This window comes from Lathyrus oleraceus, chromosome 5 (assembly GCF_024323335.1).
Source record: "Lathyrus oleraceus cultivar Zhongwan6 chromosome 5, CAAS_Psat_ZW6_1.0, whole genome shotgun sequence".
Taxonomy (NCBI): Eukaryota; Viridiplantae; Streptophyta; class Magnoliopsida; order Fabales; family Fabaceae; genus Lathyrus; species Lathyrus oleraceus.
Window position 1 is genome coordinate 126,060,475 of NC_066583.1, and position 72,089 is coordinate 126,132,563.

Consider the following 72,089-nt stretch of genomic DNA (forward strand, 5'->3'; position numbering starts at 1 on the left):
TAGAAAGACCGTCTTGAACCTTTCCCAAGTCATCTCAGCACCTGGTACTTCAATCCTCTGGTGAGTGTTATCCCACCAGTTTTCAGCCTCTTCAGATAACATATGCGTACCAAACTGCACCTTCTGTGCTTCAGTACACGTCATCACCCGAAAAATCTTCTCAATTTCCTTCAGCCAAATCTGAGCACCATCTGGATCATAGCGCCCCTTGAATGTAGGAGGGTTATTCTTCAGAAACCTTCCCAAATTCTTAAACTCGTCGACCGGCGGATTCTGCTGCGCCTGCATAGCCTGCGCCATAACAGCCAAAGCCTCAGCAATCACACGGTCATTTTCTCCAGCCATACTCTGCACAACACCACCACAACCGTTAAATATCGACAGTGTCATTTACACTAATCGACCATCAGGGAAAACATCACATTATGACTCGACTGGACTGACTATGCTCTGATACCACTAATGTAACACCCTTCTACCCAAACGACATATTTAAATTAATTATCAGAGTACAACATGTAGAAGAGTTTACATTTCTTACAACATAACACTTATCGCATCACATTATAAAACATGTATTTATTTTATTAAAACTTCGCAGCGGACAACAACACAAATATTATCATTCATCATATAACAATTCATGATAATGTTTCAACAGTATCTCAACAAAGCATCTCAACATATTAGTCATCATAAACAACGTAAATAATAACCAATTATCTATCGAATCCCATAACCCCGGTGTCACATGACCAGAGCATTTGACTCGACTCTGTAGAATAACTCTACACTTATTCTTCAAACCTCAACAATAGCTACTCCTCTTTATCTGCACATTGCTCATCATAGATGAACATAAACACATGCAGAAGGGGTGAGAATTACATTATTAAATAATAATATAACGACAAAAATATAAACATAATTATGCCAACTTAGCTCATCATAATCATCATAATCAACATACTCATGAACATCAACAAAACAACATATCAAATGCAATGTACACACCCATGCATGACTCAACACGACTCGGTATACCCATTTTGTGACCAACTACAGGATCACCACTCCCAGATTCATCACCATAGAATCCGAGTTCCCCGCAAGGAACCAAGCCTCTCAACAAGCCCGGAGTCAACAACATCATTGGAACTCAGTCCGTTCATCACTAGGCATCGGCCTTTCATGAATGCATGCACACCAACATGCATCATAATCAACATAGCAACAACAGCATCATATAGTCATGTTATCATCATCATTAATACATTTTATCGCAAGAGCATGTCACATCATGCCACATAATCAAACACATTATTAGCCCACTCTACTAATATCTATACTACTCAAAACAACGGAAATGAACCCTCGTATATCTTGCATCAGCTAAGTTACCTCGCTCAGCCTAAACAATCAACAACTGCACGACAACAGTCCAGGAAAACCGCAAGTCTGCCCATACGCGTATTGCCTATGCCCATACGCGTATTGCCCGCGCATGCCCAAATCCATACGCGTATTGCCCATGCCCATACGCGTATGCTACGCGTATCACATTCCCATACGCGTACCAACAGAGACCAAAACACGTTCAAAACATCATCTTCCTCATCCATACGCGTATTGCCTAGTGCCATACGCGTACCAGCAATCTCATACGCGTATTGCCTAGTGCCATACGCGTATGACCAGAAACCAGATTTCCAGATCTGCAATGGCTTTCTCTGCTACGAGATCTATCCAAATTCCTCCTTCCACAGTCCAAATTTCACACAAAATCACTCATATCATCTAATACAATTAGTCCCCTATTCAATTTCACAAATCCTAACATCATTGCATATAATTTCTACGAATTCCTTCGATTAAAATCCCAATTCCGTTCATCCAATATTTCACCATTTTCAGCATATTATTGTTTAATAAGGTTCAGACCCCTTACCTCTTTGGATTGAAGGAAGTTCTGAGCAATCTTTGGCCTTTTCCTCTTCCTTCTCTTTCTCTTCAGCGCTTCTCCCTTTCCCTGACTCTGAGGCAAAATACGTGAGAAAAACACCCTGAGTTCTCCCTTTGGCCTCTTTTATCAAATTCCCCTTTTACCCTTCCACTCTTCATATTCCATTTATTTTATTTATTTAATTATTATTAAAATAAATAACATCTATAATAATAATAATAATAATTCCCAATATTATTTAATAATTCATTTCACCTTCAAATAATCATATTAAAATAATATTTAAATTAATCTAACAATATTCGGGGTGTTACAGCCGGCGCAGCAGAAGGTTATCGCTGGCTAAGATTTGAATTAGGCACTCATAATTGTTGGAGTCAATGTGTTTGAATCCTCTCCGCGCGCATTTTGGTCGGGCCCTTAGGTCCCTGAGGCCCACATTCTTCACACCCTCCTTTTCCATCCTGTACCCCCCTGTACGAAGGATTAAATTTCGGGCCTTATCCCTTTGGCCTAATGGATTGTTTGTTTCTCATACCAAAAATCCTGCAGGGCTTCTCTCATGAAGCCCATACTTGCTTCTTCATGCACATCCAATCCAGAATTGCACCCCAACAGTTTTAGCTTAATTACACTTAGTTTTAAATTTTAGATTAATTAGGTTTATTCTTAGTGATTAATTAGATTTAGGTTTTAATAAGAATAAAATTAGGTTTAATTAAAACAATATTTGTCTTTTTAGAATTTAGTTAAATTTCTAAATAATTAGGTTTTAATTGATTAGAGTAGTTTTAAAACTTGATTAATCTTTTAGGTTTTAGTTAGAATATTAATGATGATTCAATTTGGTTCCTAATTGAATATTTCGTGTAAAATGACCATTTTGACCTTAGGGGTTTATTTTGTTATTTTAGTGATAGAAATGCATGCTCCTCTAGGAATAACATTTTGACTTAGAATATTACCTAGTTAAATCAAGCTTTTCATTATATGTTCCCTTAGATTTCTTTTAACATAGATTTTAACCTAACCTTGATTAACCATAATATGATCCCTTAGGATAGTTTGATTCAATTCTCACCTTTAGATTAGGTTTAATCTTAGTTTCCAATTAATTCAAACCTCCCGATTCAAATTGATCAAAAGCAATTTTGATCAATTAAGTCCTTTGAACTTGTATAATTCCACAGTCTAAATTGAGTGACCAAAAGACCCTCGGTCACTTAATAAGACTTTTTCTGTAATCCGTGGAACTCGAAGCCTCGGGTCAAGATTCTCAATCAAGGTATCCTCAATCATACCAAGCAGCGGATAATACAATCACATCAAAGGTGTTATCTTCAAGAGCTTGTTAAATCAAAATTAGGACTGTGTGGCATGAGCCTTAAGCAATAGATAAGGAATGAGACTGGATAATTCCTACCCCCATTCTCAATATCTTTGGGTATGGGACGAATAACCCAGTGCTCATCGTATTCACCTTTATCCATAGACTTTAGCATAATTATAAGCATACAATTAACAAGTATCTGTCTCTTTTCAAAGCAATGCAACAAGCAAGGACTACATCAACAACTTATCAATCATAATTCAAGTTGTACGACACGAGCCTTAAGCAATGGAGAAGGAATGGGACTGGAGAATTCCTACCCCCATTCTGAATATCTTTGGGTACGGGACGAATGACCCAGTTGCTCATTGTATTCACCTTCATTCATAGACTTTAGTACAATTCGAATCAAACGATTGATAAGGTCTTCACAATCACCACAAAAACCAAACAACAAAGACTCTCCTCCAACGACTTGGAAGCTAAGATGAGAACTACATGCCACGAGCATTAAGTAGTAAAGAAGGAATGAGACTAGAGCTTTCCGACACTCATTCTGGATATCTTTGGGTGAGGAACGTTTGGCCCGTTGCTTATCGTATCCACCTTTACTCGTAGACTTTAGTGTGATTCTCATCCAATAACTGTCATGTCTATTCCATTCAATCATTTCAATCTTTTCTTGCCTCCTTAATCATCTTGTTTTCAGCCCTAGTGGGTTGAACTACGAAATCTTTGAATTCCTTATTATAAGGATACGTAGGCAGAAGAACCCAATTTCTTCGCGAGCTACCATATTTATTAATCAGTCATTCTTCATTCATCAATCAATACCATCTTTTTAAGATAAACTATATTACTCCTTGGACTCCTTGTACATCCTTTTAGGATGATTTAGCGACAATCCACCTCATCAATCGAGAGTTATTTGGATCAGATCCAAACATTCAATTCATTCTTTTTTGACTCAGACGCTTATTTACTCTTCGATTTAGAATCTATCTCTTTTATGGATCCAAGATACTATTCTTATTTGATCTCGAACTGTTTGTTCCCCATCCAGTGATATAATGTTCCTTGTACACAACAATACTTTCTCTTAGGCCCCGCTTATACCCTTTTAGGACGATTTAGCAGTAGTTCATTTTGTGAATCAAGAGTTGTTTGGATCGTACCCAGACATTTAATTCATCGTGTTTTTGGCTAAGACGCTTGTTCACTCTTTGATTCCAAGTTACATCCAGTTATGGGTTCCCTTGATACCACTCTATTAGTGCAAGTTATAATTTTCATCACTTTTCTCTCTCTGTTCTCGTGATTCCACGAACTACGATTGCCCTGAATTTCTCATTGCACTATGAGAATACGTAGGCACGAGGATACGAATCCTTGGCGAGCATACTTCTAATTATTCCTTCTTCCCCCTTAGGGCACCATTCATATCTTTCAAGATCCATTACCTACCTTTGATCATAAATCGTTCACCCAGTGACACACTATTTCTTTGATATCGAAACAAATTTTTCTTTCGAATTCCATATACATCCTTTTAAGATGCCTAGCAAATAGTTCGCATTTTACATAGAGTTGTTTGGCTCGTACCCAGACATTTAGTTCCTTCTTTTTTGGTTAAGACGTTGTGTTCCTCTATGGTACAAATCTTATTTCTTTTATGGATTCCAATACATCTTTACCTTTCGGTTTCAAACAATACTTCTTCAGTTGCTTATTACCAACCATTCAATTTTGTGACTTTGGTCACCTCATTCCGTTCATCTCCATGATACACTCATATTCTACCTTCATTCACTCCATGTGATATACCATATATTTTCGAGCCAAATGCACTACCTCTTTGTGCTCCTTCTTGCGCCACTATGTGAATCAAGAGTTGTTTGGATCTCCCCAAACACTTATTTCTTCACCTTACTCTTGGGTTCATGTTTTCACCCTTGTTGGAGTTTAAAACATTATCCTTTGGTTTAGACCATATCTTTGATCACACTTCTTTTCATCTCCCACCACTAGTTCTTCGAACTACGAAGCTCTGAATTCCTAATTTCACTATGAGGATACGTAGGCCTGAGGGCCCTAATCCTCACCGAGCACTCTATCTATTTCTTTTTCCGTTTCCCATTCTTTTGCGATTAATCTTTAGATATAACACATATTCTAGCAAGAATAATCAAAATGGTTCCCATGGAGTACCATGGATGTTTGGGGTGTTAATACCTTCCCCTTGCATAACCGACTTTCTTACCCAGCATATCTCTTTCCCCCGGGTTTTACATATGTTTTCCATTTCCTTCGGGAATAAAAAAAGTTCAATGGTGACTCTGTTGTATGTTCGAGCGTGAGATATGTCCGGGTATATTTCCACTAGCTTCAAATACTAGTAGAAAATAACTGTTGGGGGGTTGCAACCCTTTCCCAAGACGACACGTGTCGGCGCACCTCTCCCATGTTTGCAGGTAACTTCCCACATTCTAGACAACCACAATCACTTTCCATCATGGAGTGTTGGCCTTCAACTCCGACAGGCTTCCCTTAATGTCGACTCCATACTCTGGTTTTCTGCCACGTCGATTCGAGGTTCCCACCGTTCCTATGGTCGACTAAAACATGCATGCCCTGAGATGAAATTTTCCAACTAACACACATACCACAATATTTCTTCTTCACTAGTAACATTGGAGCCCCCCATGTTGAAACACTAGGCCGAATTAAATTCTTGCTCAACAAGTCTTCCAATTGGTTCTTTAATTCTCTCAGCTAGAGTGGTGCCATATGATACAGAGAGATGCATATTGGGGTCGTCCCTGGTATCATATCAATAGAGAATTCCACTTCCCTTTCAGGAGGGAGGGAAGTGATATCCTCGGGGAAAACTTCTAGAAATTCATAAACTATAGGAATTTTTCTGATCTTCCATATTTGAAAATAAGGATAGTGTTGTGAAGAGTTATTGAGTTACACTCACAAGTTCTACTGTGTAGTTTGGACTAGAGAGAATTGAGGGAATAATTGTTTTGACTTGTGGAAAGTTCAAGTTAAAGACGTGTTTATACAATTAGGATTACAAAAGGTGATGGTTAATGGTTTATACATGAGCATTGTTGGGGGTTAGTTGAAAATATACATGCTAAAGAAGTCTCACATCACTTAGTTTTATAAAGAAAGAAGGAGTTCGGGGAAATATAAAGAATTCAAATTCTTCATTTCAAAATGCACCAGTTAAAAGCACTTTGAGTCTGTATTTGACGTTTTTTGTTTTTTTTTATACTATGGTATTAGAGTCTTGTGAAATGTAGTTAAATATTTATTTTAGAATGTGGATATACTAGGAGCTTTGGGGTAGTTTAGGGTAAATTATGTGTTGTAACAATTTTCACGTAGTTTTATTCTCTTGTTGTCATTTAACAATGACAATGGTTTTTTATAAGGTTTTTTCTATAGTTTTGGAGTTTCCATGTTATATTCTTATGTTGTGATTATGTCTTTTATTTTCTCTATGCTAATTTTTTCCACCAACACTGTGGTACACTGAAGTAATTGTTATACGTGGGAAATAAAAAGGAAAAATAATGGTGTAGAAGTCCATAAGTAAGTGGATTTTGGATCTCCAAGTTTGTACATTCTTTCCTCAAAATCACTTAATAATTTCAATCAATTATAAAAAAGCTCATTTTTAAATTTCAATTTTGTTTTGTTTTAAAAATATACTGGAAAAAAAACATTCTTCTATCTTATTCCCTCTCAATTTTAAGTTTCTCTATTGTTTATTTAATATATATTTGGTTTTGGAATTTTTCCACAATTAAAATTGGATAGTGCAAGCACGGATAAAATTCCATTAACTTTCCACATTTAGTATTTATTTTTTATTTTTTATTTCTACCTATTGGTCTAATTTACTCCACATTCTTATCTTAACTTATATATTATCTTGGCCTTTTCGTTATGTCTCGGTCTTTTGTTAATCCAAAATAAAAATAATATTTTTGTTTCATATTTTTCATGAATTTTTTAATTAAAATATTTTTATTATTGCACATATATTTATCTTTTAAATCAGACCAAATTTATTTAAAAAAGGATATGACAATGAAAATGATGACCAAGATTCAATGACTCAAAACGGAATATAGCATGGAAAGAAGAATGAGGTTATCTCTACTCAAACAATATTAGTTGTATTTACTTTGTGAAATTTTTTTAACATTATAATACATTGATGCTACATCAGTATTGTATTAATTTAAATTGAATAACATGATATGATATATTAAACTTAAAATCTTTTGATTTTCTATGTGTTGTATAATATAGATTTTATATTTTTGAATCATTGAAAGTGTATTATTATATTACAAAATAAAATAAAAGATCACATTTATTTGATCCCACAAGAAATGGATACAGATTTATCAATTAAATTTGAAAAACACTTGTTCCACGAGATAATTGACCCTCCAATAAAATGTTCATGTTCTATAATCCAAATTATCTCTAAAAATTTGATTATAGAGTTTATCTTTTAGTTTCTTTCATGTACAAATAAATATAATCTTAAAAAATCGAAAAAATAATGGATTGAGAAATTTTTAAGTTTAGCAGCATCACTTTTTTCTCTTTTTCTTATTTTGACAAAATCATATTTTCCCACTCCATTTAATATAAGTATCTTCAAGAATTAAATTGGATCTTCAATATATGATTGATGGAGAAAAGTTGATGAGTTGCATGATGATGAAGAAAATAGATTCTTCATATTCTATATAAGTGGATATTTGATAGGTATTATAAAATTTGGGATATTGTTTTTCATGTGTCACAAATGATATAATATATGCAAAGATCTTTATTCATAGGAAAAATTGTCATTCTTATTTAAAGTTATATTTAAGTTTATGACAATCTTTTAGAATTGAGGTGGTAACAATGTTTTTTTTCATATTTAAAACAGTTTTATGTAGGTGTAGGTTAATAGAACTACTTTTTTCAAAAAAAAAATGTATAAACTTACTCTTGGAGATTGAATTCAAATGATAGATTTTTATTGATGAATTCAAAATGGAGAGTGTAATATTAAGTTTAGAAGAAAAAAAACCTCTCTTCAAAATGGAGAGTGTGTTACTTTATTTTATATTTTATTTTGATGTCTATATTTTTTATTTATTATATCGTTACTATATTTACACTAACATGTATATGTTTTTTTTTATTTGAAAATTTGCCATTGTTTTATGAAATCAATTTTATTGTTACTAATATCTATTACTTTCATCAATTTGACATCAGTATATATTAAGCATAGTTGATGCATTATTGATTAGATTATCTGATATGCAAAATTTTATATAATAGATATCCATAATTATGATAATATTAAGGTGGGTGGAAATATATTATGTTAGGTTAGATTTTAGAAGGTTTGAATCTGGTCTAGATAAATTTATAAGACCTTAGTTTAGTCTATGATATATTATATTTTTTTTATTTGATCTGATCTTTTTAAAAGTTTGATATGATCTGAAAATTTATTTAAAAATTAATATTATTTAAAAAATCTTATACGTCGATCTATATATGTCGACCTATTAACATTAGGTCAATCTATTTCACATTTTTCTAATATATATATATAGAGAGAGAGAGAGGAGAGAGAGAGAGAGAGAGAGAGAGAGAGAGAGAGAGAGAGAGAGAGAGAGAGAGGAGAGAGAGAGAGAGATAGAGAGAGAGAGAGAGCGAGAGAGAGAGAGAGGAGAGAGAGAGAGAGAGAGAGAGAGAGAGAGAGAGAGAGAGAGAGAGAAGAGAGAGAGAGAGAATATAAGACTTCATATGCTATTTTAATAGCATAAATCTGACCGGTTTAATTAAATAAATCTGACTTTTTTATTAAATAGATCTGATTTGGTTTGATCTTAAATAAGTTAGATTATTGGTGGAGAGTAGACCAATTTGATCTACATCCCTAATTAAAACTTGCTTACTGTCGCAACCTGCAAAAAAATAGAAGTGCGAAAAAACAACCCGCGAGAAAAGAAAATGACAGAAGAGTCGCCACCGTGCGTTATTTATCCCAAAGGAGGGAAAGGAAACGCTCGAAGTAAACCTGGAGAAAGGAAAGGAAAAGACAAGGTCTCGCAACCAAATCTTGGATTCGGGAGTCGATTATGCGAAGGAAAGGTATTAGCACCCATACGCATCTGTAGTACTCTACGGGATCCACTCTTGTTGTTCTTGTCTAAAGGGTGTGTGTTTATATAATGTACTATTTACTAAAGGAAAGGGTCAAAGGAAAATGACTCGCACGGATGTCGCATCCACTGCATACGTATCTCATTTGAACATGAGAATCAGAGTCTTCGTAGCTCGACTACCTATGGGTTAAAGAGAAATGTGCTCGCTAAGACACCGCGTCTTATGTCTACGTATCTCATCTGGAATGAGAATCAGAGCAAAATGTAGTTCAACTAACTACGGGAACAAAGGTCTCGATTGCAACTAGGGCAAGAGAAAGGGAAGGTCTCGATCGCAATGAGGGCGAGAGAAAAGAATCGTAACGAGGGCGAAAGTAAACAAGGATTAGTTGTTAGTTGTCAGTCAAAAAGGGAACTCGGCAAGACATCGCATCTTGTGCCTACGTATCTCATCTGAACATGAGAATCAGAGTTGCCGTAGTTCGGCTACATAAGGATTGCCATCTGAACATGGACTTACAAAGGAGGACACCAGTTGTGTCAAAGGAGAGTGGGCAATGTGTTCACGTCCTAGCAGTAGGTGTCGCAGCTCGCTGAATCGAGTCTTAGGCAGTTACCTCTTTGCAATAGGACGGAGTGACATGTCACAGGATCGGAGACGCACGGAAGGTCTAAAAGAATGGGGAAGCTCTGCCCTAGAGTTGTCATGCAATGTGAACCTATGAGTTAGGATTTACAAATGGGAACATCTACCTAATGTTAGCATGCAAAGAATGAGGGAATTCTACCTATGTTATCATACAAAAGAATAAGGGAATTCTACCTATGTTATCATACAAAAGAATCAGGGAGTTCTACCTATGTTATCATACAAAGGGTTCTACTTAATGGGTGCTACCTAAACGGATCAAGAATCGACGAATGGAGCAAGGAGAGGAACCAGGGATAAGGGTAGATGGTGATACGTGAAGCAATCGACTTACAGGTGGTAGATGGCGATGCATGAAGCAATCGACTTACAAGAGGATGGATGAACACGTGTTGGTTATGTTAAGTTTTGAAAAGGATTACTCGACGTTGGATCGAGGTTTTGATCTTGTTTTGAAAAGGTTATCGGATGTTCATTTTATTTCTTATATTAACAGATGAATAAAGAATGAAATAATAAACATTATACACTTCATGGGAGAGGGATACATTTGTTATGAATGGGGGTTGTCATGGCAATCAAGCAATAATAATATATGCCTCATACACCATACAAGTAGGCCATAGTTATCCAACAATCAGATAAGCAAACATGTATATGATCAAATCAAATAATCAAAGAATGAAATGAATGAGCATTATACAATGCATGAGAAGTATAAACATGTTAAGCAATCAAACAATAGAAGCATGGATGAAAGAAACAAGTATAAAAAATATCAGATGAATCAGACAGGTGAAAATATGCACACAAAGGACCAATGAATAATTTAATCGGGAAATGATGCAAGGATCAAATAAAATCAAGATGAGAGGCCTCTAATACATGGCACATGAGATGAACAAGGGAGGATCAAAATATCTCTTCAATTGCCTTAAGCAATCCTTAAGTCAAACATCAATCATAGAAAAGTCAACCGAAAAGTCAAGTCAACTTAAAAAATGTCAAATAAATAGTAAATTAATCACAAAAATTATGAAAACTTAAACTAAGTTAGGTTGGGTCAGGACATCATCATCCCCCAAAAATATTTTAAAAATAATGAAAATTGGTTATTGAATTAATTGAATCAAAACAAAGGTCAAACCAAAAGTCAAACAACAAGACTAGGTTCGAAATAAATCAAGAATAAATAGTAAATTAATCACAAAAATTATGAAAAATTAAACTAAGTTAGAAGGGGTCAAGACATCATCATCCTTCAAAAAGATTTTAAAAATAATGAAAATTAGTGTATAAATTAATTGAAATAAAATAGAAGTCAAATGAAAAGTCAACCAAACAAACTAGGTCAAAAATAAATCCAAAAAAAATTGAAAATGGGAAATAAAATTCCAATAAAAGGTCCAGTTGACCATGAGACATTGGTGAACCCTCATCCCAAAAATCAGAAGTTAAAAATAATTCTAAGTCATGAAAATAAAATAAATAAAAAAATGTGTATTAAATTGAACTATTTGAAATAAAATATTAACATTAAATAAATATGAAAATTAAAATTAAAATAAATTAAATAAAATATTAAGGAATATAAAAAATATTTTTTGCTATTTTTATGAATAAATAAAATATTTTTTATTAATTAAAACAAAACAGGAAATGAAAATGAGAATTAAAGAAAGAAAATAAAATGAAGTGAAATAATGGAAATGGGCCAAGCTGGGAGGGGTGCGAACATCATGGTGGAAAGCGCTGAAGCCCAGCCCACAATCCAATGGAAATATAGCCAGGCGTGACAAGGAAAATAATGTACATTTAAAATAAATATGTGGACATCATGTTAACCGGTCGTGGGGAGTTTTAGTCACATAAGACAAAAAAAGCAGCGGACGGTTGTGATGAAGACGGACGCATGGAATCAGGCGGTATATGGAGCGCCACGTGGCCTTGTTCATGCAGCATGAAAAAAACGTGAAAGCCATGCATAGTGGGAACGTAAAAACGCAGGGTATTTGTTCCAACTTCCAGCCAACATATCTCATGATATGGTGCTCCAAACGAGATGATGTAAAAACCAAAGTTCAAGTATGGAACATGTAGAACACAATGGTGCTTTGTTTCATTAAAAATAGTGGCATTAGCATGGCGAAAAGTGAACAACAAGGTGGCTTCATGAACTCGGATACGGCAAAAATTTCACAACACAAACTCAAGCTCAATCACAATGCCTCTTGGTGAGGGCTTCATAGACAAACACGACACATTATTTACATGGAAAAACAACATGATACAAGCATGGCCATAGCATGAAAACGATAGTAAGCATAAGCATGGTAAGCATGAAAAACAATAATGAGCAAGCAAGATATTCATGGCCATGGAAGGTTGGGATAAGGAGGTTACCTAGTGGAAAACAGTCCACTGCTTCTTGGTAGTGGAGAAGATAGAAAAGGAAAATGCTCTTGGTGCTTGTGCTTGAGAAATGGAAAATGAGGAATGGATCTTGAACTTGCCAAGTTGCTTTGCTCTTTGAAAATATCAGCCTCCAACCTTAACTCGAAAATGGTATTAGCCTCTCTTCAGATTAGGGTTTATGCCCTTTAAATATGGTGGGTTAAAGTGCTCTTAATGGGCTTAAGTGTATGGTTTTGGTTCATGAGCAAAATGCTACAAAAGGTGAGGTGTGAAATGAAACTCTAAATGTGGCAAAGCTTAAGTGAGTGAACATAAAAGGTACATGGCCAAATAAGGAAAAACATGTGTTGGTTGGTTTGTGCAGCACAAAAATAGTCCAACAGGGTGACTTTAAGGCTTTGTATCTTGATGAATACATGTCCAAATGGCAAGGCAATGCAAACAGTAGAAAGAGGGCATGGAGCTTAACATCTTTCATGTTGAACACAAATTGAAATGATGAGTGGAAAGAGGTGAAAAATGACCATAAAGTTCAGGTTCCATAGCTGCAAAATGGTTGGGCCAGTTTGGCCTAAATGCTGTTAAAAAATTCAGTCCATGATACCAACTTTAGATGAGTGTATCTTTCAAACCAATGATCCAAATGGGATGATTCCAAAAGGATGTGAAAGAGGACATAGCAAGGTACAACTGTCATGAAGAAAGTATTTTCAAAAGATGCCTTGAAGTGCAAGAAATCTGGCCCATAAGTCTTAACAAATCTTGAAGATTTTGGACTTAGAAAATTTTCTAAGTGTCCTAAAATAATGTCTTACTTTGACCAAGCATAACTTTTTCAATTTTAATCCAAATGAAATAAACTTTATATCTCTAGAAATCTTGTAACAAGAGGAACAACTTTCATGTTGAAGAAATTTTCAAATGGAGCTTTCATCTTGATGGAATATAGGCTTAAAGTGGGTGCAAAAACCATAAAAACTTGCCCTAAATGGAAAGTCAACTATTTCCAAATTTAGTAACTTTTCCAACTCCTGATTAAATGATGAATCCATGATCCAACCTTGATTAAATTTCACATGTAGGCTCCCTTAGGCATGAATTTTAAGATTCCACTTTCAAAATGTCAGGAGTTGACTTTTCTGGCCCCACAGTTGACTTTTCCCAAACTGTCTGATTCCTGATTCCATTGATCAATTGAAGCACCTCTGGCTTGAATAAAGAGCTGATTTTTTGCATGTAGACCCTTGTGGACATATGAAGGGCCATGGAAATGAAATTCAACCAAGGAATCAGAAATAAACCGATTTTATATCGAACCCTAGTTTTAGGGCAAAATGATCAAGAATTGATTGCACTGATTGCCAATAGATCTTTCTGAGATAATTGTGGATCTTCTTAGGCCAAGATGCCTCTATAATCATGACATGAATGAGCCACTTCACTTCCAACCAAACCTTGCCTGTTGTAGATAGCCATGAAACCCTGATTTCTGATTAAATCCAGATGCACACTCTGAGAGCTTTGAATCTTCCACTGATGAACTGGGGACCATAATAAGACATATGGGCCCCCTTGAGACTTGTATATTTGGAGAATGAAGTTCATTTCTCAGTCTTTCTTTGTGTGAGTTCCTTCTGGTAAGGAGTGACCAATCAAACACTGATTTCCCAAGTCACTAATGCAGTATGCAACGAGTATGACCTAGTATGATGCTAATGCAATGTGAAACACAATCCCATGCTTCCAAGAAAAATGAAGGGTAAATTTTGGGGTATTACACTTACTTTAACGCAATCTTGATTATATAAATTAATGACATATAAATTAAGTTGATGATTAGTTGGATGAGGCCATAAAAGTTAACTTAACACAATGTTCAAGTTCATTGATGTTTCAAGTTAGTTAAAGTGTAGAAATTTGATTTCTTAACACCACACAATCATCAAATATCTCCATTGATATCATATGTATAAAGTTTGTATCTTCAGTCAAGAGGATAATGACATTACATAATTACCTTTGCAGTTCTTTTAATATTGACTTCATGATATTGTCTTTGTGATTCAAATATTACGGTTCTACTTATATTACAAACAATATCCCCTTGTTCACAATTAGGATAATTAATGAAGTCAATATTTAAACCTGATTGCAAATAGGTTGATTATAAGACAGTTTCAAAAACACATACCCTTGAATTCTATTTTATTAATCTTAAATTTAATCAAATATTTCATTTTTTTTAAATAATAATATTTTAAAGTATAATTTTTTAATTCAAGGATATGTACCATTCGAATTAATAAATGATTGTGAAATTCAAGTTTTGTCAACGTCATTGTGATTCGAATCACAAATTTCTCTGATTTGAATCTGAAGCAAACTTGATTCAAATTTTAGAATATGGTTCCTTGACTGTATAAAATACACTTTATAAAACTATCAAAGTAGTGGAAGACTACGGATTTTAAATGGTCCGACATTGTAGACTGGATTAGGTGCAAAGCAATGACTAACGTGTTGAACATGTATGAATCTTGGTGTATTTCTTTTAATTTTCTATATAGGTTGCATGTTTTAGGTTTGACCACTTTCTTAGAAATCACATGTTGTTAGGTTTATTTTTTCATAATGATTTGTTGTGTAAAGTTTAAATTTAGTTGTGATTAAAGTTATTTATACTGTACTGTTAGATTGATTCTATTGATCAATAAAATTCCATTTAGACACCTCATTTAAAATGGTTTTTTGTTGATTATTTCATTGATTAACTAAGTTGTTCATAATTCCATATTTCATTCTACTGTCAAAACATCGAGTAACTCATGATATCAATCGAACGCATCGCTATCCAATTTTGTGGCAACTCTGATTTTCTAAGAAAACCGTTTTGAAATCTTTTTAAGGGTAAGGTATATTACCCCCATCCCTTTCTAGACCTTTATCACCCATATTCTCCTCAATAATTGACATCAAAAGTTGTTATTTTGATTGTGTGTCACAACTTCAAAAGTTGAGAATATGGAAAAGGACGATCTAAATGGTGCATACAATAAAGCTTTGGTGTTCAAGGGTAAAATTATGAGTATCGGAAGCATAACATGTATGTTTACTTAATGTAGGTCGATAAAATGTTTTGGAATGCCATCAAAGACAGCCATTTTGTCCCAAAAATAACCATTGAAGATGTTAAAACTATAAAAAGAAACTAAAGGATTGAAATGATAAAGAAACTAAGGAAGTTTTGTATGATTTGAAATCAAGATATATATTTATTTCTTCCTTAAGTGCAAATATCTATTACTCGATTTTGAATTATACATTTGCTCAATAAATGTGGAATGAATTTCAGATACTCCAAGAGGGTACTGAGAATGTGAAACAATATAAGATTAACATGTTGACACAAGAATATGAGCTATTCCATATGGAATTCGGTGAAAACGTGGAATCCATTCAAATGCAGTATATTAATTTAATAAATATATTAGAGAATCTAGGTAAGACTTTATCTAACCAGGATTACTCTAACAAAGTTATAAGATCTATGTGCAAAGATTGGCAGCCAAAAGTAACAATCATAAAAAAAAGTCACACGATTTGGAGGCTTTGGATATAACAACATTGTTTGGAAAGCTTATCAGGAACGAGGATGAATTAAAGAGACTAAAAGTTAGAGAAGCTAATGGAAAGAAAACATATAAAGCAAGAGAAGAAAAGAGAAAGAATTCCTTGGAGGCCTTCGCTTCTAAGGCCAAAGTAGAGGAATATAATGAAAGTACCGGTGATAATGATTCTCCTAAGTAAAAAGATATCAATTTATTCATAAAACGCTACAATAAGTACATTATAAGAAATCGTTTCAAGCATTTATACAAGAATTTAATAAACTTCAAAAGGTCTCATCCGTCAATAAATATGTAAGACAAAAAGAAGGAACATGTGACTTATTATGAATGTGGTAAGTCCAATCATTACAAAACGAATTGTTCAAATTTGATTAAGTATAAAAACAAAAAGAGCTCTACAAGGTGAAGGAAAAAAATGCCAAAGATCGTAGAAGATGAAGAAGAAGAAGAAGGGGAGGAAGAAGAGGATGAATACACTTCCTCATCAAGCTCAAGTTTAAATGACAAAGAGATTGCTCATTTATACTTAATGGTTTGACACAAAGGAAAAAGACCGGGAGGTAAACGATTCAGATTTTAAGCCTTTGTGTAATCAATTATCTAAAGCATTTAGAGAAATCCATGATAACTCTTTAAACACTTTTAAGAAGATATCTCTTAAAAAATTATTTCAAAATTTTAGAGAGAAATCTAAGTCTTAATAGCACTTTAGAGTCATTGAAAGAGGAACACACATCTCTAGTAAATGAGAAATTGTGTATTTCTAGTATTGTATAAGAAAAAGTTGATATAGTGAAATGTAGTACTTGTCCAATTTTAAATTTTGAAAGTGAAAAATTAAAAGAGAAATGAACACATAACACTAAATCTACGAGTACCAACTCTATCATTTCAAATGAAAAAAAGGTGAAACTTTGGAAACCATTTTAAAAATACCTTCACTCTAGAAACAATAGAAGAAGTATTTCTACTAAAGTGGTGTGCCACTATTATGGCGACATAGGTCTCATTAGGCCTCTATGTCCCATTAGGAATGTAAAAGTTTTTAATGATGTAATGGCATGGGCTCATAAGTGTCCTGGTAATACCCTCTAGGACCGAACATGAGTTAGAGACCTGAAATGCTTTGTTGATCTCTTTGTAGGAATGTCTTACTATCACAAAAAGAATATGGTTTCTGCATAATGGATGCTCAAGACATATGACAGGGGATGCCTTGATGTTCATCGATTTAATTCATAAACAATGCACTAATGTCACATGTGGAGACAATAATAAAGGTATAATATCATGTGAAGATATTGTGATAAAATTTTCCACAATCACCGTAGATGGAGTTTGGTTAGCCAAAGAGCTTAAACATAACCTTTTAAGCATTAGTCAATCATGTGATAAAAAGTATTTGATTATATTAAATACCTTGAGTTTCTTAATTGAACATAAGAATAAAGATTTAGTTTTTAAGGGTTTAGAGTTGATAACATTTATATGCTTAGTCTATATGATGTTTCAAAGAGTTGCACACAATATCTTGTCACCTAAAATGAAGATTCCTAGTTGTGACATAGGAGTTTGAGCCATGTGCACTTTGATTTGATAAATAAGATAGTTTCCAAGGAATTAGTATTCGGGCTATCAAAAATCAAATCCTCAAAAATAATTTATGTGATGCTTTTCAAATTGGAAAGAAAATAAGGGTGTCTTTTAAAGTAAAGAATTTTGTTTCTACAAATAAACCCCTTGAACTTTTTCAACTATACTTTTTTTGTCCCTCAAGAACTAAGAGTTTAGGCAATAACTATTACGACTTTGTTATTGTAGACAATTTTACTCAATTATATTGGACATTATTTTTAACTCATAAGAAAAATACTTTTACAAATTTTATTCGATTTTCTAAGTTTGTCCAAAATCAATTTTTCTTGGAAATTATTTCTTTAAGTGACTATGGTCGTAAATTTGTTAACCATTATTTTCAAAACTTTTGAAATGAAAATGAGATAGCCCACAACTTTTCATGCCCACGCTCTCCATAACATAATGGTCTTGTAAGGCGTAAAAATTATGCTTTAAAAGAATTAGCACAAACCATGATAAGTGAGATGGGTCTACCAAAGTACTTTTGGGAGAATGCGGTCAACACAATATGTCACATTTTAAACATGGTTGTCATTCGACTTATCCTAAAGAAGACCCCATATGAGCTACTTAAAGGTAAAAAGCTTACTATTTCCTTTTTTGCTTTTTCATCTGCAAATAGTTTATTTTAAATAATGGCAAATACAAGCCAAGCAAGTTTAATACTAAAGATGAAGAGAGAATCTTTCTACAATATTTCTCGTCCAGTAAAGTCTATAGGGTGTTCAACCTTACAACATCCATTGTAGAAGAGTTTATTCATGTTGTATTTGATAAAACTAGATCTCAAAAGACGAAGAAAGATAGTTCTAGTTTTGATTTTTCAGATGTGTTAACTGAAGATTTAGTAAATGATAATGATCCAAAAGAGGATCCTTCTTAAAGTGAGGATATTAAGTTTGATAAATAGGAAATCAAATAAAAGAGGATAACAAACAAGATATCTTAACCAAGCTACCTCAAGAGTGAATTATTGTGAGAGACCATATGATAAACAACATTATAGGAAATATAAAAAGGTCTGTAAGTACGTGTTCCAAGGTTTATAATTTATATAATTACTCCTAGTCCATCTCTCAAATTGAACCAAAATAAATTTATGTTTCATTGAATAATAAAGGTTGTCTCATTGTTATGCAAAAAGAGTTTAATTAGTTTTAAATAAATGACGTACCCAATATTGTCTTGCGTCCTCAAAACAAAATTGTCATAAACATCAGATGGATCTTTAGGAACAAGTTTGATGTAAATGGAATAATTACCATATATAAAGTTAGGCTTGTTGCAAAGGGATACAGTCGGGATGAAAGGATTGTCAATGATGAGGCATATGTTCCCTTAATCCATCTCAAAGTGATTCAAATCCTTTTGGCATTCGTATGCTGCTTGAATTTTAAATTGGATCAAATAGACGTTAAGTTTGGATTCCTTAACAAATTTATAAATGAAGAAGTGTATGTCTCTCATCCACACAGTTTTGAGGACGATGAGAACTCTGAATATATTTTAAAACTGAAACGAGCACTCTTTGATCTCAAACAAGTTCCTAGAGTTTGGTGTGAACACCTTAGTAGGTTCTTACTTAAGAAAGAATTAACACTTGGTACTGCTGACACTAGTTTATAAAACATAGGGAAATTCATATTATATTAGATCAAATATACCTTGATAATATTATTTTGGGATCCACTAACGAAGATATAGAGAGAGAATTGTCGAATGTCATGCAGGGAGAGTGTGATATGTCTCTCATGGGGAAATTCAACTACTTCTTAGATTTGCAGATCAAGTAAGTGAAGAATGAAACTTTTATAAGACAGACAAAATATTGCTTGGAGTTGCTCAAGAAATATGACACAAAGAATTCAAAGACACTATCAACCACTATAGAGTCAAATGTATTGATTGATAAAGATGAAAATGGATTTGAGATCACATAATGTCGAGGTACAATAATATTTATTCTTTATTTAACAGCAAGTAAACCTGATATTATGTTTAACATGTGTATGTGTGTAGTATGTTGCAAGGAATCCTACTTTAATCATGTATGTTGCTTAATGTGAAATCACAATATTTGATATTTTATATGTGATGATATACGTGTGTATAATATGTTGCTTATTAATAATGTATTTTGCAATTTTTGACTCAATATTTTTGTGCATTTAAGATTTTGTTAAATGCAATATTTGATTATATACATGTTGACATCTTTTTTGTTATGTTCATACATTATTTATCCCTCTTCCATATAACTTTATGTACTATAATCAATGTGTTTTTGCTTCTAAAGATAGTCATGTCATTATTATGCTATTTGTTTCCTTTGACATGTATAACAACATATTTTATTTGTGATATAATCTCATGATTATCTGTAAGTAGCTAGTGTTTAATGTCATTTGTTCTTGATTTATTTTAGGATTAAATAAGTCTTTGGTACCTATAAATATTCTAAATTTTGTTTTTAGCCCCTCTAAATATTTCCTTCAAACAATGGTCCCTATAAACTTTTATGTCCATAAATATGGTCCCTCCCATTAGTTTTCACTAACGGTGGCTTATGTGGAACTGATTTCATTTACGACCATGGATTAATTTATTCATCATTTGCCAACGTGGATGCGGATACTTTGTTCAATTAAAACACTTGAAAGTCAAAATCCCTATATCACTTTACAAAATACAAACCAAAACTCTAGAACTCATTTTCTCCTCTTCTTTGTGTGCGTGCTCGTGGTCCCTATCTTGTTCGTTTTTGTGGTTTGGTGTTCCCTTTGAAATTTCAAGCTTGTGGTCCCATTATTTTGAATCTTTAAACGCGTGGATCCTTTCAGGTTTGTCACTTTGTTTATTCAAGGGCGGTGGTCGCATTTTGTTACTTGTGGTGTTATTTGAATGTCGTATGTTATGGGTTGTACTTTGTATGTATGGTTGTTCTTCTTTTAGTGCATATTGTACTTGATCTAATTTCTAGTTTTTTTATCGTAATTTAAATTATTGTGCAGTCTATGGGTAAATTTAAGGTTGTGTTCTACACCAAGGACTGTTTTGTAAAAGACCTCAATTTAAGATATGAGGGTGGAGAAGTTTATGCATTTAATGATTAAAATCTAGATTATTGGTCATATTTTGAAGCATGTGACTTAATCAAAGGGATTGATATTGAGTTTGATGTTGGGGCTATGAAAATACGGCAGAAACATGATGGTGGTAGCTTAGAAGAAAATTTAAAACCTTTTAAGGATGATGAGATGCTTGTGAGTTATCTATGTTTGCATTTATAAATAATTGTGAAGTTGAGATATTCACTGAGCCAAACCAGTTACATGAGAGACCACCTTTATGGAAAAGGTTAGAGAAAAATTCAAGGGGAAGAAATCTGAAGAAGAGGTTGATAAGTCCAATGAATCTGAAGGTGAATCTACCGATAAATCTTTGAAGGGTGTGTATTTTGATGATAGTGAGGACGAGAGCATGAAAGGGTTTTATGAAGGTATGGATGAAGGTGGAGATGAAAGAGTAGATGAAGGTTTGAATAAAGGAGCTAATGGTGAACCTAGAGATGGTGATAACCCAAGTGAACCAATCAATAACACATTTATCACACAAGAGATGGGTAAGGAACATTTTATTGAAGAAGAATACATGACTGATGAACTTGACAGTGGGGCAGATGATGATAGATGTGATGATATGTCTAGTGTAATTAGGTTCAAAGAAGATGATGCCCTTAATAAGCATTTTACTTTCAAAGTTGGAATGGAGTTTGTTCACTTAAACAATTTAAGAAAGCTATACTAGAGCATAACATTTTGATTGGAAGGGAAGTATGGTTTAAAAAAAATGATGCCTAAGGGGTTAGCGAATCGCAGAACCAGTAAGATAGTCATTTAAAAATATCTTTACTTAGATCAGGGGAGGCCTAAGGGGTCAGTGAATGGAAGCACCAGTAAGACAATAACAAAGACTAAAATAGCTCAGACAAAGAATAAGAAAAATAGATGTTGAAGTTCCTCCTAACAATGTTGAATAAGCAGCCAACAATGTTAAACAACCAGCCAACAATGTTGAACAATCAGCTAACAATGTTGAAGTTCCTTCTAACAATGTCGAGCAACTAGCCAACAATGTTAAACAACCAGCTAACAATATTGACGTTCCTCCTAAAAATGTTGAACAAGCAACACAACAGACAAATTTGAACAAGCATTGTGACTTGGATGCTGAGACATTGGAAGCATTACTGAGTAATGAAGAGGTTTTGGACATTCAACCTATAAGTATTTATATATCACATATCAAACCAAGTGCATCAAAACCAAGTGCATCAAAGACAAGTGCATCAAACTCAGTTGATGTTGAGACTTTCTTTGGTAAAAAACCAAAAACATGTACCAACATTGCCTTCAAACCACCAGGTGTTATGCAAATGTCTACGCAAACGGCAAGCAACAATGATCCTGTGAGTAAATCAAACTCGGCCTATTCATTATGTGATTTAGTTATCAACATTTAACAATTATGCATATACCTTATTTTACTAGGTTGAGAGAATGATCCCAAATAAGAAGGTGAAGAATAATGTTGATTTAGCAGTTGAAAAAAGGAAGAGTGATAGACTAAGGACCCTGAAAGCAAGAGACACAGTTGGACCTGGTAAATAACTTGATGATCCTTTAGTGATAACCGAGGATGAAACCACAAAAAATGTCTTTGGCGGTGCTAAGATATCAAAAAGTTGGGCATAAATTTGCAATGGCCTCACGCAATGAAAACTATGTTAATAATATGAAGATATTTATGTGTATTATCATATGCTAATATTTTGAAGATATTTTACTTGAGTTTTATACTCACCATGTCATATGTACTGTGAAATTATGGCCAAACTAAGACAAATTATGGCAAAAAATTGTCTACTAAATTATGATTTGTTACATTATGACCAAACTAAGACAAATTATGCCAAACTAAGGAAAATTATGGTCAATCTATGTTAATACATTAAGGCATGTTACATTATGGCCAAACTAAAGCAAATCGTGGCCAAACTATGTTATCATATTATCATAGCAGGTTCCAATGTAGTCCAAACTAAGATAAATTATGGTCAAACTAATTTATCATATTGCAAACTATGTTGTTAAATCATGTTCATTTTAACAACATTTGAACATTACATAAACAATTGTAATAACATTTTAACAACATGATATTTCAACCTTCCAACAACATTCCAACAACATTACATTCATTACAGCAAAAGTGGTACAATATTTAAACAACTTGGCATTTCAATAGAGTCGTCAACATTTATAATTCAATAACAAGTACATGTTCAACACAAATAAGAATGCAAGACAAATTAACTTCATTATTCCAGAAAAAGTCTCAGACTTCATCTTCAACTACATTTTCTTGCTCTTCTTCATTGAAGAATCATACAACTTCTTCAACATTTCATAAACTTGTGTGTCCTTCATGTTGCTCTCATCTTTGCTCCAATCTTCATCAACGGTTTCATATAACTCATTTCCTTGTGCTAGATCTTCATCCCATATGAATAAATTGCAAATTTTCTCACTTTGTCAAAATGGATATCTCCAGAAAAGCTTTCCTTTGTTAGATCCATTCTTGCAATGGTATGATATTAGACGAGCATTACAAGCACACCTACTACATACCTACTACATGTACAATTGCTCATGGTTGTATAATGTGAAGAACCTGGTTTATTGCACCTTTAATACGAGAATACAATTCCAAATAAATTTGCTTTCCTTTGTTAGATCCATTCTTGCAATGGTATGATATTAGACGAGCATTACAAGCACATCTACGACATACCTACTACATGTACGATTGCTCATGGTTGTATAATGTGAAGAACCTGATTTATTGCACCTTTAATACGAGAATACAACTCCAAATAAATTTTTGACAAAATAAAAGTGACTTATCAATTTGTGTCGATGGATGTGGAAAAAAAATTGCATCCGGAATCATTTGTGACTTTTTACGGTTGTGAAGAAGATATCATTGAGATTTAAATAGGTTTAAATAGCAAACCTCTAAATTTATTTTCAAAAGAAAATTACATGCCCATTACTTTGAATATGTTCATTGTTACCATTTTCACTTGAAATAATAAACATAAGAAAGCAAAAATTCAAAATACAATTTACAATTTTAAGAAACAAATCTAGCATTTTAACAAATTATGAAACTGTCTTGATAGCAATATAAATTGAATATAACTTAGAGAATGAAAAGTTCAGAAAGAAAACGGAGCATAATATTTCCATGGGAATTATGCTGTAAATAGGGCTGGTCGATGATATAATAAACCATGTAAACAGAAGAACGGTAAATGTTAGTTACTTCAGTTCAAGCAATATTATAGCATGCTGGAAAGTTTGGTTAACTGTGTTATCAGCTAAGCTGTTTAATATACTAATAAGGCGAAGTCTCCTATTCAAATCCGAATATGAATATAGGACTCTCATAAAGTAGGTTCGTAAGATTTTAGTAGAATTAACAGTACATGGATTATTCCAACGAAATGGTTATGTACAGGAAGGTGAATTTTTCTTAAAAAATGGTACACAAAGATGCATTTTCCACATGGTTGGAAAGGAAATTCAGGACTATATATTTATGTAGGGCTCACAAAGAGAGGACTTTCTGGTGCTTCATCTGATGCTTTAAAAATACACAAGATATTGGAAAGTTTGGAAACAAGAAACAAAACAAAAGAAGCTGCTTGTCACAGACGTTGCATTTCACAGTTCTGAAGGACTTAACACACACTGTTGCTTCTTTTTAGTATCAGGAATTTTTTGATGTATAAAAAAATCTTTTAAAATACACAAGTTCTTCAAACAAACAAAAAGTACAAGTCTCAGCGCCCTCGGCGTCTTTCTCCTCCTTCTTAAGAAACAATATCAAAACCATAGTGCCAACAAAACATATGAACAATGAGTTTCTATACTTTACTTGAACTAATAACAAAACACTCAGTTGAATGGTAAGGAAATCCAATGGAATTGATGCATGGTTTTGTGAGATGACGATAGAGTTGAGATGGAAGCACCGCGACTTGCAGATTCTGGCACTGTGTAATAACAGTTATAAGGACAAAGGGGCAGCAAGAGAGGTTGGTGGCAAAGGGAGTATCCATACAGTAGTGCATAGAAACCACCATTGCGCATTCCTAACATTAAATGTCTGTCACCCCCTAAAAAAAACACCTTATGCATTTGGCTCTAAAATCAATCAATAAATGCATGTAAAGGGGGTGAGTGAATGTATTCGACTTTGTTTTTTATTTAGCATTATTCTGACAACTGTTTGGAAGTTGTCAGTTTGCCTTTGAAAACAGGTAAATATGATAAAACTTTCATTACTGGTCTTTAATTCTCGAAAATTTGACATCAATTGAGCAAGTAGAAAGCAATGGTTTCCGTCATGATAGACAAAATGACCCCCTAAGCTATCATTTTTTGCACTTGCACCAAAATTGAAGCTATAACCTAATAAATGGGGGTAAAATCTACTACGCCAGATGAAAAAATATTGTCCCATATCTTGTCACACTGTTAATACAAAATGCCACTCGGTGACATGGAACACATACAATTTGGGTTTGTATGACATGATTTTTCAATATACAACAAAATCCAGATTTCTCACCACTAAGGATTCTTCAATCACCTTTATTTGTGCAATCTAATTTTCTCTTTTTAGCAGCAAGTCGCGGTCTCAGCTGTACAGCAAGTAGGGAAACACAAGTAGGAAAGGGGATCAAATTAAAAGATATATCATGATTATTGTAAAATATGTTTCAAGCTTTCACAGCATACAATCAGAAGTACAGACTAAGAAATACTCACCACAGATTATTTTGACTAGTAACTAGTAAGAATTATGCAGTTTAAACATACCATTTCTATATACTTCAGTTGCTTTTGAATTTCATCTGTCTCCACCTCCTGCAGGACAAAGTAACATATTGTTCAAAGCTATATCAAATTACACCGGAACGGAAAAGGACAAACGCGCTTGAATTGTAGAAACCCAGCTGGTAGATGGAATTGAAAGATAATAGAGAATAGATTACTGTCTAAAATTAAATAGTATCAAAAATGAATTTTTGTTGCACATACAGTTAGGGGGAAGCTATTTATATACTAATTCTGACTAACAAGTGCCAGTTACAAATGATGTAACTGACTGGAGGCATTATACTCTAAAATCCCCCTGCAAGGCTGCAAGTTTAACTGGGTGGCTGCATGAGTTGTACATGGTGAGCTTGTCTCTAAAGCCTTCAAATTTGATTGGGCACAAGCATAACTACAAGCTGCTTTCGAATGACCTTTTTCACAATTGTTGTCCTACTTTAACGCATCATCAATTCTTATACAATTTCCTTCAACTCTTAACTCTAAATCTATCAGAAAGCCTAGAGTTAAATATATTTCACCTGAGGTACAGAACAATCAGCGTGATATGGATCCCAATGAATAGCACAGAAGCACTCCCAGCCATTGGTTTGAACTTCAAATAGTGGAGCCCTGGCAAACAAAACAAAAATTAGATTACGGTGTTAAGAGCACAATCAACTAGAGATTCATTAGCACCCCTCACTCATCTTTCTCTTTTATATATGAATCGTCTTCATTGAGAAAGCAGAAAAATAAAAATAAAAAAAATTTAAAAGAAAAGGATAATAAAAAGTTATCTGATTATAAGGAAAGGTGCAATAAAAACACGGGTAATGCTAACTTGTGCCCCAAGGGCACAAGTTAAGAGATAAATATGGTAAACTTTTATTGGAAATTGTGTGTTGAATTTAATACATGTTTATAATTAATGATTTTATTGTTTTTTTAAATACAAATTTTCTATTTTTAGATCTTTTAACATGTGCCTCAAGGATACAAGTTAACATTATCCTAAAAACATTTCAATAAGGATTATGGGGGAAAAATGTGCTACACAAGGGGGGATGGAGTTTAAATGGAGACAGTAGTAAAAAAATGTCACATTAGTTAATATATTGTTGTAAATAGTGCATATTTGTAATTATTAATAATAATTGTATTCAGCATATTAACCAGACTCATTAGTGCATGTACTTTATTCATAACTCTGAAATATATCCGATACATTTTCTACATGTATGAGACTTGCTTTTGCATACTTGTAGCTCTTTGCCTTAAATGTTTCAACTATACAAGCTCGCATGTAGCATGAGCCATACATAACTCAGATAATCAACTTTTGTACTTGACCGGACAACAACAGTCTGGTTTTTGCTCATCCAAGAAATCAAATTTCCACCCACAAAAAATACAATAACTAGAAGTAGACCACCTATCACAAGCATCTCGTGCCCAATCAGCATATGAATACCCATCAATATTTGAGTGGCCTTTATTTGTGAAAACAAGTCCTTTTTTTGGTGCACTTTTGATGTTCTTAAGAATTCGAACAACTGCATTTCAATGACTAACGAATGGAGAGTTAAGGAATTGACTTACGACACTAACTAGAAAGATATGTTTGATCTTGTCAGAGTGAGATAAATCAAATTTTCCACTAGTCTCCAGTATCTACCTGGATCAGAATAAGGCTCCCCCGATCAGGAAGGAGCTTCACATTAGAATTCATAGGAGTATTGACTGATTTACAATCTATAAGACACGTCTCCTCCAAAATATCAATGGCATACTTCCTCTAAAAAATAGCAATACCGAACTCTCAGAATGTGTGGGTTGGCCTAACTCATCCCTACAAAACCGGCTTGTAAGGTGAGGATTGCACCCACTTATAAACACAACACAAGTCATATCTCTATGCAATGTGGGACTAAATCCACCCCTTCAAAGCTATCACAATGAAGGTGTTATGGGCTACAATGAGGCAAGCCAAAGTGCCGCAATTAAAACGACTAGGGACGGACCGCAATTAAGGCGGAAAGTCCAACACACCCCCTAACGATTGGGCCTCAATGAGCCCGAAAGTGTAGACGATGCGGGAAGCCCAACAATGGATCTAGGATAGACTCTGATACCATCTCAGAATGTGTGGGTTGGCCTAACTCATTCGTACAAAACCGATTTGTAAGGTGAGGATTGCGCCACTTATAAACACAACACATGCCATATCTCTAAGCAATGTGGGACCAAATCCACCCCTTTAAAGCTAACACAATGAAGATGTTGGGTTGCAATGAGACAAGCCAAAGTGCTACAATTAAGTCGACTAGGAACAGACCGCAATTAAGGCGGAAAGTCCAACACTCCCTCACGCATGGGCCTCATTGAGCCCGAAGCGTGGACGATGCGGGAAGCCCAACAATGGATCTAGTATAGGCTCTGATACCATCTCAGAATGTGTGGGTTGGCCTAACTCATCCCTACAAAAATGGCTTGTAAGGTGAGGATTGCCCCCACTTATAAACACAACACATGTCATATCTCTAAGCAATGTGGGACTAAATCAACATCTTGAAAGCTAACACAATGAAGGTGTTAGGGACTGCAATGAGGCAAGTCAAAGTGCCGCAATTAAGGCGACTAGGGACGGACCACAATTAAGGCGTTAAGTCCAACACGGACTTTGATTGAGTAACCTCAATCCAAGAAAGTAACGTAGAGGACTCAAGTCATTCGTCTGAAAGTTTTGAAATAGGTGTTGTTTTAAGGTAGAAGACTCGTTTCAAATCATTTTTTTTAATTCATCTTTACCAATATCACAAAATTTTGAGACTTGCACTTCAGCACCAACAACAAATGGCCATGATTTACCTACTGAAACTACTCATGCTATGAGTGAGGAACTTTTTTAATATGAGCCTACATTTTCTCATGAAAACACGAATGAGAATAGTAAAGTTGATGATAATGATGAACTAATAGAAATGCCACATAATGATGAAACATTGTAGAAAAAAAGATTTGAAGCGAAAAATAAGATTTGTCAAGGAAAGGTCTTTGTGAGAAAAAATCACTAGAAGAGTGATAGTCCACATCCCAACACTACCATGAATCTGAACCAGGAAATGATCAGCCTCCTAAAAAAAAAGGTAAATCTATCTTAATGTCTAATAGTTGTATCGTTTATCCAAATATTGATGAACCAATGGCTATTAGAAAATTTGCCAGGTCCTGCAATAAACATCCATTGTCCTATTTTATTTCTTACTCAAATTTTGTCTACATCATTCTCTACTTTTACCTCATAATTTTCTAGTGTTGAAATTCTAAAAAGTATACAGGATGCTCTAGAAGTTACGAAGTGGAGGGAAGTTGTATTCGAGAAGATAAGAGCACTTGAAAAGAACAAGACTTGGAGTGTTATGATACAACCAAATGATAAGAAGACTGCGAGATGCAAATGGGTATTTACCGTGAAATACAATTCAAATGGGTCAATTGAAATAAATAAAATCAGGTTAGTTGCTAAAGGTTTCACTCAAACCTATGATATAGATTACTCTGACACATTTGCTGCAATTGCAAAGTTAAACACTATAAGAATTATTTTATCCCTTGCTGCCAACTTAGACGGGCCTCTACATCAGTTGGATGTTAAAACTTAAAACTATGTTTTTCAATGGTGATTTGGATGAAGAAGTATATATATGGATAGACCTCTTGATTTTGAAAATAGTTTTAGATATGCAAATTGGAAAAGTTCTTATATGGGCTGAAACAGTCCCCTGGAGTTTGGTTTGAAAAATTCACCTAGTCATTGAAAAATAGGGTTACATTCAAGGTCAAACTGATCACACATTGTTCACAAAGTTTTTCCACAATAGAAAATTTGTTGCACTAATAGTATATGTCGATGATATTGTTCTTATCGAAGATGATATAAATGAGATGCCTAGAAAAAGAGAAACGAGTCGCCAACTTTGAAATCAAGGACTTAGTATCTGAAATACTTTCTTGGTATGGAGGTTGCATGACTAAAAGTGAATCTTCGTGAGACAGCTTGCAAAATCCTGAGGTATCTGAAAGTTAATCCAATAAAGGGTTTATTTTTTAAGAAGACTAGTGAAAAGAATGTCTCTATATTCACGGATGTTGATTGGACAAAATCAATAACAGATCGAAGATCTACCTATTGATATTGTACCTATGTTTGGGTAATTTTGTAATTTAGAGAAGCAAGAAACAAAGAGTGGTAGCAAGAAGAAGTGCAAAGACCAAATTTAGAGCTATGGTTCAAGGTATACTCTGACAATAAAGATTGAACTTCCGTTGAAATTATACTCTGACAATAAGGTAGCCATCTACAAAACTCATAATCCAGTTCATGATAGGACCAAACACATTGAGATAGACCGACACTTCATAAAAGAAAAATTTAGATGTCGGTCTCATGTGTCTACCATTTGTAACTTCAAGTCAACAAACTGCAGACATCCTCACCAAAAGTTTGGCAAGACCTGCATTTGAGTATTTTGTAGGAAACTTTAGCATGATAAATATATATACACCAACCAGAAGGATGTTGGAGTAACCGTATAATTTCCCTATCTATTTATGTTCTATACTTTTGTATTATAATAATACTCTCTTAGAATTTTCTTCTTTTAGAATATTCTCCTAGAATATTCCTTTTTTATATGAATTTGTAATCTTCCTTATTCCTTTTTATATGAAGAATAAAATTTAACATTATTCCTTTTTTTCTAATAGAATACAAAATGATCTGGTTCAAACACTCAAATTCTCACTCAAGACTTCACAATTTTTAGAGTTGATAGGTCAACCTTAGTCAGTTAGTTGGTTAGTAGATTAATTAGGAAGTTAGTTAGGGAAAATAATGCATGTAGCATATAAATACGAAAGGGGATTGAGAATGAGGAGTACTTATTCATTTGAGATAGACTTGGGGCTTTTGGCCATTAAGAGGTGCAGCCAGACCAGGGAACCAGGGACTTTTGGCCATCAAGAGGTGCAGCCAGACCAGGGAACTCTCATATTCTTTACAATAAAAGTACCAAAAGTGGTACCAAAGCACTTTCCATATATAGACGGAAAAAGTTTTTATATGTGTGAAACATACGTCACCTTACAAATCAATTTTTGTAGTAGAATTGAGTTAGAACTAACCCATTTTCTAAGATTTTCTAACAAAGATACCAATTTCGGTCATAATGTTGACATGTTCTGTACAAAAAATTTATAGTTTTCAGTAACCATCAATTTTGTTGTTAGAATAACAGGAGATAACCCAAATCCTGCTCTTAACCCGAAGTCTTAACAGCCCTAATCATCAGCATTCAGCCATTACCCAACAGAGTAGGCCTCCGATCCAACCCTTCAACTAAAGGGTAGGAATTATTGATCATCAAGAAATACTGTTATTTGGGTTTTGTGTAACTGCTACATGATATCTCAAGAATGTGTTGTTAAGCTTAACTCAGCCCTACAAAACCGGCTTGTAAGGTGAGGATTGTCCCCACTTATAAACACAACACAGACCATATCTCTAAGAAATGTGGGACTAAGCTCACCCCTTTAAAGTCAACACAATGAATGTGTTAGGGGCTGCAATGAAGGCAAACCAAATGCCGCAATTAAGGCGACTAGGGATGGACCGCAATTAAGACGACTAGGGGTGGGCCGCAATTAAGGCGGAAATTCCAACACACCCTCTCACGCTTGGGCCTCAATGAGCCCAAAGCGTGGACGATGCGGGAAGCCCGACAATGGATTTAGGATAGGCTCTGATACCATCTCAAGAATGTGTGGTTAGGCCTAATTCAACCCTACAAAACCGGTTTGTAAGTGAGGATTGCCCCCACTTATAAATACAACACATGTCATATCTCTAAGCAATGTGTGACTAAATTCACCCCTTTAAAGTCAACGCAATGAAGGTGTTAGGGGGTGCAATGAAGGCAAACCAAATGCCGCAATTAAGGCGACTAGGAGTGAACCGCAATTAAGGCGGAAATTCCAACATGAGACATCATTGCCTACTGAACCCTTGAGAAATAAACCTGAGTGAAGTTTGAATTCAACCATTTTGCAAATTTTCACTGTTCTTGTTTAATAAACAAAGAAGTTTTGAATAGGAAGATCATTCTAGAGAAGAAGTTACAAGATCAATCAAGAGCAAGAACAAAGTTATGTGACTTACCTGCGCCATTTTCCACATATTGTTTCGCTAGTTTTATCTATAACTTCCTGGCATTGAAGCCAATTGCCAATGGTGACTCTAATTGGATTTCTCATTTTTTCTTCCTGCAGAATAGAAAACTTTGTTTGCTTCACTCTGAGGATCAAATGAAAAAGCAGTCTAAATCATAAAAAAAAAAGAAAATAACCACAGCCTTTACCTGCGTTCTATAAAACTCTGAAGGATTAATTTCCAATGGTTCTGGAAAGTCGTCTTCATCACTGACAGAAAAACAAAATGATAATCACTGGGTTTTAGAATCTATTTATTTCCTTTCCTGTCAAGGCTGACCTATTTGTGTCTTAGAATTATTAGCAAACTACATTATCATATTCTTAAATTTTAAGAAGCTTGCGATAATACATTCATGAATTCATTGCCCAAGGTCACCCAAAGTAAATACATTGTATATCAACATTAGCATTAAATCATCCACATATGTTAACTTTTGTTGCCCCATGTAGCCTTCTAGAGGGAAAATTAGAGCAGTGTGTAGATTAAGTGAATAACAATTATTAAAAAAAGAAAATGATGACATGCTAATATGGTATTAAAAAAGATAATAATAATGCATTCTTGAAGCCAAGTGAATTGTTTTCAAAAAGGAAAACAAAATAGAAATTGAGCATTGATAAAAAAAACAGTTTTTTGTATGTTAATCTCTGCAACTAACATCTGGCAGTATTTGACTCCCCAATGAATAATTTGTTAACATAAAATAAACTTAGTAAAAGCTTATATTTAAAGCCATTTAAGAAAATCCAGTACAATTGATGGGCGTCATACAAATTTTGCTTCGAAACAGTTGTGATTCTTTAAAACGGAAGTTACCTTTTTACAGGGCTTGACCAGTCAGGTACTGCAGCTTGAAAACCTTTACCGACTCGCACACCACTTGTATATCGCTCAGTGTCTCTCAACATCAACAGTATGGGATTCATTTCACCCTTAATGGAGACAGTTCTACATTTCCTCATTTCACTATTGATGCCTGGTGATTTGATAATTGTCTCCTTAAGAATTTTCTGCCTTTTATTAAGACACGGATGACAAAACCACTCATCAATTGGTATTTTTTTCAAACGTGAATTGTAGCAATATGGATGATATGAATCTTCACAATGATCACATAAAAGCATTTTCACTGAACTGTCCAAATGACCACATATTTTGCATGACCTGGAACAGTAGTTATTACCAATGGTAACAGCATCTTCAACGGAAACCACATTATCTCTAAGAGTATCTCCTCTAAGAAGTCCGTGGCTTCTTAAAATATTAACGCAGAACTCTTTTTCTGTTAAATCTTCACTTGCAGCATCCATTCCTATTACACCGGAGGAAGAGCATTCGCCAGAGTTATCCATCTCAGTATCTAAGGAACCTGACACAAGTGCCATATTTGACTTTGAAGAGGAACAACTATCATTTACACTGCCAATACCTAATTTTTTCTGTGTGATATCTTTGGCTGCTTCTGCAAGTAAGACAGAAGGCAGAGTAGGTTCTTTGACCAATTCAATTTGATGCCTAACTACAAAATCAGTTGTTTGATCCTCGCCTGATGATAAATGCAAAGAGGAACTTATGACTGAAGGGATATTGGCAATTGTCACATCAGTTGGCCCAAGCTTGAAAAGAGGGGCAGTTGATCCCTTGCGTAGCTTTTTTCTCCTGTATACAATATTTGGTGCAGTCTTTTCAGTCATTATACTTGCAGTTGATGGTTGACCAGAGCTTCTTACACAGTTTGAGTTGTAAGGATCATCAGCATTCCTTCTATCCTCTTCCATTGGATTAGCTTTTTTACTCCAGTCAATAGAGTACTTGTTGCATTTCAGACAAACCTGCCATGTTTCACCACCAGGTATCCCGTCACATTGAAAATTTTCCCCATCATTATATTCATTACATAGACCAGCTTCAACTGAACTAAGAGAACTTTGTATTAACATTAAAAGAGAATGTTGTATATTTCTACAAAGCTCCAGCGATAAGGAGTTCAGATAATGGTGACATTTTCATGTATCAAATTCAAGATTGTTGAACCACTAGAAGCAAATTTGCCAATTTCATCCAGTCAACAACACACAATAATGGCCACCTGATTTGAAAATAACAAATGAAAGTAGGGAAAATAATAAGAAAGAAGTACAAAAAGGCAAACATATTTGCAATCATAAATAGCTAGAGACCAATATATTTTTCATTAAGCAAAATATATGACTCGAATTTTTAATTTATGGTAAATTTGAAGACTTCAAAATTACAAGATGGAAGCTATCATGAAACAAGCTTAAACCCTCAAAATTGTATTGAATAAGTGTATATTAGAAGATAAGGCTCAACTAACAATCCGTTAGTTGAAATCCTTTAAGTTTAACATCTTATTGTACTCTTATCATACACCTATGAGAATTCTCTCTTATGTAACTAATCCCTAGATTCTAGAAACGAACAAAAAATTAATTAGAACTATGAGAATTCCCACCAAGCTATAAATAGATTAATTTTGTAGTAATTGAATCAAATCATAATTTCGAATATCAAAGTAATACAAAGATTCAGTTAGAGTTTCTCCTATTCTCACCTTGAATCCATGATATTCATAGAATTCTAACCTAGTATCAGAACTTATTGATCGGGTCACGCACCATTTATATCCATGCATTAATCTCCATAGTGTTGGGCGTGAAAGGGGTGTATTTGAAAAACCCCAAATTCTGGCACCCCTCACCTTACAAGTCAGTTTTGTAAGGATAAGTAAGGCCAAATATAAAAACACATCACGCTATTAGTAGAATCTCCCTTTGTTCCTAAGGCCTCTGGCACTGGATCGTTTTTTCCAACGAACAAACACTCCTTCCTTGTAATCTCTCAAAAACTATATTCAGATAACTATTTTCCCTAGTGACAGCCTATGATCAAGGATCACAAGCTTCACTATTTTCTTATCTATCTGTCAATTTCAATCAAGTATCATACAATTGATGATGCTGATGCTGATGATGATAATGATGCAAATCACATTTCTCAAATGTGCGACGCTTTGAACAACAGGATCAAATCCTCCTTGTGTGGCTGTAATCCACAATTTCTTGTGAAATGCTTGCTCGCGTGACTGGGATGTAAAAGCTTGTGGATCCTATGAGGCAAGATCCATGCATATTTTCAATAGCACACAAATGTGAATAAGTGCAAACTCTGATCAGAGCTCTGTCACACTCGCTTGGAAAATTGCAAGAACTTTGTGTCTGAACTTCTTCTCAGGTTAATCAAATAGCTTAATAAAAGGAAAATTCGGATTTGTTTCGCTCGAAAAGGTTCAAACCTTGTTGCTATGTCACGAAGCTCATTTTGGTCCATTTTGCAAGCAAACTATTGTAGCTGTAAATATGAATCTCACGGTATCTTCTACGACATTGAATCCCACAATGGTATTTGTTAAGAATGTGTAATTGGACCTAACTCAACCCTACAAAACCGGTTGGTAGAGTGAGGACTGCCCCCACTTATAAACACATGTTCAGGCCATATATTGTCCGATGTGGGACTCTTAACACACCCCCTCACGCCCAGGCCTGGACATCTGGAGCGTGGAAATAAATGGTGGGTGGTCCGATAGCGGAAACCATAGTAGGTGGCCCACCGGATCTTAAACGAGGCTCTGATACCATGTTAAGAATGTGTAATTGGACCTAACTCAACCCTACAAAACCGGTTGGTAGAGTGAGGACTGCCCCCATTTATAAACACATGTTCAGGTCATATATTGTCCGATGTGGGACTCTTAACAGTATCCACGCCCAATGATACTTCCTCTCCTAAGGTGAGCTAAACTCAACCTGCACCTCCAAATTCTGATGATTTTGATATGTTGGTCTACAACTCTCGGGGTAAACGTGGTGGATATGGTTGTTGTGGTAACCCTGTTCAATGCCAATTATGCCAAAAAAATATGAACATGGTGCCTCGATTTGCTAACCACTTCAAGCATGGTGCCTCGATCACCTATCACCGCTTCAAGAAAGAGAAGTTGGTTCTAACAGACTATGCTCCTTCAACACCTTTGGAGAAATCATAAGTGTATCTCAAAGCACATCATAGTCCAGAGCTCTGTTACCACAAGCATATTTCGCTCCTATGACATGGCCTTACTCTATTTAGAGCTACTTTGGTCCATAATACCATGTTTTGTTTTCCTCCATGTCCTTGCCTACTAGGATGCCACATGTGATGCTTATGCCATCTCCACACTTACTCTACTCCCATGGCACCTCAAAACAAACCTTAAGCTTTGCCTGCTGTTGAATATTCTCTATTTATTAGCTGAATATTCTCTATTTATTATATTCAACACTTGCCAACTCTAATTTTGGTTGTTTTGAGAGTGGATACCCTGATTCGAGTGATTCTCGTCGTGTCACCTCCAATGGCCTCAACGCTCACCAACATCTCCAATTGAAGGTCGTGACCAGATCTTTATTGGCAATGGCCAAGTCTTTGTCAATTTTCTTTATAAGTTTAACTACTTCCACATCTCCTTTTAGCCTTAAGTTCACCCTCACTCTACACAATCTCCTTCAAGTATCTACTAGCATTTAGTAAGTGACTGACAACTTGTTAAGGATAATATTGTTTTCTTCGAGTTCCATCCTAACACATGTCTTGTGAAATCTCATACTACAAAGGAAATTTTCCTTCTAGCCAAAGCTTGGCAACGATGGCCTTTACATGTTTCCAGACTTAGTTTTAGTTTCACAGGCAACTACTCCTACTATAGCTCCTACTTTCTATTAATTATGTTTCTAGCTGTTTGAATAATTCCGTTTCTCTAAAGGCTTTGTCATCCACGTGTGGATGTCCAAAGGACTAGACTAAACGGTTGCAACATCATTTTTTCTAATGAAGGAGCTCTAGATTTTTGCTCTTGTTGTTTATGCAGGGCATATTAACTCTCATCACACCTTTCCACCCCTATTTAAACCTCACCACTTGAACTCATTTGCAGTGGACTAGTGGGGCCTGCTCCGTACTATCCTCGAATGGTTTTCAATACTATATACTTTTGTAGATGCTTTCACACATTTTACTTAGATATACTTCTTAAAAAGAAAATCAACAGTTATAACCATCTTTGAGCAATTCACAATCAGATATTAACCAATTGTATGAGTCTATAACACAATCATGGTTATAACCATCTTTGAGCAATTCACAATCAGATATTAACCAATTGTATGAGTCTATAACACAATCATGGTTAAGCTTCAATTTCTCTTTAAAATCAAGGCAATCCAAATTGGGTGTGAGTGGAGAGTTTTGTCCCTGTACTCGACTTCTCATGTTTGGAATTCATTGTCGTGTCATTTGCCCCTACACTCACCAACAACAACAACTAAGTTTTATCCTACTAAGTGAAATCGGCTACAATGATCAATTTCTGCCATAATATTCTATTCAGGACCATGCTTCTATCTAAATCGTTAATCTTGAGATCTTTTTTAATAAAAAAATTTATAGCTTTTCTAGGTCTTCCTTTGTCTCTAGTTGTTTGACTCCTCTCCATTTGATCTACTCTCCTTACCACAAAATCTATAGATCTTCTCTCTATATACCTAAACCATTTAAGTCTATTTTCCACCATCTTTTCTACTATAGGTGTTACCCCAATACTCTCTCTAATATTGTCATTTCTAACCTTATATTGTCTAGTCTTACAACAAATTCAACGCAACCTCCTCATTTTTTCTACATTTACTTTATTTCTCGTATTGATTTTTTATCGTCCAACATTTTATCTAGTGCAACATCACAGATCTTACTGCAGTCCGATAAAAAAAATTCCCTTCAACCTAAGTGGTACCTTTATGTCAGTGTTGTCCATGACGGATGGCGGTCCATGGCGGAGAGTCAAAATCCCATCATATTGGATGCTTTGTGGCGCCGTTATAGCAAATTATGGCGAAAAAACCCGTAATATCGGTCAATATTTACCATTGCGGGAACCCAAAAAACCCCACGTATATCCGACATAGCACCGCAATTGCGGATATTTGATAACAATGTTTTGTGTCACATAAAATTCCTTAAGCCCTCCTGCATTTCAGCCACCCAGCTTGAATTCGATGGTTTACATTCCCATCTATTTCTCATCGTTTTATACTACAGACTCAAGATATTTAAACCGTGTTACTTGTGGGATGATATGATCTCCAACTTTCACCTCTAGGTTAGAAACGTCTCTCCTTTTGCAAAACTTACATTCCACGTGCTCCGTCTTGCTTCTGCTTAGGCGAAAGACATGTGTTTCTAAAGCTCGTTTTCAACTTCTCATTTAAATCCTCCTTCGACTCTCCAAGTAGGATTGTATCATCTGCGAAAAGCATGCATCTCGGTGTTAACTTTTGGATGTGTTTCGTGAGTACATTCAAAGTTAAAGTAAAAAGGTACAGGCTTAGAGTTGAACTTTGATGCAAATCTATTGTAATGGGAAAATCGTTTGGCTCTCCCATTATGTTCGTACACTAGTCGATACCCCTTCATATATATTTTAGATAGCTCGAATATATGCAATCCTAACCCCTTTCTTCTCAAAGGTTTTCCACAAAGTCTCTCTAGACACTCTATCGTACGTCTTCTCCAAGTCAATAAAAATTAAGTGCAAGTCTTGTTGGTCCATTATTGCTTCATCACACATCGTAGTAGATAGACTTCTTCCGTGGTCGACCTCCCATATATAAAACCAAATTGATTCTTAGTGACTTGAGTCTATTTTTTAGTCTCCATTCAATCACTTTTTTCCATAACTTCATGGTATGACTCATAAGTTTAATCCCCCTATAATTTTCACAATTTTGTATATACTCCTTATTTTTATAGATTGGTTGGAACTAAAGTGTTTCTTCTTCATTCATTTGACATTTGTTTTGACCTCATAATTTCTTTAAACAGTTTAGTGAGTCACTCAATGCATCTATATCTAAGAATTTTTCAAACTTCAATCGCTAAGTTGTTTGGTCCAACCGCCTTATTGTTAATCATTCTATCCAATGCTTCTTTTGCCTCTTGTGTTTGAATCATATGGGAGTAATTATTGTACTCCCTCCATACACCTAATGCACACTATCTCTCTCATATAACTAATTCCTAACTGGTTTATAAATAGTTCAATTCTATTGTAACTAAATCAAACTTTCAGAATACCACAGTAATGCAAAGATTTAGCTAGAGTTCTCTCTGTTCTCTCATTGAATCCATAAGATTCATAGAATTCTACTAAAAGTGTATATCTGAAAAATCAACTATATAGGTTATGCGCTTATCATATTGGCATGCAAGGAATCTGAAAAGTTTCAATACAAATCATAAAAATCACAACACTAGTTTGCTTTGTTTGCGAATTCAAATTACAAACTAAATCATAACAGAAAGATTCTCAATCAACTATAAGTTTTTCCATAAACGCAAAATCATAAATTAATGTAAATTTACACATAAGCAAACGAAATCCAAACTCCATAGATAATGTTGCATAATGAAAAGTGAATTTCTACAAAATCTTTTCTCTAATTCATTACTAGTAAGGAGATATGGATAATCATAACCTAAATTGGATCCTTTCTTCAATATTCAATAACAAACTAGATATGTTCCTAATCATAACTCTAACCTAACACGCAATTTTCAAAAGCTTGAAGTAATGAACACCATCCCCCTAGGGTTTGAAACAGAAGCAGTAACCGAATTCAAATAATTTTGTTTCTTGATGAAACAACAACAACAACTTAGAACAAGTAATCAGCAAAAGAAAACAAGAAAGCGATTGTAAAGTTTGTTAAAGAGGATCAAGCGATAGGTACTGTACCGATGAGATCAGAAAAACGGGAACAGAATGGGCGGAGAAGGGCGGAGGCAATAGGGAGGTCGACGGAGGAGATGAACAATGTGCAGGGTGTAGAGATTCCGGCTTCGTAACCAAACGTCACACAGAGAACAAGTACAATAGGGGGCAAAAAAATATCACACAAAGGGTTGGGGTTCGATATAAAGCCAAAATTACTAGCCTTTAGTGGAAGGGGCTTTTAGATTTAAGACTAATTTCATCTCATATCTCTCTATTAGTAACAAAGGTTTTTTATTTGTGTTCTCAAAAGTTCTTCTAAATATCAAATTTGATTGTCATAAGACACTTCCTTTTTCCTTGTGGTTTTCAAAAGTCACAACCTCTAAAACCACATAATGTTTTTCAAATTCTTTTAAAATCTTAAGTTTTTTAATATCAAAATCACTTTTAAAATAATTTTAAAAATTGTAAGTGATCAAATTATAAGTAAGAGGTGAATTTTTATTTTCTCTTCTTTTTTAGTTTGATTTTTTTTCTTTGTATTGCATCTGTCGGAATGAAAACTCAATGCAAATATGTTTTCTTTTTAAAAGTTAATATTTTAGCCTTGTTTGTTTTTTTTCGTTGTTTTGATTATGAAATGAGATATTTAAAATGCTAGTCATATTAAGCGACACATAATTATAATGATTGTCTTTGCTCTCGAACTCGAAGAGCGATTGGCCAAATATATACTTGAAATATGTTAATGCTTTCAAGATCAAATCGGGTGTGTAAACTCGTGTGATAGACACAATTATAAAAAGAGTATGTCGTAAAGTCATATTTATGAGTCTAATATGATAGGTTATTACCGCCTAAATATGAAAATTCTATATCATTTCTAAAATTATTGTTGATAGGCTAGATATTTATTAGCTAACTTTTGTTTTTAAATAAAGGAGTCCATCAAAGGAAGTTGCATAAGAGAATGTACATGCATTGCTTCTGAAGCCATAAATTATTTGGACAACAAAGCTTTTGGAGGAAACTTAGCCTTTAAAGTAGAAATTACCAAAGCTTTTGACACCATCAGTTGGGAGTTTATTCTTTATGTTCTCAAAAGGTTTGATTTTAGCTGCACTTTATGTAGTTGGATTCAATTCATTCTTGTCTCAGCCTTCCTTTCAATTTCAATTAATGGAATATCTCATGGTTTCTTCAATTGCAATAGAGAGCTCAAACAATGAGATCAACTTTCTCCTTTGTTGTTTTGTCTGGAGAGGTTTTGAGTAGAAATATTGTCAAATTAATTGATAAGGGGTCCCTAAAGTTGATCAAAAATAGCAAAGGAATTTACATCACATCTCATGTCATATATGTTGATGACATTTTGATTTTCTACAAATGATTTATTGCTAATAGGCATGTTCTAATCAATTTGTTTAGTAAATACATTATTGCTTATGGTCAAAAAGTAAACACCTCCAAATCTTTCATATATTCTTGTTCATCATCTCAAACTAGATTAATGTATAAAATAAACCTAATTGGCTTTTCCATAGACTTTATGCCTTTCATGTATTTAGGGGTGTCCGTTTTTAAAGGGAAAGTGAAAGTTATCTAGCTTAAACCTACAATTGACATAATCATATCCAAATTAGTTGCTTGGAAAAGATTCACCCTTTCATTGGCCGATAGGGTCATGTTATTAGTCAAGTCAGTCATCCAAAGTATGCTAACTAATACAATTACTTGCTACTCTTGGCATGTTGCTTTGCTTAGAGACATTGAGAAAGTTGCTAGGAAGTTCATATGGAGTGGACTAGTTAACAAGAGAAAGTTTGTATTGGTTGCTTGAAAAAGATGTACAGACCCCTAACTCATGAAGACTTAGGCTAGAGATCTCTATAAGACTGAATGAGGCTTCAAATTGGAAGCTTGGCTGGGACATGTTAACTTGCAAGAAAGATTGTACTAGCATTCTATATTTGTTTACGTATTTTGTGCTAGCAACTTTCATTTAATGGTTGGTGGAACGTATTTTGACATATTTAGAATGTGCTAACATTTTATATTTGTGCTGGCAACTTTCATTTCATGGTTGGTGAAACGATAATGACATTTAATTACGTATTTTATCTACTATATTTGTCCATCATTGATTGTGAGTCAATTACCAGAGATTTGGTTGTTGAGCTTTTGATAGATCTGGTTGGAGTTGACCAAAAGAAAATGTAAGAGATTAATGGAATGCGTTTCCTTTTCATTAATCTGAATAGGGTATATATACAACAATGTGTAACGTATGTAATTATGATACAATCCTAATTATAGGAAATTATTTATGACTAATAATAATCAAATATTCTATTCTATCACACCCCCACAGTCGAAGCGGGAGGTTCACGGACGCTTAGACTGGTCCGAAAATCATCAAAGAGAATGCGAGGAAGTCCTTTGGTGAAGATGTCTGCAATCTGATGTCTGGATGGGACATGAAGGACGCGAGCCTGACCACGCGCGACCTTTTCCCGAACAAAATGAATGTCCATCTCAATATGCTTAGTACGCTGATGCTGCACAGGATTACCAGATAGATAGATGGCACTAACATTGTCACAATACACCAAAGTGGCCTGAGGAATACGAAAATGGAGTTCTAGGAGAAGATTGCGAATCCAACACGATTCTGAGACAACATTGGCAACTCCCATATATTCGGCTTCAGCACTAGAACGGGAGAGAGTAGGTTGTCTTTTTGAAGACCAAGAAATAAGGTTGTCCCCTAGAAAAACACAGTAACCAGATGTAGACCGTCTGGTGTCAGGACATCCACCCCAATCAGCGTCAGTGTAGGAGATCAGTTTTGTAATAGGAGATGGTGATAAATGTAATCCAAAATGTAAGGTGCCCTGAACATAGCGCAAAATGCGCTTAAGAGCAAGCATGTGTTCCGTGCGAGGGGCGTGCATATGAAGACAAACTTGCTGAACAGCATATGATATGTCAGGTCGAGTGAAGGTGAGATATTGTAGGGGCCCTGCAAGACTCCGATACATGGAAGGATCCTCATAAGAAGTGCCGGAGGAGGTGCTGAGTTTCTGTTTGGTGTCAACAGGAGTGGCTGACGGTTTACAAGACGCCATGCCAGCACGTGCAATGATATCTGAAGCATAAGTGCTTTGACTGAGAAACATACCTCCAGGATAACGAGATACTGCAATACCCAAAAAGTAACTCAGAGGACCCAGATCCTTCATTGCAAACTCAGATGCTAAGAGTGACATAATTGATTTGCAGAGGACCTGAGTGGAGGTAATGAGGATGATGTCGTCTACATACAACAAAATGTAGGCGATGTCTGAACCTTGTCGATATATGAAGAGAGAGTGATCTGATGTGCTATGACGAAAACCAATAGTGGCGACGTAGTCAGCAAAGCGTTGGTACCATGCCCTGGGCGCTTGCTTAAGACCATACAATGACTTCTTCAACCGACATACATAATCTGGATGACGGAGGTCGCGAAAACCCAATGGCTGATGCATGTAAACAGTCTCATGAAGATCACCATGTAAAAATGCATTCTGGACATCCAGTTGATGAATGGGCCATGATTTGGATAGAGCAATGTTGAGCACTGTTCGAATGGTAGCTGGTTTCACCACGGGGCTGAAAGTCTCATCACAATCCACACCTGCAATTTGTGACCTGCCATCACCTACAAGACGAGCCTTATAACGCTCAAAGGAGCCATCAGAATTCTTCTTATGTCTAAAAATCCACATACATCGAATAAGATTAGCATCACAAGGACGGGGAACTAAATCCCACGTCTTATTTCTAATAAGAGCATCAAATTCAGATTGCATTGCAGATTTCCAATTCGGGTCTGATAAGGCTAGTTTAGGATTTTTAGGTATGGGAGAGATGGTGTGGTCGGAGTGAGAGATTGATAAGTTAAATATTTTGCGGGGTTTAACAATGCCTTTCATGCTACGTGTGGTGATGGTTCGTGTAAGTGAAGGTGGATGTTGTTGAATTTGTGGTGATGTGGGAGAGTTTATTGGAGTCGGTGGGTTGGTCTGAGAGGTAGGAGATGATGATTGTTGGTTTATTGAGGGGAGTGGCTGGTCAATTTTGCTTGTGGGTGTTGATTGGTTATGTGCAATAGGTGGTGAAATTTGATTTTGCCACTGATGTATAAGGTAGGGGTGAAGGTCATCATCTAGGAATTGATAAGAGTGAGGTGAAGGGGAGTGTATCTTGGTGAAGGGAAATTGAGTTTCATCAAAGATAACATGCCTTGAAATTATTAATTTTCTATTAGACAAATCAAAACACTTGTAACCTCTATGATTCGGTGGATAACCCAAGAAGACACACGGAGTAGAGCGGGGTTGTAACTTATTGATGGTAGACGACGGGAATAATGGATAACATAGACAACCAAAGACTCGAAGGTGTGTGTATGTGGGATCACGACGATACAGAAGTTGTGTTGGTGACTGATTATGACGTGTTTTACAGGGAATAATATTTAACAAATAAGTTGCCATGAGGAGAGCATGATGCCAAAATGAGGGGGGACATAAGAATGAGCTAGCATAGTGCGTATCATATTATTAATGGTTCTTATTTTACGTTCCGCTTTCCCATTTTGTGAGGATGTGTGTGGACAAGAGAAACGAAAAATTAGACCATGATCTGTGCAATACTTTTGAAAAGGCTCATTATTATATTCACCGCCATTGTCACATTGAAATGTTTTGACTTTTTTTGAAAATTGAGTTTGAATGAGTTGAGTAAGTGACTTGAACGTTTCAAACACATGGGATTTTCTGCTAATAGGAAAAGTCCACAAGAAGTTTGTAAAATCATCTAAGTATAATACATAATATTTATGACCAGCAGAGCTTAAAATTGGAGACGTCCATAAATCACTATGTAAAATATCAAAAGGCATCAAGGTCGTAGTTTGAGAATCAAAAAATGGCAATTTAACCTGTTTGCCTAAAACACAAGAGTCACAAACAACAGAAGAATTAAAAGGTTCACAACATATGAACTTATTTTTGCGAAGGGAATTTAAAACAGACACGCCAGGATGACCAAGACGACTATGCCAGAGACTGGAAGTGAGACCGGCAAAACTAGGAGAAGTGGTAACTGGATAAAGATCTCCACGACTGTCACATCTGAGAAGGGAGATCCCCGTCTGAAAGTCAGAGACAGTAAAACCAAAAGGGTCAAAGGAAACAGAAACATTGTTGTCAGTGGTGAGTCGTCTCACAGAAATTAAATTTTTAATAATTTTCGGGGCATGCAGGACATGTTTAAGGTGAAGTGGTTGGTGAGATATGGTTATTTGTGTGTGTTCGGTGCCGTGAATTGGAATTTCATGGCCACTACCAACAATAACTTTCTGATTTGAATTACTTATAGGAAAATAAGACGAGAGATTACCTTGTGATGCAGCTGTGTGAGATGTTGCGCCCGTATCCATGTACCACTGATTGTCAGGAGTGTGGAGTGATATTGTGTGCATTGCGGTCTCAATGTCTGTCGGTATCTGAGAGGAGGTAGAGGCTGCATACACCTGAGGACGTTGTCCTAGAATGCCTGGTTGCTTAGGAGGACCGGCAGGGCGTGCCCACTGAGAGGTGGGATATGGACACGGTGGCATAGCCCATGGTGGTGGAGTCCAACCCCATGGTTGCCAAGCTGGGTACTGTTGTTGCTGCTGCCAAGGAGGAGAGGACCATGATGGAGGAGTGTTGGGAGCTCCAGGCTGAGGACCACTGCGGTTATTGCGTCCCCCTCCGCGGCTCTGGTTGCCACGAGAACGGTTGTTGGGGCGGCGGTTGCCACGCTGAGAGGTGTCTTCAATAGGTTTTGACTGAGTGGTGTGCATGGCAGCATGAGAGCCTGTGTTTGCCATCTTAGCCATACCGACTTCTTCCAAAGTGAGCATTGAACGAGCCTGATAGAATGCAGGGAGAGGATTACTCTGGCGAATCAAGGTGGCAACACTACGGTAAGCTTCTGGGAGACCCGATATCAGCTGAAGGACAAGACGATGATTGTTGACAGGGGAGCCGACATTTCTCAATTGATCAGAAAGCATCTTAAGACGCTGACAGTAAGCAGAGACATTTGGAAAATCCTCCATACGAGTGTTAGAAAACTCTTGCTCAAGAGTGACAGCTCGAGCATTTTGGTTGTCCTGAAAGATATCTTCTAAGCGATTCCAAGCTTCTACTGCAGTCGAGTTGGGTTCCAGGATAGTGGTCAGCAAATCAGTAGAAATGGTGGAATAAATCCACTGGAGAACGGTGGCATCAAGAGTGGTCCATTGTTCATGCTCGGCATCGGTAGGGGCTGGAGGTGCTTTTTCCGTAGATGGAACAATGTGATGCAAGACTCGATGTGAGCGAGCATGAATTCGGAAAAGCTCGGCCCATGTTCCATACTGATCTTTTTCCATCTCAAGAATAATAGGAATGTGGTTCCTAATGTTGGAGACAGCAATAGCGGGATGAAAATCATGTTTTGAAACACCGGTGGCAGCGACGGACTGCTCGGAAACATTGGCTACAGTGGGAGTTTTCTGAGTATTGTGGTCGCTATTGCTGTTTTCGGAATCAGACATGACTGCTTCTTGTTTCACAGTAACAATTCACGAGTAGAATACAACAACAGTGGACAACACGGACGCGCAGAGGAGAGAAATCACGGCGTTGTGGTGTGCTATCGTCGGAACAGAGATGTGAAACCCAAAAGAAAGGAGATCTGAATTGCGAACAGAGGCGAAGAACCAGAACAATCCGCGGATTCGGCGGTGGTTTTCGTGCACGGTGGTGCGACGACGGCGGCGCGAACAGAAAAGAGGATGTGTTTGGCGGCGGCGGTATGTAGAGGACGAAGGTCCTGTGGCGGCGGCGGCGACTGCTTCACGAAGGAGAATGAGGAAGGCGGCGGCGGCTGCTTCACGAAGGAGAATGAGGAACGCTTCTGTTTTGTTTTTCTGATACCATGTAAGAGATTAATGGAATGTGTTTCCTTTTCATTAATCTGAATAGGGTATATATACAACAATGTGTAACGTATGTAATTATGATACAATCCTAATTATAGGAAATTATTTATGACTAATAATAATCAAATATTCTATTCTATCAGAAAACTATAAGGAAGTGTGAAAATATTGGAGAGGCTCATGCACACTTCAGTTGGAAAAAAAAGAAGACAGCAATCAATAAATGATCTTATAAAATGAGATTTGTTTACGAGTGTATTTTGTAATTTGAATATTATGATTATTTTCATTTATGTATTTTAAATATCACATTTTGCTTGTGGTATTTTAGTTATTTTGAATGTATATTTAATTTGAATTTATGGTACTTTTGTTGTGGAACATATAAATTGAAATTTACGTGTTCGTGCATATTGATTGAGGAATCTAAATGTATAAATTGCATAAATTACACATCTTGAAATAAATATCGTGTAAATTTGACATTCCATATATTTTTAAAGTTGGGTGTGTGAAACACATTAAGTATTTATTTAGGGCTATAATATTTTGGTAGTTATATGGTATATAATGCACTCAGACTTGTATAAATTGGTATATTTGTTCATTATCATTCATAAATAGTACTTAACTAAAATGAATTATAATATAACTATAGTTGATTTAATATAACAATAACAAAGTAAATTTGTCTGTGATTAACAAGAATAACGCACTATTTGATTTGAAAAGTCAATTGGATGATATTTTCAAATTTTGTGATACAAGAAGGGGTATTTCTATTGAATATCGTCATCCATTGATCGGTTTAAATGAAGGTATTTTGTTAAACAAGTGGAAAACTTGAAAATGATGATGATTTGAAAATAATATTGTTTATATTTGGTCAATATCTTTCTTAGAGATGTATCTAGTTTGATTCTATGTTGTTCATACATGCTCGTTCGGTTGAGACTAGTTTGGGTTATCATATGAGAATAAGTGAAATATTGGCATGTATGACTGAATAACTAATATAATCCAGCATGGGGGGATGAGGTCCATGCATGTAGGAAAGAAACCTTTAGAAAGAATAAATATTACATTATGTTATCAAAACTACTAATGATTTGGATATATGATCTTAGATTTTACTTTTCTCTTTCTATAAGTAAAAAGAATGTGAAAACGATAAGATCTTGGACAATCACGAAAGAGCCAAGTTGATAAATGATATAATTCAACATGAGGAGAGTAAATCCGCACATGTTAGAAAATAAACCTTTAGAAAGAGTAACTATTACATTATGTTATCAAAGCTACTAATGAGTTGAATATATCATGTTAAGTTATACTTTTCTCTTTCAATTAGAATTTTATCTTATTCAATCTACTATAACAATAACAGCTCAAATTGTCCAATAACAAAAATATATGGTTTATTATTCTAGGAAATATATATCCCATGACTTTATTATTATTATTAATTTATCGTCAATCAATCCACCAATTTTTCAATTGTCTAGTTAATCACAACAATAATTAAACTAGTACTCAACAAAAATCTTTGTAGGATCGACCTATATTACGTGAAATAATTGTGCACTTCCAGTCTTGTCAAATTTTTAGTGCAACTATTTGAAAGTTTTTATTGATTTTGGTTATAATTTTTTGTATCGGATATATTAAATTTCTCTTCTTCTATTTTTATTTTTATGTTAATATGATTATGTTAGCATGTGAATTCACTATAAAGTAATGGGAAATATTTTATTCAACTTACCACCACTTGCACCCTACATGCGATTGTTTGAGCCAAAAGCTTTAAAAGTAGCTCTTGAGCAATTTGCACAAGACGAATCATGGTCAAAGTCCATCAAAATATAAAATTATGATTGACCTTGTATTGTGATGCAAAATTTCAAATCTTAGATTATGGAAAGTTGTAAATGGACGGTACAAAAGGAAGAGACAAATAAAATATTATAGTGGGGGTAGAGTTGTAAGAAAAAAATGGAATTGCAATATTCTATTAATCATTGGAAAATAATAAATGAAAGGGAAGGTGATGCAGAAAAATCTTATTGCAATTGCTTGTTATCGTGAAATCTCTTAATTAAATTTTGTTGGATTATATGCAGATGTAGATGTTGGAAAATGTTCATTTTCATTTTGTTTCTTACTCTTTTTTATGAAAATACTATTTAAACTGATATTGAATTCTTATTACTTATGTAATTCGTACAATTTAAATAAGGATTAAATATACGGCACCCCTGCTATGTAAGCGATATTTGGTTTGCACGCCTATAAAAGATTTTTTTATTCCCCTTTATAATATGAAAATTCTCTCTTTGTGGATCCTGAGTGCACTATTTCAACCCAGATTCCATATTTGTTCCAACGTGGCATTTCTCCATAATCTGACGTGGATTTTATTTTTCAATTTAGTAACTTTTGTATTGTTACTATTTAATTACCCCCTATAAATGCTAGGGTTAGTCTGAAAGCCCCAAATTAGCTAACTTCTGTTTCGACGGAGAAGACAAACTGCACGAGCTGATTTTTAGACAATTGAAGACGCTAACAGGGTTGTTTCTGGACGGTTGAATATGAAGCACCATTGAAGCAATGTCTAAGGTTATTTTTTTCGACCCTATCTTCCAATGTCTGGGTTTCTTTTTTCGCCGTCTCTTTCAAATGTTTGAGTTCTGAATCCGCTTCACAGAACATGCAACATTTTAATGTCATTTTTCACCATGGGGTGAATTTATAATGGTCAACAAGAATGATATCATATATAGAGGGGTATGGATACAATAGTTTCTAGTCAACACATTGACAAGTGGATAATGGCTAAAAATTGTAAGTTAGTTAGTAAGTGAGGTTACAAAGAAGGAACTTGTAGGCTGTGGATGAAGATTCTGGAAATATATGAGGATTTCTTTCAAATAAAGAAAGATGATGATGCATACGACTTTGCTGCATATGCACGTGAAACTCGTGTTGATGGAGATATTTTTGTGGAAGATGAAGTTAAAGACATAGAACTATATGCAAGGGTTCTTAAAGCGTGTTAATGAGTTGGCAGACTTGAAAGGAATGGGTGATGAGGTGATTGAAGGGTTAGATGATAGTGAGGATGGTAGAGCTACTGCTGTTGTAACTGGATTTGATGGGGTTGATGTAAATGTACCTATCATTCATGGGGAAATAGTTGCAAGATTACTAGGTAGGCCCAAAAAGAAAATTAAAGATGATGAATATTGTAGTGATGAATTAGACAATTCAGATCTAGATGATTCTGGTGATGATGAAAGGTCGAGTTTTTAAGGTTTAGGAAAGAGCAACTCGATAAGTGTAGCACCTCAAATTTGCACCCTACATTTTGTACATACATTTTCATATTAGGTCATAGCATTAACATGGTCCACTGCATAACATTGCATTGTCCCTTTTGCCCAAGTGCAAGCCATTCAGAAGAATTAGGTCAAACTGGTCAGGAGATCAGTCAATCAAGCAAGCAAGTACAATTTCCAATGAGACAAGGCCCTAGGGTTGTTCCAACATGTTCACATGATCTAAGGGTCCTTTTGAAGTGATTTGGTCAAGGATTGGATGCTCAGAAGTCATCAGTCAATGTGCAGTCTACCAGAAACCCTAGAAAGTCAATTGTTGGTCAACTGTGCATTTAATCAGTGATTGGATGGTAGGAATTGGTTTGAGAGGCCTCATTCATGTCCATATAAGCCTCATATAACATGTCAAGCATCATCATTGAAGAATTTGAAGTCAAACAAGAAATTTCCAAAAATAGAAAGTTGACCTGTAATTGGAATTTGCCAAAAATGGAAAGTCTTGATCCTCAAAATTACATCATGATACAAGCTTCAAATGAATTTTTTCCCAACATGAAAGTTGAAGATCTTGTTCTTTCCTTTCCAAAAAGTCCAAGAACACTCAATTCCCATGTATGGTTGGCAAGTTATGATCAAATCATTTTCAGAAATTTTTGAACTTCAAAGTGGCATATCTTCCAAACCATTTGGCCAAATTGGGTGGGGTTTTTTGCTACAAGTCACATTTGATGCCCTCTTTCCAAATATGTCATCACAATTTACCAAAAACTCACCAATCAAAATGGCACTTTTTGAAGTGACTTGAATTAGTTCAAGTGAGGTGAAAAAGTGATTTTGCAATTTAAGCCTTTCCAATATATTTTGCCAATTGAAATTGCTAAGAAATCATGTTTGGGGTGTGTACAAGGCCCATTTTCGCAGCTGTAACCATAGACCTTGCCATTTGAGTGAAAATTGACAAATTAACCAAAAACTTCATTTTACTAAATTCCAATTACCACACAACTTAATCAGGATTAAGAACCTTAAACAGCAAATATATACTTCATTTGGACTCTGAAAAGCCCTAGCCACAATACACAAGCAGATCAAAAACCTTTTTTCTCTCAAACATCCATCTTCTTCATTTTACATTTTTTCCGAAAAACTCCAAAGAACACGAGCTAGGGTTGGTTGCTTCATCACTCACCACCATTTTTGAGCTCTTTGCAAGTGTCATATTCCATCTGTAAAGCCTATTCATGGACTGTAACTTTGAAGCTCCATCCATGGCAGCTCGATTTTGAAGCAAAAAGCAAAGCAACTGGGCTTCCAGAACTCATTCATTCATCATCTAAAACAACATTGTGCACCTGTTTCTACACAACACAGCCAAACAACACCTGTTTCAGCATTGTCTTCCAAATCAAGTAAGGTTTCGAATCTCATTATTCTTAAAATCATGCTATGCTTTGTATAAGTCTTGCCGCGCTGATTCTATTGAGCTTTAAATCACTGAAAATGGTTGAGTAATTAGGAAGAAATGTTGATTCGAAATTTGATGTTCAAACATGTTTTTGCATGATTCTTCTTTGATAGCTTGATTTAATGTTAATGGTTGTTGGATTTGTGTTGTTCATGCTTGGATGATTCGAATGATGTATTTGATTTCCATTTCTGGGCAAATAATTTTCACGATTTGTTGAAGAGGATGATGGTGTTACTTAGCTGCATAAACCCTAGTTCTTCATTTGCCCAGAATTTGTTTTAAACGTGTTTTGCATGAATGTCCTGTACCATTGCCCATGACCAATAGCCAGTTGCCACGCTTCTATTCGATACGCCGCGTTTCATTAACAAGTCCAGATAATTACAAATATGCCACGCCCGGATTTATTTATTTGATTAATTCATATTATTTCTCAATAATTATTTCATTTGTTACACAATCTTACAAAATTCATAAGTCAATCATTTGTGATCCAAAATTTATGGGATTTTTTGCCAAATGTTCATCATAATCTCTAGTTTTTTATCATATTTTTTCCAGATTTTTGGCATGGATGGTTTTTTAATTGTGCTAGAGTTTTGTTCATGTGTCCATTTTTTTGTACACTTTGCCAAATCAATTGTGAAATGATGATGCTTTATCCATTGGCTTCCAAATTTTTTGTGCTTAAACTAGACACACTCATGGTGATTTTGGTGTAGAGTTTGTGAATTTATCATTTCTGGTTTGTGAGTTATGATTTTTTGAATTAGGGTGTGACAATTTGTGTCACACCATTGATGTCCAACTTCATGATTTTATTTACCTTGCCTAATGAACTCAATTTGGTCTGATTTTTTGCATGAACATGCTTCTAGATGTTGAAAATATGTATGAATTTTTCTGGAATTTTGGAATGCATTTTCTATTTGATTAATAATTTCTCCCCTGTTTGACCAAAATGTTGACTTTTGTGACACTTGTTCCCATTTGTTTTGTGAAATTCTCATACATTATTGGATGGACATGAAATTTGACATGTGATTAGTAGACATCTTAAGGTTTATCATGGTTTTAGTCCCATTCATTTCTCATATGTTGTCACTGATTTATGATTTATTGAAGTTGGTGCATGTTTGGTTGACTTCTTTGAGCATGTTTGAACTTGCCCTGCCTTTCTGATTTTCATTGACCTACTTCCCTTGATCCAAATGAGCTGAAATTTGATATGCTTACCATGTTATTGATTATGATTGATCATGAATTATTTGATGATTTATTGAATTGTTTGAGATTGGTTTTGAATTGAGTCTTGCTGTTGACTTCTATGAGCTTCCATATGCCATGCTTTGACCTAATTTGCTTATGAAATCATAATGATGAATGATATGAACATGGAACCACTTGAGTTTGCTTCTTGATTGTTTGAATATGATTTTGATTGGATTCCACTTGCTGTTTTGACTTTCTCATCCCCTTTTGACCCTAGGCTTGTCCTAGTGGTCTTGTTGCTCATGTTTGAGTTCATTTTTTCAGGTTAAGAAGCAATTGCCCAAAGAAACTTATACAAATTAATTGAGCTTGCTTGATTGTCATGACTAACTTGTTTGTTTTGTAGGTTGCTTGGCTCACATGCTTTGAGCCTTGTGCATTGCACATTTAACTGATTGTGTTGACTGTTGATCTCTATCTCATTTTGATTTAACTTTGAGTTGTGTACTGATTCTGTTTGACCGGTTTCAGGTACCTTTAGTTGCTTTTAGTTCCTTGTGAACTTTGCTTTGCTTTGTTTAAGAGCAATTTGCATTGAGGTATAACTTCTTATCTTCATGTAGTCTGGAAGACCTGGCCTGTTACTTGGCCAGGCAACTGTCTGAAGTCCTCCTTAAGAGGCAATGTTTGTGACTGTTTACATTTGTCCTTGTATATAGTCAAAGACCTCCTAAGTGAAGAGGCAATTGGCAGAACCCAAGGGATATGCAATCTATCCCCTGCTATTCTGTGTGTCATCTGCTTTGCTCACACCACTGTGTTGATGCATTGCAGATACCAACCCAAGATCTTGTACAATTGTACAGTTGAGTCAGTATCAAATGTGTAGAAGGGTTCCCACTTTCTGGACCCACACATTCTTGTCTTAAGCTCTCCCAGGCCAGGGATAAGAGCTGTGAAGTCTTATCTTCACTCACCTTTCATCTGCTTCACCTTAGCCCCTCAATGGCAAGGTTAAGAGCTAACACTACCCAATTCCAGTGGTTTGTTTGTTGAGGTTGATATGACCCCTCGACTAAAACCTAACCTTGATTGAGCCCATTGTTTGCATATAGTGTGTGCTACTTGTGCTTGTGTGTTTGTTTGACTTGCTTCCTGTGCAAGTTAGGTTTAGTTTGACTTGCTTCCTGTGCAAGTTAGGTTTGCTTTAGCTTGCTTCCTGTGCAAGTTAGGTTAGGTGTGGCTTGCTTCCTGTGCAAGTCATGTTTAGGATAGGCTTGCTTCCTGTGCAAGTTAGCTAGAAACCTTAACTTAGGGATGATTTTGCATGATAACATCTAGGCTCGAGTCGTAGTCTCCCTAGTTGTGTCTCCCTCTGTTATCTGGTTAGGCTAGTCCTTTGTCCCTTCGTAGGGGAACTACGTCGCCCTGATCCTCATACCAGATGAGGTACGTAGGCAGGAGATGAGCTGATCTCTCCGGGCGCCCTTTTATTTTGTTTGTGTGAGTTGTTTCTCTTTTTCTGGTTGGAGTCCGACGTAAGTCCAGCGATTGGCAGTTGGTTTCCTGTGTGTGCTTGTTGGTTCGGATGCTGATGTAAGTCCAGTGATTGGCATTCGGGCTCCACGTTTGCCTTTGCCTGTGTTTGTTTGTGTGCGTGTTAGCCGAGCTACGAATGCTCTGATTCTCCTTCGTCCAAGGAGATACGTATGCATAGGATGCGACATCCTAGCGAGCATGTGTCGTTTCCCCAGTCCGAACTACTTCGACTCTGATGTCTATGCCTGATAGACTAAGTAGGCCCAGGATGCGATATCCTGCCGAGTCAGTTTCAGTCTTGTTTGTTTTCTTGTGTCTCTTTCAGCCAGTGTGTGTGTGTGAGCAGTATTCTTAGCAACCATTTTCCTTCCTTTTGTGCGTGGATCCCGTCGGGTACGACAGATGCGTAGGGGTGCTGTGTGTGTTTGTGTGCGTGTTAGCCGAGCTACGAATGCTCTGATTCTCCTTCGTCCAAGGAGATACGTATGCATAGGATGCGACATCCTAGCGAGCATGTGTCGTTTCCCCAGTCCGAACTACTTCGACTCTGATGTCTATGCCTGATAGACTAAGTAGGCCCAGGATGCGATATCCTGCCGAGTCAGTTTCAGTCTTGTTTGTTTTCTTGTGTCTCTTTCAGCCAGTGTGTGTGTGTGAGCAGTATTCTTAGCAACCATTTTCCTTCCTTTTGTGCGTGGATCCCGTCGGGTACGACGGATGCGTAGGGGTGCTAATACCTTCCCTTCGCATAACCGACTCCCGATCCCATTCTCTTTGGTCGCGAGACCATGTCTTTTCCAGGTTTACTCTGAGCGTTTCCTTTCCCTCTTTTGGGATAAATAACGTACGGTGGCGGCTCTGTTGTTCTTGTTTTCCCGCCGGTTTTTCGCGTAATGCGACAGCTGGCGACTCTGCTGGGGATATCAGAAGTTGACCTCTTGCTGGTCCATCTTCCCTAAGCGAGTCTCTCCTAGCGCTCATTAGGTTAGGGCTTTGGTTGCTATTTGCTGTTATTTATTGCATGCATGATTATTATGTTGTATATATGTGCATATCTATTTGCATGCATCATACTATCATGTTGTTGTCCTCTGTACAGGTGGTTCTCTCTGTTGGGGTGGGTGTTCTGAGTGAGGCCCAATACCCAGGCCTGAGTATACACCTAGGATTAGAGTGGTCTCATGTTTCTTCACATGTTGTACGATATGATGAGGAGACATGTCACCACAGCCGGACGAGGTTCATTTGAGAGAGTCCTTCCGGGTGGAGTTATTCCGCTTAGGTCGGATTATCTCTTATGAGTTGTTGACTTCGGTGACCGTTCTTTCCCAGATCTTTGGTTTAGACGATCTTAAGAGAGCTACAACGGCACACCCGAGAGGGCAAACCCGTTGAGTATCTTTGCCCGATCGTTGACACCCTTGTCCGCCTTAGGATGACCTTGTTAGAATTCACCTGTGAGGGGAGGGTTTGATCTCTACAGATACGGTTTCTGCCAGTGATGCTGTGATGGTGACTTTGGTTCAACCGAATTTATGGACATTTATTTCTGGGACGCCGGAGTTCTGTCCGTGGTTTATCAGCGGGTTCCGTTTATTTCGGATCCCCGGGTTGAATTGAGAGTACCGGTTCAGAGGATCTGACTGTCATACATTCAGTGGATATTCCTGTGATGATAGTGATGTAATCTCCAGTTCCGTTTATTTCGGAACTCCCCAAGTCGGATTTATGGTGACTCAGTTGACTGTGACTGGTTCAGAGATTGGGTCTTCAGATGACTTGGTGGCACCGTAACCTGCATTCATGCATTTGCATCATATCATTTTGCATTCATCTGCATTCAACTCATGTCTGTCCATACTCAGGGTCCATTATTTTTTAATTGAGACTCAGGTTGAAAGACATCCAGATGTCAGAATGTTGTTGATAAAATTTTATTTGTCTCGATGAAACCGGAATCAAAGGACAGAATTTTCCTGGTATGGATAGACATTGCATGCGTGAGTCATACTAACATTTTTGCTGTTTTGTAGGTGTCAGTGACTAATTGGTGCGCATAGCTCTTCCGTTCAAGTAGCTCAGACTAATGGATCCTCCCAACGCCGATATCTTCGAGTTGAAAGAGATGATAAGGGAGTTGTTCAAAGCCGTGCAGGGGCTCGCCTTGGGGTAGAAGGCGATTGCTGAGAGGTTGGAAAGGATTGAGAGCTGGATGATCAAGGAGAAAGTTCAGGGAAAGGCTCCATCATCCGATGTAACAAATCCCTCTGGCTCGGTAGCAAAGAAACGCTCTGACAGTGGTCCGCTCAAAAAGGAGGTTGAGTCAAGTGGTGTGCCAGCAAAGAAAGAACGCAGTAAGGATCGTTATCATCCTTATGATGTTGCTGTAACCACTCTTGTCGGTAACTCACCTGTATCCCCGCAACAACCACCACCTCAACAGAAGGCACCAAGAGCTAAAAGCCAGGTGAAGAAGAAGAAGGAGGATCGTCAGTTTGAGGAACCACCTGTGACTTATACCCTTTTGTTCAGGAGATTGAGAGATTTGGGTTAGTCCGGCCAAGGATTTTGATTCCCATAGCACAACAGAAGAGGCATGCACACTATGATGAGAATGCCAGGTGCGAGTTCCATTCTGAGGCACCTGGGCACAGTGTTGAGGGTTGTAGGGCTTTCAAGCATGTTGTCCAGGACATGGTGGACTCCAAGATCATCAGTTTGGCACAGATCATGGAGGGGGATGTCAACCCTGTACCCAGGAAGGGTCCTGTAAAGATGAAGATGGTGAAAAAGGACAAGAGAGGAATGGGGGTGACTTAGGAAGATCAGCTAAAGGTTCCAATGGCTGTGGTCCCAAAACCTTTGGTACAGGATGGAGTTTTCCCTGTTAGTGATAATTTTTGTGCGGCCGTTGCCACAAAGGGGTGTGCGTTGATAAGAGGTACGACCCAGAAGATGACAGAAGTGGAAATGGACATTGGAAAACTTGAAATACCCAGTCAAGCAATCGAAACCGTCCAGGTGGAGAGCGCTCTTGTTGTCAAGAAAGAGAAGAAGCTGTCCATTTCTTCTTATAAACAAGCTCTAGAGGTGGTGAAAGGCAAAGAGGCCCGAGGTTGGGGAAGGATCATTGACATAGTGGTGAAGGCAGACATGTTTGGGATCGGTTATCCAGATCAAGAGTCGTCTAGACCAAGCAGAGGACGTCGTCCACCGTACATCTTTGTCAGCGCAGGAATGTTGGATTCTGATCATGCTTGTTCAGTGAGTGAAGAGATCGACAGTGACCGCGGACTTGAGTCGTGGATAAAGTCGTGCGTACCAGGCAATTGGAAGGCCTCCAAGAGCATCACTGTCACTCATCCGGAAGTGTAGTATTTCTGTTTTAATTTTGTTTGCATGAAAGCCATACGTTTTGCCCGAAACGTAATGGTCCATTGTAAGGGCCATCTCATGTGTTTCATTATGCAACCTTTTGCATCAGTAATAAATGGATGTTTTTGTAATTAACAACGGTGTTCCCTGTTTTTCACTTTTTTGTAGTTTTGAAAAATAAAAAAAAATGGCAATGTTTTTCGTTCTATTTCCTTTTGAATTTGTCTCGGTCCAACCTCAAAAGTGATTACCCTTCTGATCTCACCGATAACAATTTGGTTACACCTTTGTATGACTTCGACAATTCGTTTTATCATGCCGAAGAAGAAGGCGAAGAAGATTGTGATCTGTTGGAATTAGCCGGGTCGTTGAAACCAGAGGAGAAAGTGATTCAACCGCATGAGGAGTGCTCAGAATTGTTGCTCCAAACGCCGCCGAGGTCAGAAAGTGAATATTGAGGCCGCTTCAGAGGCAAGTCAAGAACAGGATGGTATATGTGCGCCTGGTTGTATCTAGATACACCAAGGTAGGATACCAATGTTGTGGAGGCACGAGTTACCATGGAGAGAAGACTGTCTTCCAGGGAAGCGGAAATCGATGCTGAAAGATGAGAATGTGTGTAGACTGTCGAGACGTGAGCAGAGCTAATCTGAAAGATGAATTCCCGGTACGTCACAACGAGGTATTGGTTGATTATAATGCTCAGTTTATCTTCATGGATGGCTTCTTGGCCGAGACCAGATTGAATTGTTGCCAGATGATATGAAGTAAACCATGTCCATCACACAAGGGGCACCGTCTGGTTATAAGGTGATGCCGTTCAGTATCGAGAAGGCCGGTGCCAAGTATCAGAAGTCTAGGGTGACTTTGTTTCATGATATGATTCATCGTGAAAGCAAATGCCATGTTGATGACATGATGGCAAAGTCCCAAGCAGAAGAGGGGCATCCGGTGGATCAAGTTGTTTGACAGGTAGAGATAACTCATACTGTTGAGTTCGAATTAGCGCACTTATGGAGTGCTGTCCAGCAAGCTGCCGAGGCATGTTGCGAATGAAAGAGGAATCGAGGTCGATCCTGCAAAAAAAAAAAAAAAAAAAAAACAGTACTAGAAACGCCTGAACCAAAAAAATAAAAAAAAAATAAAAAAAAAGAGAAATCAAATGGTCAGGTGGAATGAGGACTGCCAAGGGGCAGGGAAAGAAAAAAAAAAAGAGAAGAGTAGCAGGAACCTCTGATTCTGATACCTTCCGGGGAAGAAACGACTGTTAATCTGGTACTTGACAGCCCTCAAGGGGTCTATGAGGTGTATTGGGTCAGCATGACTAGTCTTGTCGAAAAGAGCATGCAATTTACCTAAGCAAAAAGTTTATCGACTGTGAAACAATACACTCACTGCTCGAGAAAACTTGATGTACTTTGGCATAGGCTGCTCACCGATTGAGACAGTGTATGCTGGTTCATACCACCTTGTGGATGTCCAAAATGGATCTGATCAAGTATGTGCTTGAGAAGTCAGCATGGACCGGACGGGTTGCGAGAGAGCAAATGGCGTCAACTGAATACGATATTCAGTATACCTCCCAGAAAGCAACCAAGAGGAGGGTATTGTATGGTTATCTCGCCCAACAACCCATGGAAGGTTATCGACCAAGGAAGTTTGAGATCCCTGATGAGGACATCTCGAGGTACTCAAATCGAAAGATTGGGAGTGACCAATCCCGGAGGAGGGGCCTGACCCTGAATCCGAACGGATTCTGATGTCTGATGGGGAGAGTTTAAAGTGAATGAGCTAGTGCTTCCCCGATAACAGTTGAAAGCACCAACGGTGGTGGCTGAGTACGAAGTTGGTATCCTGAGTGTCGTACTTCGGTACGTGCATCTACTGGGGCAACGCCTTCCTCATTTGGTATGGGATGGAAGTGATATTGCTTGCTGGAGGCTAGATCTCATTGTGGAGAGTCCGGATGGATGAGAAGTTAGCAAAGGGCGAGTGGAGAAGGACCCGGTATGACTCGTTAAGAAAAAGGACTGGCAGTTACTTGTCATGGGGCAGTTGTACCCAGTAAATGAAGCGTGTTGTTGACCGAGAAAGGTGACCTCGTGGGTAGCCTGGAAGAGATGTGGTGTTGAAAAGGATCCTTCCTCCTCAAGACGATCATGGGGCAAACGGATACATAGTTATGAATGTTCATTCGTGGTCAAAAGGGTCTCCTCTGACAGAGCCTTGTTGCTGACGACCACGGATGATGAGGATTTTCCACCCCCTGTGAATGCGGACGCAGTTAGAAGATACTTCGTGAAAAAAAAGAGAGACCCGCTGGACAAAAAGAATAAAAGAGTCCAGGAAAAAAGGGGCATCCCGGCGAACCAAGAAAAAGAGAAAAGGTTCGGGCAAAAGTTAGGGATAATAAAAGAAAGAATCGTACACCCGACAAGTTGAAAACCCCACAAGGGCGACTTGGGCAAAAAAGGGTATCCCAGTGGACTGAAACCCGAAAAGGCGGTCCAGGCAAAAGAGGGATTGAAACGAACAACTGCGTCTGACATGATCGTTTGTGCTTGAGATATGACTTGGATAATCTCCGACAGAGATCGATCGGAAGCGTCTTGTTCAGAAGACAGAGAGCGCGAGGACATATGGGGCGTAACCAAGTTGGAACCCGATGAAATCATGGGTTCACATTGCCATTAGGATAGATTTTCTCCTTTTGTGCGCAATCACCTCTTTCCAGGGATTGCTTCCTGTGTGTTGCTCGGTTTTGAGCTATCTTTTTCAGTCAATAAAATGCGTGTTCAGTCAGATAATTTTGTTTTTGTCTTCATTACCGCTTTGATTGCAAAAACATCCATTTGTTTTGATAAGAATAGTTGCATTTTGAAACATAGAGGTCCCTTCCGATGCATGCTTATAAGATTGGAATCTGGAAACCTTATTCGGAAGTTTGAGCGACCAAGATGTTGAAGTGTTGGCACGCCTGGGGCACGCTTTTATCTAACAATATCTTGTGCCGGTGCTGTTAGACATCTTCATTCGCTGACAGGTGGTGATATGAAGCCTTTTGAAAAAAAAAGAAATCCCCACAGAGTCCAATCAGGGGCAAGGGATAGAAGAACGTAAAAGACGGCGAAAGAAGGATGACGATCCTGGAAGGAGTTAATCAAGAAGACTCTTCAAAGTTTAAGGACTGGAAAGTTTGTATGCATCCCAGGAATTCGATCTTCGTGGGATGGATCAGAAAAGTCCAGATGAGCCTGGGAGTTCTCGAAAGTGGAAAGTCAACACTGTGGTAGGATGGTGAACACCAGTGTTCGACGAATCGAAGGGCGGCCCGTGTCCGATAGTCCGTATTTTCTCAATGGGTTTGAGAGTGTCGTCTCCCTAGCAGATTCGAGATCGGTGCCTCCTCGGCAAGCCTGAAGGTTACCATAGTTGTGATTGTTTTCCAAGTCTGAAGCTATCTTCCCAGCAGAGGTTGTGTTGATGGTTTTCCCCCAGCCAGGTCCCCAAGAGGATCGGGTCCGGCGAAATCATCCCCAGTAGAGATAAGATTGGGTTGCCTCCCCTAGCAGGGTAATCTCCAAGCAGTTCGGGTTCGATGGAGTGCATCCCCAGCAAGGTTTGTCTTTCCCCAGCAGGATGGAAGTTGACATGGTTATAAGATCCTCAACACAATTCCTGGAGTTCCCCGGTGTTGTCTCTGGAGGAGACGTGTGTTTATGCATTCATCATTTAGATAAGCATATCATATTGCATCATTAGTGCATAGCATTTCCATGATCATGGGGCATTGTGTAAAACAAGAAAAAAAACTCATGCATCAACATTGCAAACATATCCATTAGCCCTAGGCCGTGGTGACCAGCCGAGATTGGGTTGTTGGAAAGAGTTTAGCATCGCGCCATTGGATCGGCTTCAAAATTGGGTTCATCAGCGTGGTTGAGAGGTTGGTGCTTTCCCAACAGGTGACTCCTTAGTTGAGTGGGTATCCCCAGCAGTATTACTCTCCGAAGTTGGCAGCATCTTGCAAGCTTGGTTCCTTTCCCTTAGCAGAAGTGGGTGTGTCTGATCTCTCCATGTAGAGTCTACCCCTTAAGCAGAAAGTGTCTACCATTTCCTTCTGCGCTCCCCATTGAGTTATATCCTCGTGGATGACGGTTGTTTCCGTTCCCTCCCTAACGGGACGGGTTTTCCCTATTGAGTTCTGTCCTCATTAGGATGAGTCCTGTTTCAGTCTGCCTTTTTGGATCGATCCTAAATTGGCTTCCTGTTGGCTGCCTCCCGTACTTCCCTGGGGCATAAATGAATAGTCGCTCACTAACCGGCACTCATTCATCTCATCCTCAGCGGAATTTGTGTCTTCTACCTACAAACCGGTAGTTGTAAGTCCTATCTTTGTGGTTTTCTACCTACTAGCTGGTAGTTGTAAAATCCCACTTCCATCCCCTAGCAGAGTTAACCCTTTGGGCTCATCCTATCGATGACTGGTTACTTTTCTGTGGTTTTCTACCTACAAACCGGTAGATGTAATCCCCTCTTTGCAGTTATCAGTATCCGGTTTGCGGTATTGATATTCTTTTCCCCTCTGGATACTTGCCTTGATCAAGCAGTTTTGTCCCCATTGGGTCTTCCCCTGCCTTTGGGTATTTGCTCCGAGTCAGCAACTTTATCCCCAGCGGACTTTTCCCTGTCCTTTTTGATTGGTCATCTTTGCATACCTAGTCCTGGTATCCCGATGCTTTTCTTGTCGGTCGCTTATCCATTTAACAACCTCCAACCCGGTTATGGATAATCTTCCATGCGAGTGTATTATCTACGTTTTGACGGCTATAGATAATATGTCTCATGCGCTCTTGGGTCGAAGTCGTCCTCCCCAGCTGAGTAAGATTCGTATTCCCTATGGAATCGGATGTCCATCCTTTAACAAGACTGCTTCTCTAGCCCTTTTCAGGATGTTGAGTGTTTTGGAACAAAAACCAATTCACGCTTTGGTCGGTCACCCGTTCTACCTACAACCCGGTATCCTTGGTGTCCAGACCGAGGCCAATTTTCCGGTATTCAGACCGAAGTGGCATTCAGGCCAATTTCCGATTTTCAGATCGAAGAAGTTTCCGACGATCAGGTCGATGTACTTATGGCGTTCAGGCCAATTTCCGATTTTCAGATCGAAGAAGTTTCCGACGATCAGGTCGATGTACTTATGGCGTTCAGGCCAATTTCCGATTTTCAGATCGAAGAAGTTTCCGACGATCAGGTCGATGTACTTATGGCGTTCAGGCCAATTTCCGATTTTCAGATCGAAGAAGTTTCCGACGATCAGGTCGATGTACTTATGACGTTCAGGCCAATTTCCGATTTTCAGATCGAAGAAGTTTCCGACGATCAGGTCGATGTACTTATGGCACTCAGGCCAATTTTCCGGTGTTCAGACCGAAGTGGCGTTCAGGCCAATTTCCGATTTTCAGATCGAAGAAGTTTCCGACGATCAGGTCGATGTACTTATGGCATTCAGGCCAATTTTCCGGTATTCAGACCGAAGTGGCGTTCAGGCCAATTTCCGATTTTCAAATCGAAGAAGTTTCCGACGATCAGGTCGATGTACTTATGGCATTCAGGCCAATTTTCCGGTATTCAGACCGAAGTGGCGTTCAGGCCAATTTCCGATTTTCAGATCGAAGAAGTTTCCGACGATCAGGTCGATGTACTTATGGCATTCAGGCCAATTTTTCGGTGTTCAGACCGAAGTGGCGTTCAGGCCAATTTCCGATTTTCAGATCGAAGAAGTTTCCGACGATCAGGTCGATGTACTTATGGCACTCAGGCCAATTTTCCGGTGTTCAGACCGAAGTGGCGTTCAGGCCAATTTCCGATTTTCAGATCGAAGAAGTTTCCGACGATCAGGTCGATGTACTTATGGCACTCAGGCCAATTTTCCGGTGTTCAGACCGAAGTGGCGTTCAGGCCAATTTCCGATTTTCAGATCGAAGAAGTTTCCGACGATCAGGTCGATGTACTTATGGCACTCAGGCCAATTTTCCGGTGTTCAGACCGAAGTGGCGTTCAGGCCAATTTCCGATTTTCAGATCGAAGAAGTTTCCGACGATCAGGTCGATGTACTTATGGCACTCAGGCCAATTTTCCGGTGTTCAGACCGAAGTGGCGTTCAGGCCAATTTCCGATTTTTAGATCGAAGAAGTTTCCGACGATCAGGTCGATGTACTTATGGCATTTAGGCCAATTTTCCGGTGTTCAGACCGAAGTGGCGTTCAGGCCAATTTCCGATTTTCAGATCGACATCAAATCTCTCATATACCGATGCTCAGTATTCAGGCTGACGAGCGGTGCTCAGGCCATGGTTATCCCTGTGTTACCATTTATTTTGGTATCCAGGTCGACGTTTCTGTTTCGGTATTCAGGCCGATTTCTTTTTTCCGTTCCAGACGGATTTTTCTTTCAAGACTGTTTCTTTGCCGATCCCGACAGGCTTGTTAATTATTTTTCCAGCAGAGTGCAAATTTCTACGGTTCTTAGTATTCAATCCCTGTTTACCCTGAAAGTCTGACAGCCGTTGCTATCATCCGTTCGGGTTCCCAGCTGATTGAATAGGGGCAGCTGTAGCACCTCAAATTTGCACCCTACATTTTGTACATACATTTTCATATTAGGTCATAACATTAACATGGTCCACTGCATAACATTGCATTGTCCCTTTTGCCCAAGTGCAAGCCATTCAGAAGAATTAGGTCAAACTGGTCAGGAGATCAATCAATCAAGCAAGCAAGTACAATTTCCAATGAGACAAGGCCCTAGGGTTGGTCCAACATGTTCACATGACCTAAGGGTCCTTTTGAAGTGATTTGGTCAAGGATTGGATGCTCAGAAGTCATCAGTCAATGTGCAGTCTACCAGAAACCCTAGAAAGTCAACTGTTGGTCAACTGTGCATTTAATCAGTGATTGGATGGTAGGAATTGGTTTGAGAGGCCTCATTCATGTCCATATAAGCCTCATATAACATGTCAAGCATCATCATTGAAGAATTTGAAGTCAAACAAGAAATTTCCAAAAATAGAAAGTTGACCTGTAATTGGAATTTGCCAAAAATGGAAAGTCTTGATCCTCAAAATTACATCATGATACAAGCTTCAAATGAATTTTTGCCAAACATGAAAGTTGAACATCTTGTTCTTGCCTTTCCAAAAAGTCCAAGAACACTCAATTCCCATGTATGGTTGGCAAGTTATGATCAAATCATTTTCAGAAATTTTTGAACTTCAAAGTGGCATATCTTCCAAACCATTTGGCCAAATTGGGTGGGGTTTTTTGCTACAAGTCACATTTGATGCCCTCTTTCCAAATATGTCATCACAATTTACCAAAAACTCACCAATCAAAATGGCACTTTTTGAAGTGACTTGAATTAGTTCAAGTGAGGTGAAAAAGTGATTTTGCAATTTAAGCCTTTCCAATATATTTTGCCAATTGAAATTGCTAAGAAATCATGTTTGGGGTGTGTACAAGGCCCATTTTCGCAGCTGTAACCACAGACCTTGCCATTTGAGTGAAAATTGACAAATTAACCAAAAACTTCATTTTACTAAATTCCAATTACCACACAACTTAATCAGGATTAAGAACCTTAAACAGCAAATATATACTTCATTTGGACTCTGAAAAGCCCTAGCCACAATACACAAGCAGATCAAAAACCTTTTTTCTCTCAAACATCCATCTTCTTCATTTTACATTTTTTCCGAAAAACTCCAAAGAACACGAGCTAGGGTTGGTTGCTTCATCACTCACCACCATTTTTGAGCTCTTTGCAAGTGTCATATTCCATCTGTAAAGCCTATTCATGGACTGTAACTTTGAAGCTCCATCCATGGCAGCTCGATTTTGAAGCAAAAAGCAAAGCAACTGGGCTTCCAGAACTCATTCATTCATCATCTAAAACAACATTGTGCACCTGTTTCTACACAACACAGCCAAACAACACCTGTTTCAGCATTGTCTTCCAAATCAAGTAAGGTTTCGAATCTCATTATTCTTAAAATCATGCTATGCTTTGTATAGGTCTTGCCGCGCTGATTCTATTGAGCTTTAAATCACTGAAAATGGTTGAGTAATTAGGAAGAAATGTTGATTCGAAATTTGATGTTCAAACATGTTTTTGCATGATTCTTCTTTGATAGCTTGATTTAATGTTAATGGTTGTTGGATTTGTGTTGTTCATGCTTGGATGATTCGAATGATGTATTTGATTTCCATTTCTGGGCAAATAATTTTCACGATTTGTTGAAGAGGATGATGGTGTTACTGTAGCTGCATAAACCCTAGTTCTTCATTTGCCCAGAATTTGTTTTAAACGTGTTTTGCATGAATGTCCTGTACCATTGCCCATGACCAATAGCCAGTTGCCACGCTTCTATTCGATACGCCGCGTTTCATTAACAAGTCCAGATAATTACAAATATGCCACGCCCGGATTTATTTATTTGATTAATTCATATTATTTCTCAATAATTATTTCATTTGTTACACAATCTTACAAAATTCATAAGTCAATCATTTGTGATCCAAAATTTATGGGATTTTTTGCCAAATGTTCATCATAATCTCTAGTTTTTTATCATATTTTTTCCAGATTTTTGGCATGGATGGTTTTTTAATTGTGCTAGAGTTTTGTTCATGTGTCCATTTTTTTGTACACTTTGCCAAATCAATTGTGAAATGATGATGCTTTATCCATTGGCTTCCAAATTTTTTGAGCTTAAACTAGACACACTCATGGTGATTTTGGTGTAGAGTTTGTGAATTTATCATTGCTGGTTTGTGAGTTATGATTTTTTGAATTAGGGTGTGACAATTTGTGTCACACCATTGATGTCCAACTTCATGATTTTATTTACCTTGCCTAATAAACTCAATTTGGTCTGATTTTTTGCATGAACATGCTTCTAGATGTTGAAAATATGTATGAATTTTTCTGGAATTTTGGAATGCATTTTCTATTTGATTAATAATTTCTCCCCTGTTTGACCAAAATGTTGACTTTTGTGACACTTGTTCCCATTTGTTTTGTGAAATTCTCATATATTATTGGATGGACATGAAATTTGACATGTGATTAGTAGATATCTTAAGGTTTATCATGGTTTTTGTCCCATTCATTTCTCATATGTTGTCACTGATTTATGATTTATTGAAGTTGGTGCATGTTTGGTTGACTTCTTTGAGCATGTTTGAACTTGCCCTGCCTTTCTGATTTTCATTGACCTACTTCCCTTGATCCAACTGAGCTGAAATTTGATATGCTTACCATGTTATTCATTATGATTGATCATGAATTATTTGATGATTTATTGAATTGTTTGAGATTGGTTTTGAATTGAGTCTTGCTGTTGACTTCTATGAGCTTCCATATGCCATGCTTTGACCTAATTTGCTTATGAAATCATAATGATGAATGATATGAACATGGAACCACTTGAGTTTGATTCTTGATTGTTTGAATATGATTTTGATTGGATTCCACTTGCTGTTTTGACTTTCTCATCCCCTTTTGACCCTAGGCTTGTCCTAGTGGTCTTGTTGCTCATGTTTGAGTTCATTTTTTCAGGTTAAGAAGCAATTGCCCAAAGAAACTTATACAAATTGATTGAGCTTGCTTGATTGTCATGACTAACTTGTTTGTTTTGTAGGTTGCTTGGCTCACATGCTTTGAGCCTTGTGCATTGCACATTTAACTGATTGTGTTGACTGTTGATCTCTATCTCATTTTGATTTAACTTTGAGTTGTATACTGATTCTGTTTGACCGGTTTCAGGTACCTTTAGTTGCTTTTAGTTCCTTGTGAACTTTGCTTTGCTTTGCTTAAGAGCAATTTGCATTGAGGTATAACTTCTTATCTTCATGTAGTCTGGAAGACCTGGCCTGTTACTTGGCCAGGCAACTGTCTGAAGTCCTCCTTAAGAGGCAATGTTTGTGACTGTTTACATTTGTCCTTGTATATAGTCAAAGACCTCCTAAGTGAAGAGACAATTGGCAGAACCCAAGGGATATGCAATCTATCCCCTGCTATTCTGTGTGTCATCTGCTTTGCTCACACCACTGTGTTGATGCATTGCAGATACCAACCCAAGATCTTGTACAATTGTACAGTTGAGTCAGTATCAAATGTGTAGAAGGGTTCCCACTTTCTGGACCCACACATTCTTGTCTTAAGCTCTCCCAGGCCAGGGATAAGAGCTGTGAAGTCTTATCTTCACTCACCTTTCATCTGCTTCACCTTAGCCCCTCAATGGCAAGGTTAAGAGCTAACACTACCCAATTCCAGTGGTTTGTTTGTTGAGGTTGATATGACCCCTCGACTAAAACCTAACCTTGATTGAGCCCATTGTTTGCATATAGTGTGTGCTACTTGTGCTTGTGTGTTTGTTTGACTTGCTTCTTGTGCAAGTTAGGTTTAGTTTGACTTGCTTCCTGTGCAAGTTAGGTTTGCTTTAGCTTGCTTCCTGTGCAAGTTAGGTTAGGTGTGGCTTGCTTCCTGTGCAAGTCATGTTTAGGATAGGCTTGCTTCCTGTGCAAGTTAGCTAGAAACCTTAACTTAGGGATGATTTTGCATGATAACATCTAGGCTCGAGTCGTAGTCTCCCTAGTTGTGTCTCCCTCTGTTATCTGGTTAGGCTAGTCCTTTGTCCCTTCGTAGGGGAACTACGTCGCCCTGATCCTCATACCAGATGAGGTACGTAGGCAGGAGATGAGCTGATCTCTCCGGGCGCCCTTTTATTTTGTTTGTGTGAGTTGTTTCTCTTTTTCTGGTTGGAGTCCGACGTAAGTCCAGCGATTGGCAGTTGGTTTCCTGTGTGTGTTTGTTGGTTCGGATGCTGATGTAAGTCCAGTGATTGGCATTCGGGCTCCACGTTTGCCTTTGCCTGTGTTTGTTTGTGTGCGTGTTAGCCGAGCTACGAATGCTCTGATTCTCCTTCGTCCAAGGAGATACGTATGCATAGGATGCGACATCCTAGCGAGCATGTGTCGTTTCCCCAGTCCGAACTACTTCGACTCTGATGTCTATGCCTGATAGACTAAGTAGGCCCAGGATGCGATATCCTGCCGAGTCAGTTTCAGTCTTGTTTGTTTTCTTGTGTCTCTTTCAGCCAGTGTGTGTGTGTGAGCAGTATTCTTAGCAACCATTTTCCTTCCTTTTGTGCGTGGATCCCGTCGGGTACGACGGATGCGTAGGGGTGCTAATACCTTCCCTTCGCATAACCGACTCCCGATCCCATTCTCTTTGGTCGCGAGACCATGTCTTTTCCAGGTTTACTCTGAGCGTTTCCTTTCCCTCTTTTGGGATAAATAACGCACGGTGGCGGCTCTGTTGTTCTTGTTTTCCCGTCGGTTTTTCGCGTAATGCGACAATAAGGACTACAAGTTTAAGTGGGGCATGGAACTTAATTCTCTTGTTGATTTTAGAGAGGTAATTCGTGAGTGATCAGTGTTAAATGGGAGGGAAATCACCTTTGTAAAAAATGAGAGTTATAGGGTAAGGGTATAATGAAAGGCTATATGTGGTTTTTTAGTAGTATCCTTTAAAGTGGGCCATAAGCATACATATGCTATAAAGACATTGGTGGATAACCACATATGTGCTCGAGTTTTGAACAATAGATCTACAAGCTCAAAGTGGGTGGCCAAGACAGTAGTGAAGAAAATGCAAACTTTTGAAACAGTGAGAATACATGATATTATGCAAGATATCAGACAAAAATTCTCTGTGGGGTCAGTGTTGCTAGGGCACAGGCAAAGTTGATAGCAAAGAAAATTATTAAAGGGGATACTAATAAGCAATATGCAAATCTATGGAGGTATATTACTGAGTTAGCAAGGGTTAATCCTGGGAATACTGTGAAGATAAATGTTGAAAGACCATTACCATCATACAACCAAGGTTTGGCTCATTCTACTTTCTGTTTTGATGTATGTAAAAAAGGGTTTTTTAAATGGATGTAGGTCATTTGTTTGAGTTGATGATTGTCATCTAAAGACCAAATATGGTGGAGAACTTCTAATTGTTATGGGCAAGGATCCCAATGATCAATATTTCCCATTGGCTTTTGGTGTCGTTAAAAGTGAAACAAAGGAGAGTTGAAGGTGGTTTCTACAGTTATTGATGGGACATATTGGACAAGAAAGAAGATATGTATTCATTTCAGATCAATAAAAGGTATGTACAACATGTTTTTAATTCATTTCAACCCCTATAATTATTGTTAAACTAATTCCTATGTTGAATTTATTTCAGGGATCATTGGCTTTTGGTGTTGTTAAAAATGAAACAAAGTAGAGTTGGAGGTGGTTTCTATAGTTATTGATGGGAGATATTGGACAAGAAAGAAGATATGTATTCGTTTCATATCAAGAGAAGGTATGTACATCATATTTTTAATTCATTTTAACCCCTATAACTATTGTTAAACTAATTCCTATGTTGAATTTATATCAACCCATATAACTATTGTTAAATTAATTCTCTTGTTGATTTTAGATAGGTAATTTGTGAGTGATCGGTGTTAAATGGGAGGGAAATTACCTTTGTAAAAAATGAGAGTTATAGGGTAAGGGTAGAATGCAAGGTTATATGTGGTTTTTTAGTAGTATGCTTTAAAGTGGACCACAAGCATACATGTGTTATAAAGACATTGGCGGATAACCACACGTGTGCTAGAGTTTTGGATGATAGATCTGCAAGCTCAAAGTGGGTGGCCAAGGCAGTAGTGAAGAAAATGCAAGCTTTTGAAACAGTGAGAATACATGATATTATGCAAGATATCAGACAGAATTTCTCGGTGGGGATCAGTGTTGCTAGGGCATGGAAGGCAAAGTTGATAGCAAAGAAAATTATTGAAGGGGATACTGATAAGCAATATGCAAATCTATGAGGGTATGTTGTTGAGTTAGCAAGGGTTAATCTTGGGAATACTGTAAAGATCAATGTTGAAAGACCATTGCCATCGATACAACCAAGGTTTGTCTCATTCTACTTCTGTTTTGATGTATGTAAAAAGGGGTTTGTAAATGGATTTAGGCCATTTGTTTGAGTTTATGACTGCCATCTGGAGACCAAATATGGTGGAGAACTTCTAATTGTTGTGGGCATGGATCCTAATGATCAATATTTCCGATTGGCTTTTGGTGTTGTTAAAAGTGAAACAAAAGAGAGTTTGAGGTGGTTTCTACAACTATTGATGAGAGATATTAGACAAGAAATAAGATATGTATTAATTACAGATCAACAGAAGGTATGTACATCATGTTTTTAATTCATTTCAACCCCTATAACTATTGTTAAACTAATTCCTATGTTGAATTTATTTCAGGGATTAGTGCTTGTTTTTTAGGAAATGTTTGAAAGGGTGGAGCATAGGTTATGTCTAAGACACTTGTATGCAAATTTAAAAAAAAAAGTTTAGTGGTGGAACCCTTATAAGGGATTTGATAATGGGAGTTGCTAAGGCCACTTACTATTAAGGTTGGATCCAAAAAGATGAATGAATTAAAGAAAGTTAATGCCAAGGCTTGGACTTGATTATGGCAGTTCCTACCAAATGTTGGTGTAAGCATGCCTTTAGTTTTTACCCTAAATGTGATGTTTTAATTAAGAATATATCTCAGTCATTTAATGTCACCATTTTAGTTGTTAGGGATAAACTTATTTTAACAATGTGTGAATGGATTAGAAAATAACTAATGAATAGGTTAGCAACAGTGGATGAATCAACCAACCTTAGTTGTAAGATGATTTCGTTGTACAATGATTATTGAAGAAGAAAATAAAATAAAATATGAATTGGGGAAGAAAAAATTAGTGTTTCAACAAAAAGGGGAGGAAAAAGAGTTATGAATTTTGCAGAGAAACTTCTTTGCTTTCAAATTGAAAATCTTATTCACTTTTCACTATGCAACTACACATTTTATAATAATAGGGTACCTCCATATCTATAGGTTGAGATTGCTTGCACACCAAGCAATATCCAGCTAACCTAATTAACTCATCTAAAACAAACAAATAAAGTTAAGTCTAATTTTTTGTCAAAGACACACTTCTTCAACATTTCGACAATACTAAGTATTTCGGCAGTTATACAAATTCGACGCATAGAGCATTTCGACAACACCCGACTATATCGAAATGATGCTTTGACACAAAGAATTACATTCTCAATACACCGCCTAATTCATTGTGTTTAAGTTTTCTAT

The 72,089-nt window shown here is 36.9% G+C and overlaps 1 protein-coding gene across 2 annotated transcripts; it reads right to left on the bottom strand.

Moving 5' to 3' along the window:
- Window positions 1-25,398: 25,398 nt before the first annotated feature.
- Window positions 25,399-40,222, bottom strand: LOC127088258 (uncharacterized). 2 transcript variants are annotated; one of them, XM_051029174.1, is made up of 7 exons: window positions 39,900-40,222; window positions 32,864-33,879; window positions 32,193-32,253; window positions 31,994-32,097; window positions 26,316-26,406; window positions 25,777-25,824; window positions 25,399-25,598 (listed from the first exon to the last, which is right to left on the bottom strand). In XM_051029174.1, exons 2-7 carry the CDS (start codon window positions 33,823-33,825, stop codon window positions 25,539-25,541), a joined length of 1,326 nt encoding a protein of 441 aa, XP_050885131.1. In that variant the 5' UTR covers window positions 33,826-33,879; window positions 39,900-40,222; the 3' UTR covers window positions 25,399-25,538. The 2 variants fall into 2 exon arrangements, with proteins under 2 accessions (XP_050885131.1, XP_050885130.1); XM_051029173.1 differs by having other exon boundaries at window positions 32,864-34,136; window positions 39,900-40,219.
- Between the last annotated feature and the right edge of the window lie 31,867 nt (window positions 40,223-72,089).

Coding starts and splice junctions, on each gene's coding strand:
- LOC127088258 (XM_051029173.1), bottom strand. CDS start 33,987: ATGTTAATACAAAGTTCTCTTAGTTCAGTTGAAGCTGGTCTATGTAAT. Junction 32,254..32,863: donor TGGTCAAGCCCTGTAAAAAG/GTAACTTCCGTT, acceptor TTTTTCTGTCAG/TGATGAAGACGACTTTCCAG. Junction 25,599..25,776: donor AACTGAAGTATATAGAAATG/GTATGTTTAAAC, acceptor CTTGCTGTACAG/CTGAGACCGCGACTTGCTGC.